General features: G+C 43.6%; 1 protein-coding gene across 1 annotated transcript; it reads right to left on the minus strand.

The window, feature by feature from the left end:
• Positions 1-1,306: 1,306 nt before the first annotated feature.
• On the minus strand, positions 1,307-54,257 carry LOC310845674 (gamma-aminobutyric acid receptor subunit pi-like). The gene is made up of 10 exons (XM_083741099.1): positions 54,097-54,257; positions 41,338-41,422; positions 37,843-37,946; positions 31,938-32,005; positions 31,336-31,553; positions 29,505-29,587; positions 11,585-11,722; positions 7,947-8,099; positions 5,956-6,149; positions 1,307-2,375 (listed from the first exon to the last, which is right to left on the minus strand). Exons 2-10 carry the CDS (start codon positions 41,391-41,393, stop codon positions 2,067-2,069), a joined length of 1,323 nt encoding a protein of 440 aa, XP_083597225.1. The 5' UTR covers positions 41,394-41,422; positions 54,097-54,257; the 3' UTR covers positions 1,307-2,066.
• Between the last annotated feature and the right edge of the window lie 17,832 nt (positions 54,258-72,089).

Below are 72,089 nucleotides of genomic sequence, written 5' to 3' on the forward strand. Positions count from 1 at the left end.
AATTCATGGAACAACCCGTTTAATTAGCCAAGCAGATTTTCTGCTGTTCACAGCAAGACATTCTTCATGGGAAACCCCACAAGATGGCTTGAATTGTCTCCTGGTGTTAAGCTGATCCTACAAATGTGGCCTTTTTAGGGATAGCAATGTGCTAAGTTTATCATAAAATATATTAATAATTAACCCAGTTACTTCAATAACACAGCTAGAATATTCAGTGTATCCACTGTAATATTTTGAATATGAAGTGATTGGAACAGAGTGGACTGAAAAGTAACTCCCAAGTATTTAAAATTATTAACTTGTTCTTTTACAGGTCTTTCCAGGAAACCTGCTATAAAACTATATATTCCTTTAACACCCCTGTTTGACAAGATCTCTTGCAAGTTTTTAGAATTCAGGTAATGTATTGCACTAATGTAAGGTGTGTAAGAAAACACTCAGTGCTGGATTTTCTTTAGGCAGGTTATTGGAAATGCTCAAGCAGAATTAAGATGACAATACTATATCTCACAGGGTTTTTGTAAGACTAAAATGGAGGGTTGAGAACCAGTGTCATCTCACCTTGAGCTCCTGGCAGAAAAGGTGGATTTATACATATAATAAGAAGTTTTTAAAATAACAATTTTTAAAGCCTGTTGCAGCAAAGTCTTCTGGAAACTTAAAGGTGAACAAATACATCATAGCATTTTGCGGACCAGAGTCAATCAGATGCTAGGGTTAAATAAGCATTTTACCAGCAGGCTCCATTGGCTTTCTTGGAGGAGGATAGAAAGCCAATATGTGAAATTCTATTAATTACCTGAAACTTTATTACTACTAATTATATAATGGTAGTTAAAATAATAGGTAGTTAAAATTATAGGATGCACCAAAGCACCCATTTTTGACCTCTTCATTTCAGGGCATGAATTTAGTTGGTAGTGCTTACTACTTCCTTCCAAAGACATACTGGTGATCTAAAAAGCAAATATTTATTATTGGGGGGGGGGCCTTGAAAATCAATAAAGGCATTGCACAGTAAAACTGCTACCCTATTCAAACCTACTTGTAAGTAAGTCTCGTTGAATTCCATGGAACTTATTCCCATATAAGTGAATACAGGATTGCAATTTAAATCACTCGATCTGATAATGTATGTCTTTTAAAATAATGTTGAAAAGTATTTCTGGTTCAAGAGATGCCATGGTCTGAATATATACGTGTGTGTGCTAATGTGGAGGGGGAAACAGCCATGGTAAATTGTTAACTATTGTTTACTTTGACGTGTGAGCTGGGCCTGCAAGCATGGGGACTGCGACCATCAGACTTAAAATCCCAGTAAAGAAAAGATGCAGGCTTAAGCCTTGTGGAGACTGCATCTAGGAAAGGCATCCATTTTTAGTGTCTTCTCTGCCAAAAGCCATCACAGAATTCTTCCAAATATTCATTAAAAATAAGTCTCTTGAAACCTGGAGTAATTTTCTACAAGGATTTAGTGTGAAATTCCGTATTCTGCTGGTTGCATTCATAAGTTCAAACTTTAACATAGTGATTTTTACTGTTTTGTGAAAACATTTAATTGGCACTGATAGAGCTTTGTTACATAACATCCTTGAAAGTCTATGCATTATTGACAATGCCAAAGGCAATAAGATATTGAAACTAACCAGGTGGCTTGGGGGCAGGATAACACTTCCTTCTTGTTTTAATTTTCAAACATATTAATCATCACAGCCTCACACTAGTGTTATGCCAATTTCAATTTTACAAAGCTTTACAGGTAGTTAAAAAAAGTTTTGTGCCATTCAGTAAATGTTACGAACAATAGGAAAATGCATGCTAAAAATGAGGTCAATTTTAAAAATACAGTCATTTAACAGATGACCAGCAATAGATTTTTATACTACAGTAGTCTTAACAGGTGGACAGTAATTTAACCAGAAACTCAACAGAAAAACTACTCAATAAAATGACAGTCTTCTTTTGATATTGTAATGCCCTGCAGATTAAAATCTTTTCCCTGACATAACTCTGTGCACCTTTGCTACACTTGCCACACTATTCCATGAGAGGTTTTCAAAAGCTTAGAAATACAAATAATAAACCCAGTAAAAAACATTTATTATGATAAATGATAATGGGAAGGAAAGCCGGGCGTAATTGTCTATGTGGTATGGGTTTTTAACATGAAAGCAGTCAAATATACAGAAGAGTCTCTTCATCACTGCCATTGGTGAGTGACACCGGCTGTGTTTACTTTTCTCCTCTTTTCTGCCTCTAGAGGTTTTGGTGAGCTTGTCTGCATCAGCCTTGTTAATCTTATCAGCCTTGCAACTGTTGGCAATTGCTGACAGGACTCCATTGATCTCCTCTTCAGCCTCATCATCCTCCTCCTGGTAAGAATCACAATTGGACAAAACCACTTGTTCATCAGTTCCATAACACACATCCTTTAAATATCAGCCAACAATCCATTTTATCTAAGGGCTACAGATATACCAGTGCTTGGAACAAAACTAGTTCAGTTTAATAAAGTTCACTGAATTCAAGCTCTGAACTACACCTGAAACTAGTGCCCATATTTGCCAGCTGAATGATTTGTTTTGGGGCAGAATGATTTCTAGGTCATCTTCAGATTCATTCTCTTACATATGTATTTTTCCCTTCTTCACTCTTTAGATTCTTTGGGAGTTGAAGCTTAAAGATTATAATTGTGGGGAAAAGTAAATGAAAACCATTCACATTTGTCAGATGCTGGTGGTGGTTGCTCGTGAGTAACCAGGCAGGACTCCAACCTGTCTTTTACAGGTTTTATTGTACAAACTATTTACAGCGCAGATCTACCAAGTTCATGTCCGTCTCAGTCACTTGCAGAATCTGGGAGTGGCCCCTTCTGGCTTCTCCCCCAACATAAGAACTTCAGCACCCCAGGACGGAAGTGGTGTGCCTCCCTCCTGGCCAGCCTGGTGAGGTGAGATGCTGGGGCTCTCAGCAGCATTCTCGAGCCCTCTCTTCACTTAGCTGGCCCCTTCCCTCTCTTCCTCACTGGAGGTGTGGCTTTTCCCACCGCTGGAAGAGGAACTGCTCCACAGGAGTTTTGGAGGCTCTCTGTATCCCAACAGCCCCCCTGTCTCCCTCCCCTGTTCCGATGGCAGTCCCCTGACAACATTCCACTGTGTGTGTTTAAATGTTTTCTTAGGCTTCTTAAGAGAAAAAATTACACTTCAGCTCAGCAGGTTTTCTGGGCACAGTGATGGAGTGGATAAGGACAAATAAGCTGGGTTTGAACCTTCCCCACAATGACTTTTCCATACACATTGATGAAAAAGGCAAATCTACATGTGCTTTACCAAAAAAGGGGGGGGGGGCTTTTCTTTGTATTTAACATGAAGGAAACAATTCACATCCACAATGACCTTTGATGTTCTGGGAATCTCATCTTAGTCATGGCAACTAGGTTTTGGATCTGGCCAGATCTGCCCTCAGCTATTTAATTCTGCATTTTATTCACTAATCTTCTCAACATTAAAGTGGATCAGCTTCACTTGTGACTTTCCATTACAGCATAAACAATAATGTTTACATTGCTTAGACACTGGCGCCGTTACTTAGAAAATAAAAATACAAAATGCTAAGGGAAGCAACCTCCTTATCACTCATTGTAAATGGAAATGGTACAGATGAACATCTATGAACTTTTATGGATGCATCTACCTGGGCTGTTTTTCTTTTTTAGAGTGCTTTTATTCAGTTGGATATATCTGGGGTTTTTTATGCTGAAATGATTTTTTTTTTAAAAAAAAATTGTATTAAGCAGCAGGTTTATTGAGCAGCGGGAAAGGATGCTAAACACACATTCTATTTTCTTTTCCGGTTTTCTGAAACTTGTTTGCAGGTGGCTGATGCCTTATCAGATTGCTTTTAGCTCCTTTATGTTCCCTAAGAGGAAGCTAAACCATGTGTGAAATCCAGCATCTGGCATGGCAAGTTATCAGCTTAGTGTCTGTATGTTAGAATACGCTCTTCTCTAAGGAACCTTAACAAGACGCGTTTCTAGCACAAGTTTACTTATCCTATTGCCCTAGCGAAGAGAAGAAAGAGAATCTATAATAGAATGACAAATACCTATCTGCTATACAAAATCTAGAGTATCAGGGGACATTTAAAGGACTGCTGAGGGGCTCCAAGAGAGAGAGAGAAAGGGGGAAATTAAACTGTTTCACATTAGGAAAACCAGCCTTGTATATCAAAAGGGAGCTCAACTTTGGAGCGTATTTTTAAATAGTAATGGTATTTACTCTGCTCTCCGTTCCTGCTCCTAAGGAGAGAATAGCAAGCAGATGGCAATATAAAAGGATATAAAAATCAGTTGCAGGATCTATGGAAAGCAACTGCACAACAGCTGAAACCTACTGGAAATGGCATCTGCTGCTGCTTCTTGCTTCTATTAATGGATGTGTTTGTTCAAATCCAACAGTCCACAGGATGGAGAAAAGAGGTCGGTTTGGTGGGAAGTTATCCATTTTCATGGTTTTCTATATTGTACTGCCTACTAGAGAGCGCCACAACATTTATCAGGTATGTGAATGTGACTTGTCAGTAAGGGCTCTACACTTCTTACAAACATTTTCCCATTCTTCTTTTTGTCCGCTGTAAGATTTTGGACGATGCAGGCCAATGGATTGCTAGCAGCTAGAATATATTTCTCAGTTCAGGTCCTGGGAACATTTGAGGATTCGTGTAGGACTGAATACAGGTTTCTCTTTCTTTCCTTTCTACCTTCTTTTGCTCTGGATGACTGAAGCACAACATAAAGGCACTATGGCATTTCACATTGCGCGGTGGCACATAGCAGTGCTAAAGTCCTTACTGGTAGAACAGTGTATATTCAAACCTCTCAGGCCCCATTCAAACTTTACAGGGCAATCAACAATGTTACCTGTCAACTGTAGTTCTCTCAGTAAAGACCTGTAAGACCAGACGTGTGCCTGTAAACACACTTGTCTACCATGTCTGCTAGTTCGCATAGAAAAGTATGCCCCACAAAGCCCCAAAGGATTCACCAGGAGACCTGGAGGTGCCATGTGGCAAACACAGAGGTTGCTGTTGCCAACACCTGATCTACCTGTGCAAAACAATGAACCACAGCAGTTCAGGAGGGGTGATGCTAGTTTTCATTGCACTGAGCTTCCTGCCAGTAAAAAGCAAAACAAAAACTAACAAACTGGGGGGAGATATTCTACCTGAGTCTAAGCCCTGCTGTGCTGGTTTTTCATCTACAAAACCTTTTTTTTACATCAAGAAACATTCAGAAATGTGATGTCCCACCACACTCTGTTCTACCATGTAATTTTGTCTCATGGTGGATCAAGACCATTGTGCTCCTGAACCACACAATAGTCACAATAAGACCATGATGGGGGATATATTTATTTCAGCATTTTTACATCGCTTTGGGGGCACAGAAAGGGCCTCAATGCAATAATGAGCAATAAATCAAAAACACAAATTAATACCAGACATCAGCTATCATTAGCAGCAGCACATAAAAACTTCTCTGATCAGGGGATGAGACAATATTAATAATAAAGACAATCTTTCAAGGTCTTTCTGAGCATTGAAAGGCAAATGGTCCTTTATACCCACCAACTGCTGATGGTTTACAGGGCAGAGCTTTCCATGGTGATCTCACCTAGCATTCTTTTAAAAGTGCTGGGTCCAAGCCATATAGGATTTCAAAGTGATGGTCACCACTTTGAATTGAGACCGGAAAGAAATTGGGAACCAATCTGCAGTGAATAATAGCAGAAGCAAGGCAAAACCTGGTCATGCTACAGCAGGCGGGGAATGTATGTTGTAAAGAGCTGCTAAAAGTTGGAATCATGATATGCTTTCATAGCAGAGGAAGCAATGGACAGGAGCGTTTGAAGAGAGGCTATGGAAATCAGGAAATGGAGGAATTAAAACAAATACCTTTGTGAGTTTCTTCATTCCAGATCGATTAAGGGTGCAGAAGTGAGCTACTGCATACTCCAGTAATGCGCCAAAGATAAAACTAAAGCAAATACCCAGGTAGACATCAATTGCCTTGATGAAGCAATTAGCATTAGGAAGTGATGTCCTGGCTCCCATCATAAGAGTTGTCATGGTGAGCACAGTTGTAACACCTACGGAAACAAAACAAGAAATCAGAGGTGATCTTGCATGATTAGCAGCAACACCATTTCCTGCTGCCTCTGAGCAGAAGCTGCTCAATATTTACTTGACAGTGAGGTCTTCTGTCATCTCATTTTAGCCCACCTCATTTGAAAGAAAATGCAGAAAATGTTTAACGTATGAATATTTTGAGGTGTTAATAATACTTCGGATAAATTTTACGGTAAAGTTCTGCACCATGGTCAAAAAGGAGCAGAGTAAAAAGAAAAAGTAAAAAGTGAGGGTAAGAGATGTCTGAATTACTCTCTAAGTTAGTCTTGGAGAAACGATGTATAACATTGTGAATTAATTTTGGTGGCGAAAGGGAATACAAAGCCACCCAATGAGTTTCATGCCAAGTGGGGATTGAACCCTGCTCTCCGAAGTCCTAGTCTGACACTGACCACTATACCACACTTCTTTTCACATGTTTTTCCATGTAGAAGGCCCCAAGTTCAAGCCCTGAATTCTCTGGTTGAAGAATCTTTGATAGCAGGTGGCTGTAAAATCTCTCCCCACCCCCCTCAGATCCTGGAGAGCCAATGTGAATTAAGAGTCGGTGCTCTTAGACAGACCTATTTCCATATTTTATTGTTGCCACCTTTCCCACCAGTGCATGAGCCACATCTGATCGTTACCAGTTTGAAAGGGGGCTATCTACATAAGGACATGCAGGGCTCCCTCCAAGGGGAAAAGAATCCTCTATCTGCCCATGAGGTGACCTTCATACTGATGCAGATCATGTGTCACCTTGGGGACTTGGCCAGGTTGGTCCGTAGCTAGGGCATTGGTACCCAGTGGACAGGGCTAGCTCACTTGTCCTGAATGCCAGAAGAGGGACACTGAAGTCCTGCATCCCCATGAAGTGAGCATTGCAGAATGCCTAGTAGATACGTGCACCACAACAGCCCCACACAGGCAGTCTCCTTCTGTGTAAAATCAGCCTGCACTGAGGGAGGGAGGCTGTGCATGCAAGCTCTCCCTTCCCCCAACACTGTCCCCACAGCCCCCCATGAGTTGGCGTAATATCCCCCACATGTTATAGGCAGTGATGGCCACCAACTTGGATGGCTTGAAAAGAGGATTAGACAAATTCATGGAAGATAAGGCTGCATAGATGGCTGCTGATCGTGATGGCTATGGTTTACCTACGCTTACACAGTGGCAGTATGAGTTTGAGTACCAGCTGAGGGAAACCACAGGAGGGGTGAGTGCTCTTGACTCCAGGTTGCAGGCTGTCCACAGGATGTTGAACTCAATGGGCCACTGGTAGGTTCTTCTTGCATTCTAATGATGCAGAGCCTTGCTTTTTCAGGTTTCTAAATGGCATGAGGAGCTTACACAAAGACAGCAGGCTCCTCCCTGCAGTGGTTCTTCTTCCAGCTCATGGAGGGTGGTGGGAACAGTGGTGGTGGAGTTAGAGTAGTCACACCTCAGTTCTCTTCCACACATGTTACTTTTACCCAAGAATAAAACGCCTAACAGAACCAATGTTTCAACTGTTTCACTTGCAGAGTGACTCTAGAAGTTCATTCTAGCACTGGCTGGGTAACATGAGGCTCCTTAGGCTCATTGCATCTGCCCTGCCCAATTTCTAGGACTTGTCTGGTGTATGTACAGAGGAGCTGGAACATAGATCCCATGGTGCAAGGCTTAATGCATTACATAGGTGGTGGAGGAACAAAAATGCAGCAGCTTCCTCCATGTTAAAACAACATGACCTGGGCAGGGGGTGGGCAGTGCATCTGTGTTTTATGATTATAGCTCACCTATGCAGATTCTGGCTGGCACTGAAGACTGGCTTATCCAGAATGACACCCAGGAGAGGACAACCAGCAAGCTGGACGGTACATATGTTTCAAGGATAAAATACAGAATGTTCCTCTTGAGCTCAAAATGGAAGACTAACTTTGGATAGTGCCCTGTGTAGTGAATAAAGAGAGACATGCAACAAGTCATTTAGATTTCTTGGCAATTTCTTCTTCATGTACAAGTTTAAATAATATTTTAAAGCTTCAGATCAAATATTTATTATTATGACCAGCATTAAGAAAACAAGGTAAGAAGCACATAGAACACATTATTTTAAAGCTTCACGGTTTTTTTAAAGCACACAATTACCAACTTACTAGTTCACCCATCATACTTATATCTAATTTCTATTTAGTGTTTGTCAGGTGTTGGTGTGGTTGCTCGAGAGCAAACAGGCAAGACTCCGACCTGTCTTTTCCAGCTTTATTATTAGTGCAAAATATTTACAGTGAAGAGCGTCGCAAGTTCATTTCTGGCTCAGTCGCTAGCAGAATCTGGGAGTGGCCGGTCCTTGTACCTCTCCCAGCATAACAGCCATATGACTCCCATCCTTCTCCTCCCCTCTCTGCGCCGAAACCTACTGCGCAGAGTGGGCGCTGGCAAAGGGGTATTTCCCTCCCCTCCACTTTGCTCAGGCTCCGTGTTGAGGCTCTCCCTAACATCTCCTGGTCCCTGCACCTCCTCCCCACTGGAGACGGGGCTTTCTCCTCGCCAGAGGAGGAACTTCTTCACAAGATCTTCGGAGGTTCCCTATAACACAACTGCCCTTCCACCTCTCGCCTCTGAGCTGATGGCAGTTCCTTGACAGTGTTTGCCCATAACTCTAAGCCAAACCATGGTTTAGTGCATATGTGTGAATCTGCTGGCCTCTAAAGAGGAGGCAGAATTCACTTTGCTTTTCCCCATGCTTTTCAGGTGAGTGAAACATGGCAGCTAACCCAAAGTTTGGCTTAGCGTGTCTTCCAAACCTGAGATGGTCACCTCCTTAAGCACAACTTGGCTAAGCTGCCAGGAGCGCCGTGGCGATCCACCCAGGGTGCCAGGGCGGCATGTACCTCTCCTCACAAACAATCCTCTCCAGAGACTTCTGGCGTTTTAATGGTCTTCATTTACAATGGTCATCAAGAGTTCATTATCATTCACCAGAGTCACTCAGTTCAGATACCGGTAGAGGCCTCTTCTTATGCCGCCAACACCTCACAAAATGTGGGAATTTATCGCCCTGCCTTTCAAGTCTCCTCTTGTCCAGCGCCGTCTAAATCTCTCACCAGTCTCTGATCCAGAACCTAACCCTTGCTGTCCCTGTGGAGCTGTTGGCTCTTTCAGCCTCTTCCTGTCTCTCTCCCTCTGAAGACACTGCCCTTCCTTTGCTAGCTCCTCCAGCTCCCTCCCCCTCAGGCACAGCGTCCTCTTCTTCTACCCTGAAGTCCTCTCCCACATCCGGGGAACTCAAATGAACTGACTCAGCCCTGATACAGGGGAATGCCACAGCGAGCTGCCCACGGAGTCCACCTGGCAGACGCAAGCCCCATGCTGCCATTTTGGGCACCGCATAACTCCCAGGAAAAACATGTGGCTTGGGCGCCCTGTAGGCCAGGCCTACAGTAAGTGCCGCTCCCCGCGGTGTGCCATTTTGTCACCCCCTCAAGGATGACACCCGGGGCAGGCTGCACCCCCCTTGCTATGCCCCTGTAAACTGCCCAAAAGCCTAGAGATACAGCAAAGCAGTTCCAAGTTGCTCCTCTGGAGCCTATGTCTGCTCAAGGAAGGACTACCACTCTGCAAATTTCATCTGATTGTAAAAAACAAATGTGAAATGTGAAATAAGATTTGCCTACTGAAATCAAAGGGAAATGATTTAAATAAATAAATAAAACCTTCCCCTCTCTCTCCCTCAATCAGGCACACAGTGAAGAAAATGGCTGAAAAAAAGCCATGGAAATTAATTAAGCCACCAAAGGAAACAATGAAATGAATTGTTATTATTTGCACATCCAGATAGATAGATAGATAGATAGATAGATAGATAGATATTAAAATCCTGGCTATACTTCATTTATTGTTAGAAAATATAATCCTATATAAATGAGAACAATGGCCTGTACTTTGTTTTTCTTTGCGTTGTTTACATATTCTCTTCCTGAAATATTCAGAAGTGAACATGTATTTTATTTTCTGATGAGCGAACAGGTTCGGGTTTCTCTCTGGGCAGAGCAGCAATAGGGAATCATTAGCCTTCTTTGAGCACGATGGCTAGCCAGCAGCGGAAGCAGTGAGGAAAGCAAGCAGATGCCACTTATGTAAGAAGCAAGATCCTGTCTGAACATGAAGTCTGCTAGTGGAGATCTGTATTTTTATACCTATTTATAGGCATTTGCTGTTTTAATGTGAGTTAGGACTTTGAGTCATGAGGTTTCCTTAGTCAATGATGCTCTCAAATAAAAATCTTTAGTGGAAGGCAAAAGATTTATACGATCTGAGCAGAAACCAGAATAGAAAATAAAAATGGCACAATGCACGTTGATTGAAACTTAAATGCAGAAGCATATTATTGAGTTGTGAATCACAAATGTAATAGCTGGGATGGTATGTAAAAAAAGCTCTATCTTCTGTGTGCAGCAAATGTGTGCAGCATCCAGAAGGAAAATAATAATAATAATTCAGTGCATCGGATTGTTCTTATCACACTGAGGCATGCAATCGGGAGGGGTGGACCTGACAGCCTTCAACTGTGAGAACCAGGATTTGCAGAAGATACAGCTCAGAGAACCTATTAATGGTTCCATCATCTAAGAGTGTAGCGGCCCCTGCAGGGCGAATATTCTTGGTGGTGGCCCCCAGAGGATAGAATCAGCTGCCTGCCGAATCTCATCAATTTCAGCATTTAAATGAGCTTTAAAGACATGTTTATTTAGTCAAGCTTCTATTGTTTAATGTGCTTAATTTATTTCAATTAGTTTTACTGGTTGTTCTAATAGATTTGGTGTTTTTTGGGGGGGTTGGGAGGGTATTCTTCTTGGTTTGAAAGTTTTGTACAGATGTTCTCTGCTAACAGAGACTGTAATCCTGTATACATTTACTTGGGAGTAACACCCCCCCCACCTTGAACTCAGCAAGACATCTGAGTGGGCATGCATAGGAATCAGACGACTTGGTATACAATAAAGGTTTTGGGTCAAGCAGTCAAGGTCCAGCAGCACAGCCATGTTTTTTAAATTCATCATCATCCTAAATTTCTTTAATAAACTCAAGGTGGCATATAAAGGATTCCCATCCAGTCTACCATCCAGACACTGGCCAGATCCAAACCTGCTTACTTTCAGCAGCAACATCTCACTATTTCATGTATTTTACTGTTATATTTTTATTCTGTTTTAATGCTGTGACATCTGTTAATTGTTGTGTTTTATATGCTGTTGGCCATTCTGGGTTCTTCTTTTTTTTTAAGGTATAGAATATGAGAAAGAAAGTAAGCATCATCATCTGCCTTCAGACCATTCCCAGCTAGCTTTATTGAAGTGAACTGGAAAGACAGAAAGGTCAAGACGTAAGTAGGATTTTATGACAGTAAATGAACTCATGAAGAGTTACCTACCTGTTTCATAGACAGCTTCAGAACTAGAGGTATAGTGGTCTTCTACTGTGTACTGCGCCAATCGAAGGGTTTCTAAGCCTTTAACGGAATCATTTCCCCTTGTCCAGTAAAACATGACATCATTTATGTTATAACCCCCTGGGAATAGAAGAAGAGAGGAATTTTACTAAATATAGAAAATGTGTTTGTGTCCATATATGTATGTCTTCTATTTTCTGGCAAAGCTGCTGTTAATTTCACTTCATTTACTGGTTTCCCAGAGAATCCTAGACTTTAGGATTTTAGTAAATGCCTAGGAAATACACAACAGGAAAACAAAAATCAAGAAATAGACCTCAGCCTCCAATATTCCATGCTTCATGCAGCTGCACAACAAATTGTTTCCATTTTTAAATCCAAAATTCATATTCACAGCTTAAACTCCCCATCCCTCACCTTAAATGGAGATATTTCATTTAAAGGCCATCTGAAAGAGCTTGTGTGGCTATCTGTCTAAATTCGCGTATGAATGCAACATTCACTTACTAATATAACCAAACTTAAAATGCACAGACCCAGAGGTCAGTTTACACTCCTTTTTAATAAGTGTAAAATCATACAGGCTGGCACTCTGCATGGTAAGAAAGGGTAGATCTAAAAATCCCCCTCCCATATGAATCGGCCAGAATGCTAGTGTTTCTTCACCAGCAAAACAGCTACACTGGGGGGGGGGAGTGTTCTGCTGGTGTTATCAGTGTATGTTTTATGCTGGAGGCATGTCTTGAGTTCTGGGGGCAAATCATGACTTCTGTCAAATCCTGAATATAGGATTGTTCTGCTAGTAACTTTGTGAAGTGAAGAAAGGTAGGCTCCTGCGCTGGCAATGCAAACACTATGTTGTGAGAGAAGGGCTGGGCAAGTACCGTATTTTTCGCTCTATAACACGCACCTGACCATAACACGCACATCGTTTTTAGAGGAGGAAAACAAGGGAAAAAACATTCTGAATGAAACAGTGGATGTATCATTTTTGGGCTTCATGCTGTGGCCACAGACATGTGATCTGATGGTGAATTTGGGGTGACCCAATGCAAAGATCCTGAGAATCCCTGTGGATCCATGCTTTGTAACCACGTTTTTGCACCATTGCAGTCCCAGGCAACAGTGGGTGCGTGATTTTTTTGGTGCAGGCTGTAGCCATGGACATGCTATGTGATCTGATGGTGAATTTGGGGTGACCCAATGCAAAGATCCTGGGAATCCCTGTGGATCCATGCTTTGTAACCACATTTTTGCACCATTGCAGCCCCAGGCAACAGTGGGTGCGTGATTTTTTTGGTGCAGGCTGTAGCCATGGACATGCTATGTGATCTGATGGTGAATTTGGGGTGACCCAATGCAAAGATCCTGAGAATCCCTGTGGATCCATGCTTTGTAACCACATTTTTGCACCATTGCAGCCCCAGGCAACAGTGGGTGCGTGATTTTGGGGGGGCAGGCTGTAGCCATGGACATGCTATGTGATCTGATGGTGAATTTGGGGTGACCCAATGCAAAGATCCTGAGGATCCATGTGGATCTATGCTTTGTAACCACATTTTAAGTGGGGAGCGAAGGAAAAACAAAGAAGGGACATGAGAGGGGTGTGCAGAGAAGCAGCTGGCTAAGAATGCAGGAGAGGGATTTAACGGGAGGGAGGAAAGAAAGGCAAAAGTTCCCCCCACCCAAGCCAGCCATCTCTCTCTCTCTCTCTCTCTCTTTCTCTCTCTCTCTCTCTCTCTCCCTCCCTCCCTCCCTCCCTCCCTTCCTCCCTCCCCCTCTCTCTCTCCCTCCCCCCTCTCTCTCCCTTCCCCCCTCTCTCTCCCTCTCCCCCAGCAGCACAGAGAGGAATTCCCCTCTGCTTGCCTGGAGGGGAGGGGCTTTCCCTGCTCTTTGTTCCGTTTCAGCAAACACAGCAACGAAACAGAGGAGGGTGGGCAGTAAGACCCTGAGGCAGAATGCAGGAAAGCAGCCACTTCCTCTTTTCAGGTTTCGCTTCTCCGTGCAGCGCCGCGATTTGATTTTTGCCTGATTTTTCGGCTCCAGGGACCACACATTCGCTCTATAACACGCACAGACATTTCCCCTTCCTTTTTAGGAGAAAAAATCTGCGTGTTATAGAGGGAAAAATACGGTATGTCCATTTTGGTTACTCTTAGTTTCTCACTTTCCCAATCTTAAATTTGGTTCTCCACATTTCCACATCAGAGTACAACTTTTTAGAAAATATATATCTATATATCCTGATGAAAATTCATCAGCATTTTAGTGGGAATTCCTCATATACACATTTTTGCAAAGTGTTTCCCCCTCCCCCAAATAGAATGTGGTTTTGTATGTTATTTTCACTAATACATGCATTTATACTCACACATTACCCTAGTATATGTAGATTTGAACACATTACTTGGCTTGAAAACTGCATTGCAAAATTTGGAGAGGCACAACTTTCAAAAGATAGCTCTGTTTCAGTTTTGTATTGTTTCAGAAAATGTGACTCATGTAAGTTCACCTGTAAACATGAACTAAACGGAATTTCTTCCCCCATTGTGATGTGAGAGTTGATCCTGTAAACCTCACAGTGAAATACTTCCCTCTGAAAGCTATGCATTTGGGCAACTGCAAAGGAGGTCATATTGTTATATTGGCCTATGAGAATACTGCCCAGTCTTCACACATTTCCCCGCAGTGTATATACAAACGGTTGCTGCAGCAAATGTTAGTTATGAACATGAATATCAATACTGCTCCTTGGTGTCCTGCGATGTATACTGAGGTCTGCAGCACAATGACATTTACGCTGATGTGCGAAACAGCTTGAAGTGTCACATCAAACAGATTATAAAATGTTTCAGTTTCAGTCCGCCCGCCCGCCCAACTGTGCAAATAGCCAAAGGAGAGCAAAGCATTTCTCAGAAGCCCCGGAAGACTAAAGAGATCGCTACTCATCCATTTGGCTTCAGTAAGCCCCCTCTGCATTCTAAAGAGCAAGGGCGAGCTGAATAATGAGGGGATTTACAGGATATTCTGCTGCGAAAATAAATACTGATTTGTAATTTTATTAATTCCCTTTGTGGCTGCAAAGCGGTTTTAGGCATTCAGGCAATGTGAAGTTCCTTCTTTTCAGAACTCTCCTTGGAAAAGGCAGGAGACTGATGTCAGGCTACTAGAATCCAAAGAATTGGCTAGTTGGTGCAAATCTGGACATGGGATATCCAAACCTCATTTCCCCACCCCGGCACTTCCATCTTTTCAGGGTTCAGCCTCAGTATATTCACCCCATCCAGTCAATCACTTCTGCCAGACTCCAACACCTCCACAGCCTCTCCTGATTCCAATGGAATGGAGAGGTAGAGCTGTGTGCCATTAGCTTACTGATGACCCTGCGCTCCAAATTAAGCCCCTGTTCCATGGCTCCCTCTCTCAATATCTCCTCCTTGCCTCATTATCCTATTTCCTCTGCCCATTTTAAATAAATAAGTTATTAGAGCAGACTTAGGAATAGCATTCCATTCCTTCACAAAGTTTCCAGAATTTCAGTGGCTATCTGGCCAGGCAAACTTCTAAAATATTTTTATATTTATATCACCCCTTCTTTCAGCTTCCCATTTCTCTGCCATTCCCTGTGCCATAGTATTTTTAAGGTTCTTTTTTTAATTGTTGTATCCCACCCAGGGACCTTAGGGTGAAGGGTGGGGAAATCATCACCATCATCTCTTGCCCCTAAGATTGTTGTTGGCATCCGTCTGTGTCAGGAGACAATGGAGGAGTGTCCCTTTGTCAGTGAACTCAAACTGTTGGAAGCTTACAGCACCTGCTGTGGCTGCAGAGACAGATGCAGGAGAGACATGTTTTGTTACAGCCAGGGCAGATGAAGGCATCTGGTTGTCCTGCTGCAGATGCACCACGGCATTTCTCCTCTCTGCACTCCTCCCAGTGGCCATTCCTCCTCTGGTCACTGCTATGGATGCATGACCTGACTGTCTGCAGGCACTGCAGTCGTCTGCAAGGGATTTCCACACGGTGGGGTTGATGTTGCCAACCTTCATGTCATGTTTGCAGACATCTTTGTAATGCAGAGTTGGTCTGCCAACAGGCCTGGTACTTGAAGCCAGCTCCCCATCCTTGAAGAGGATCCTGCCATCTTCCATTCTGTTCAGTTTCTGTTAATTGATTCTCATGAAAACTTATAGATTCTGGCTTCACACAATTAACTCAAGGCAGTGTCAATTTACTCTTGGCAGAAAGCCAAGGTCTGCTTGACCTAGAAACTACTTACTCTGATTGGTTAACGACCAGCACTCAACTCTGTTATCTAGGAATGCTAGCACAGTTTGTGGTGTGGTGTGTTAGGAGTAGGAGTGCTATGTATGGTTAAGAGAGAGAGAGAGAGAAAGAGAGAAAGAGAGAAAGAGAGAGAGAGAGAGAGAGAGAGAGAGAGGATTTATTTTGCTTTGTTTTGTATGCAGAAACTCTGCTGGTTTTATTTTTCCTTTTAATAAATCCTGTAAATAGTTATTCTGAGTCTAGCTGACTAGTCATTTCCACCTCAACTAGCTTCTTCACTGTGCAGGAAAACTCTGCTACGTTTGGGCTAAAGCCATTAGAGCTATGCCTGACACTTCAAAGTTCCATGACATTCTGTAGACATGATCAAGCCAGTGTAGACGATGGTGAACCTCTTCCATGTTGGTCTGTCCCCTGGCTACTTCCTTCCTTTCCACCTGTAAATCCCTGCTAAACCAACCGTTTCCTCGTCCTTCACAGAAGCTACACTGAAGATATTCTGGCAACTCTGATCTCTGAGAAGCCGGCATGTCCATGCACATTCTGTACCTTAAACCCAGTTCAGATAATTAGCTGGACGCTTTCCTTCCAGCTAAGGTTGTGTCTGCATGGGAATCTCCTGCTTTTTAATGTGTATGGCCTTTAAGTTCTAGAATGTCATGAACTGGCAAGATGGCAGTGAGGGGGAAGAGGATCCTGGTGAGGGGGGTAGCCAGGACTGGGACACACCAGGGCAAGCTGGGAATGGGGAAGGCAGTACTCACAGGGTGACAGATGGTGAGGGCATGTAGGACAGTAACCAGAGCGGCAGGACCCATCCTCAGAGCCAGAAGCCCCCCTGTCCCCATGAACACAGTGGCCTCTGAGGCATAGTGAACAGCAGGAGTGGTGCTCTAGGAGGCTGAGGTAGGCAAGGGCCCATAGCCCAGATCCCTAGCTGGCCAGGTGGGGCTTGTTGGCTTTGGAAGGAGGGATGTGTTTTCTCAGCTGGAGTAGACTCTGAGCAGGTGAGGGTCACCTGCCTCATCAAGCCCAGATGCTTCAATCAGCCTGCAAAGTATGAAAAGGAAGCAGAGCTGAGGTGCTGTGTCTGCTGAACTGCCCTTGTTGATGGACTTTGGCTTGGATGCTCCTGGGCCTCTGCAGGACTATGCTTTGAATTTGACTCTGGGTGGTCTCCTGAGTGGGGGACTTCAGGCTTCCCTACTTGGATTGACCCTGGACTGTGTTTCCTGGCCTTTGGATTGCTGACTTTGGGCTTTGCTTGTATGGTTGACCCCTGGGCTTTGGACTTTGGACTGGACATACTGACCTGTGGACAGGTAGGCCCAGGGCTTCAGGACATAGAAGGATGGAATATTTTGGAGCAGAACATACTCAGTGATTTTTTTTGTTGCTGCTGTTAGGAGGGCTTCCTAGTTTCTTTCTCTTCACACTGGTGGAATTTCAGACCCATCTTACTTTTATACCTTAAAAGCCTGCTTCAGGTTAACTAAATATTTAGAAATGAAAAGGGGTGTGAGAATATTTTTCTGCACCTGTTTGTGTGGGCACACTGTCAAGTGTGTATTTTATTTATGCACACACACACTGGTGGCTTTCCCTTCCATGTTCTATTCTATCACCACCGCCTTACCTGCTGCTTAAGGAAGAAAGAGAACTCTCTCTCTCTACAAAACCAGTGTGTGAAAGGTATGGAGAGAATGATGCCATCTGGACACTGATTGCAATGATACCTATTCCATTACTGCTACTATCAAAGAAGATGAATGGTATACTATTGAGGCTTTTGCAGGGATAATTATAATTTGTGTTTGTTACAAATCTGTTACACCTGCAACAGATCTTGTAAGCAAGAGTGTTATAGTTATTGATAGAAATGTGCATATTTAAAAAAAAATTGTCCCTGAGGATGCCTCAGTAATTGTCTCTATAGCTTAGATCCTGGAAGGAAGGAAGAGAAGGTTACACCTGCAATACAGGTGCGATCAACATGGCAAGGGAAGAATGAAGAGGATGCATTTAATCCTTCCCAGAATAGCCCACGCAACTGTTCCTTTCAGCTAGGCTCATATGCACTTATTAAGGCAATATGAAATTGTGTGAAATTTCTGTAGAGGTTATTCTACTTTATTGCTGCCATTCTAGGAACCGGCTGTCATAATCCTGAGGCTGCTTGCTAAATCCTGCACTCAGCGGCTACAAATGTTGCCATTACTCTTTTCCAAGAGCCTGTTATAATCTGCTTCTAATTGAGAGTCCTTTGGCGATATTACTTGTTTTCCTCCAGATGTACACATTATTTCCAGTTAACAAGGGTTTGTTTGCTTTTTTTGGTGCTAGAAACCTTTGCGTATTCATATTGACTGTTTTGACAAGGGCACAGTGATATCTGCAGCTTATTTTGAGAAGACAGCACTATTTATCCAACAACTGTTCAAACTGAACCAGGAAGGGTGGAAGTGGCACACAGATATGGACTGGATCATTATAGATTGCTCAGTCATTTCTGATCTTGACTCTCCTACCCTAGAAAGGGAACAACAAATGTCATGTGATCCATTTTTATTGCATTGCTATGTTTTTCCTTCATTCATTCCAGAGACACTTGTGTGCTTGTTGAATGGCAGATGGTATCATTCAGAAACCTTTTGTTTTCAGGTGCATATGGATTTATTTATCTATTTTGCTTCCTGGGGGAAGTGCATAAATATAGGGCTTTGTTGATTTGTATCTCTTTAAAGTCATAATTGTAACTCTTTCCACAATTGCTTTTTTTTTTTACTGTTTATTACTACAGTTCTCACCTGGGGGTGATTTTTATTTATGCTACTATTTTCAGTTTATTGTTCTCTATGTTTTAAATTCTTTTATGGAGTTCACCACCACCTCCCTGTAAACCACCTTGAGGGGGGCTGTCGTTTCGCCTTGTAAAGTTGTATAAAAATACTTTTTAAATTGGGGGTGGGAATGGTATATGTAAATACATAGTACATCACTTAATAGTAAAAAAAAAAAAGATGGCAAACATTGCAGACTGAATATGGTGCAATCCATCAAACACTGTTTCTATGCAAGCCTCACTGAATAACAAAATCAATCCAAATTTTAGGAAGCCAGCATAATTTACATTGGGATAAATTATGCTAGTGTAATTTACCCCTATTCCAAACTCCACTCAGGAGCAGGGTTAATACTGGCTGAGCCAGCCCAAGTGCGGGGAGGATTGGAGAACAAAACATTTGTTTTGACTTGTTTTTAATAATGTGTTTTAATGCTGTAACCTGTCCTGGGGCCTTAGGATGAAGGGCAGCAAATAAATAGTGTTTGGCTTGCAGCACTCTTTCGGCTATTATAAATTCTGCTGAGTTACTAGGCCACATGACCGAGCTAAGCAAAGTTTGGAATAGGTTTCCCTCTGACCCACCCCTGCAATGCCCTTGCCGCTCCCCTGGCACACACGTTTTTTGAGACTTGCTCCCACCATGACTCAACTAGCTTTAGAAGAGCCCTGGCTGCCCCAGGATGGAGAACATATGCAGGTGTATCTCCTGCAGAGCCAAGATGAGGTGCTTCAGCTGAGACAGTACCAGCTCAACCAAAGGTCTGCTCATTCCAGATTCCACCCATCCTGGTAGAAGTTGGGTTTAGATCGCGCCCTAAGGCTCCAATCCTACCTTGACTTCCTTGAGGGTAAGTCCCACTGAATTCATTAGGAGTTGCTTCTGAGTAGACGTAGTTAAGATTGCACTGTTAATCTTTAAAGCGTGGTAAATTACAATCCACATATTTCCTCTGCAGCCCTATACCCATCCACATTATGGTATTATGGCCTTCTCTGTGGTGGTGCCCGCCCTGTGGAACACCCTCCCATCAGATGTCAAATAAATAAACAACTATCTGATGTTTAGAAGACATCTGAAGGCAGCCCTGTTTAGGCAAGTTTTTAATGACTGATGTTTTAATGTATTTTTAATCTTTTGTTGGAAGCCTCCCAGAGTGGCTGGGGAAACCCAGCCAGATGGGTGGGGTATAAATTGTTGTTGTTGTTATCTTGTACTCTCATATCTGGAGACAGTTACTGCATGCAAGGACTGTAGAACAGATTAACCTGTAAGGCAGATTAAAAATTTAAACAATCTGCTGCTTCAAAATAATACATATACTAGGGATAGATCTGTCCATTTCAGTTCTGTTTCTCATTTTCCCATCTTAGATTCAGTTTTCCAAATTTCTTTAGCAATTTGCAATCAAAAATAAACGCTGTGGAAAATTTTGGTGCAAATTTCTCCCACTAAATGTATTTTTTGACTAAAGCACACATTTTTGCAAGCACCTAACATAATCGCCTAATATCCTAACATGCATTTCATTTCCACAAATGTATTCACTTTTATATACACTTTCCCCAAATATATACATTTTTTTAAAAAGCACAAATTGGTTGGACCACTGCATTGCAAAGTTCGTGTGAGGGTGACTGTGTTTCAGTTCTCATGTAGTTTCAGAAAGCGCGAATTTGATAGATTTGCCTTCAAATGCATACTGAACTGACTCCCCACCCATCCCTAACATACACACAGACCATTTTAATTAATAGAAAAGTCCCAGACAGCAGGAATGAGCTTTGAATGCATCAGAGCATGTTTAAAATAAGTACATGGGAGGTATAAATAAGAAATAATCTTGTGGTATCAGAAAGATTAACACATTTATTGTGGGACCTGCTTTTGTGGACTGGAGTTTATGCCAAAATAAATGAACTCTTCTTTAAAGTGAAACAAGACTTTTCCCCACCTTTTTCGCTGCAACAGAGTAATGCAACTATCCCTCTGGAAATCCCTGTAATGAAAAAGTATATTTCTGTGTTTGGTGATATATTATTCAATTGGGGTTGGGATTGCAAATCACTGGTAAAAAGAATCCCACACTTAATCTGAGCAATTAATGGTGTGAGATTTCTACCTAAAGTAGGACTGTATAGTGTTGAACAATAGTCAAGCAAGAAATATAAGTCAATTAATAGTGTAGCTGTATGTGTTTGTTTCAGTTATACTCCGCTTTTCCAGGCAAAAAGTCTTCACAAAGTGGTTTACAATACAGCTAAGCTAGTGTATACATACAACTTAGAATTTAAAAAATCCTTTAAAGTTTTTCTCTTTCAATATTGTGACTAAAGATTCCAATTTATCATGAAATAAGTTAGAGAAATTTAGAATATATGGGATCCTCATTCAGAGTGAATTTTTGGCCCAGGTCATCTTTGAGAAGTAGCTTACGATGATGTGGTCTAGTCATAACTGAACATGTAACCTAAACTATAGAAACTGTATTTCATCCACCTTTCTAACATTGGAAGCATTTTTTATTCTGGACATTTAATTTATCCCCCACTAGGCTGTTTATCAAACTAGGCAATACCACAGCTTCTTATTTTAAGGGGGAGCATCAGGATCATTTTATTTCCCCTATAAACTTCATGTTCCCTGGAGGCATCTAATGTTGGTTTGGAGGTTCCAACAGCTATAATAGGGCCAATTCTGTTAGAATAAAGTCAACAAATATTTGCTCAGTTTTAGAAAATGAATGTGTGGCCCACTTTGTGAATAATTGTGCAATTGAGTTTTGCTTGCATGAATGGTGTCAGAAGTTAAGACTAAGCCGGCACATTCAGATGCTTTCAGACAGAAGACGTGGAAAACGTAGATTGCTGGACAAGACTAGGGCACAGCTTTATAGAAGAAGAGAAATGTAGCTTGAAGCACAGATATTTTAAATGGTCAGAAATCTTGAACTGAGACTATTTGGAGAGGTGGAGAGAATTTGCCTTTGTGGCTATAATCCTGCACAGATTTATTAATGGGATTTAGGCAGCAGCCTGGCTGTGCAGAGAGTGGCAGTCAAGAACTGCATTTGTAATAAACTGCATTTGCCTGACTGTAAAGGCTGAAATGTGATCACAGGCCTTGCCAATCACAGACACTCCAAGCGTCTGTTTTCCAGGGACAGTCCTAGATTTACAGAAGCTGGCCCAGTTCCTGATTTCATCCCAGGATGTGTTGCTTTTCCCTAGAATATCCCTATTTTCAACGAAGAAATGTTGGAGGATATAGTTATCTGACCTCCCTGAACCACCCGAGTGGCTGGGGCAACCCAGTCACATGGGTGGGGTATAAATGTTGTTGGTTTGTTGCTATGGAATAGGAGAAATGTTGGGGGGTATGCAGTCAGATACACAAATCTACCTTATGTGTATGGAAATATGCCAAAGAATTCTGTATGAAACCGAGCAAGGAATTGCTCTTCTGATTTAAATATTTATTCAGTCTTATTTGTCTACAACATTTCTTGAGACATTCTAAGGCCTGGTTGAGGTGTTATACCATGGCTCCCAACTGTCTGTGCTTTGTTAGAACAGGAGCAAGCAATGAGCTCAAACACTCCCTCCTACTCTCTTATGCAATGACTTAAAGTTTCCCATAGAATCTAAACCAGAAACTTGTGGTTTAAGTGTGCCTAGAAGCCAAATTAGGAGCCAGTGTGGTGTAGTGGTTAAGAGAAGTAGACTCGTAATCTGGTTAACTGGGTTCGCGTCTCCGCTCCTCCACATGCAGCTGCTGGGTGACCTTGGGCCAGTCACACTTCTTTGAAGTCTCTCAGCCCCACTCACCGCACAGAGTGTTTGTTGTGGGGGAGGAAGGGAAAAGGAGATTGTTAGCTGCTTTGAGACTCCTTAGGGTGGTGATAAAGCGGGATATCAAATCCAAACTCCTCCTACTCCAAACTATGGTTTGAATGTATAGTTTGAAAACCAGGACTGTAGGCAGTGCTTAAACCATAGTGTCCCTGTTTTGGTATCGCAGAAAACTGATCTAACAAACTGGGAAGCCTCTTCTCAAGCTGGCCAGGAGGGCTGAACATCTTTGCTTGCATGCCATACGTTCATGCATGCATTCAGTGGCTTTGCTTGCATGCCATACGAAACCCTAGTTTGTAACAAACTCACATTTAAGGTGACTGAGCAGCGTGCTTCTGCATACTGCCCCAAAGCTCCCATGGTGTCTGTTATGTACTGAGTCAATAGGCTCCAAAAGGCAGCAGTCTGATTGGTCCTAGAACAATAAGCTCCAAAAGGCAGCAGTCTGATTGGTCCTAGAACAATGCAGCAGTATGATTGGTTAGCAGGAACCACCCAATCATGCTCCAGATAGAAGTGAATCCACAACCTGATTGGCTTACAGTAGAATTCCGGAATTAGCCAATCATGTGCAGCCCATTGTGTAAATAATGTATATAAAGCAGATACTCTGAGGGGACATTCATTCATTCCTCCTGAATAAAGAGCATGAAATCACTTTGCGACTCTGAGCATATTTCACTGGCGACGAAGGTGGGATCCCGCTGAGCTAACTGCCACACACAGCACCGCCACCTGCCGCACCGCTGCCTCGCACCGTGTATCCAGGCTTCAGCTCCGGGACCCAAGGAACTCAGAATGACAACCGACAGCAGCTTCTCGCCGTTCAACCCAGCATCTGGAGACTGGGAAGCGTACGCCTCCCGTTTCACCTTCCTCCTAGAAGCCAAAGGGATCACCGATGAAGAAGACGCCAAAAAGAGGGCAATATTCTTCAGCGTCTGCGGAGAGGAGACGTTTGAAATCGCCCGGGCTCTCCTTGCACCTGAAGACGTCACCACTGTTCCATACAAAACAATAATGGAACAGCTGAAGGGGCACTTTTCGCCACAGCCCTCAGTGGTGGCTCGTCGAAATGCCTTCTACGCAAAGCGGCAAGCCCCTGGGGAAACCATAACTGGGTTTGTGACCTCTCTCCGCCAAGCTGCCCGGTTCTGCAACTTCTCAGAGCTGGAGAACATGCTTCTTGACCGCCTTGTCGGTGGCCTGAAGGATGAGAAGCTGCAACGACGCCTCTACGCTAAGAAGAACCTAACGTTCCAGGTCGCTCTGGAGGAGGCCCTGGCAACGGAAGCTGCCGAGAGGTCGACGCAAGAGGCACGGCCGAGCCAGCCGTCCCAACCGAGGGTCCACCATGAAGACCTCACCAACAACTCAGGATCCGACAGGGAGGAGGTGCACCGAGTACAGCAGCGCATTCAAGCAGCCCACATACCACAGCTGCCTCGACGAGAAGGAGGGAACTGCACAAGCTGTGGAGAAAGTCATGAGAGGAGGACCTGCCGTTTCCGCAACGCAGAGTGCAGGCAGTGCAGAAAATTGGGACACATCGCCCGGGTGTGTCGGGCTCAGCCCACCCGACACCAGGCATCAGATGACCAATCCAAGAGCCCCAGGTCCCGGGGCCCAACGCACCAAGGCAACTCAACGGAGCTCACGGACTTCCAGGTATACCAGTTGCCCCACCCCAATGTAGAGAAAATTTATGTAGAGGTACGGATAGAGGGGGCCCCATGCCGCATGGAGCTTGACACGGGTTCAACTCTATCCATAATCTCGGCAAGGACCTTAAGGAAACTGTGCCCTACTGGGGGTCCCAAACTCAGGCCGGCCCCATTCACCCTCCGGGACTTCCAAAAACGTAAGGTCCCCACAATGGGGGTGGGGACCTTCAGGGTGCAATACAGAGGGCGGACGCGGCAACTGGACTTGCTTGTGGTCAAGGGCCCCTACATTAGCTTACTGGGATTGGCATGGTTTGGACCACTGGGGCTAGCCATCACCGGGGTGAACCACATGAGCTTACAAGTGGATGTGGACGCCATATGCAAGGAATTTCCGGGGGTTTTCGATGGGAAATTGGGACAGTATACGGGCCCCCCCATTGCTCTACAGCTTGACCCTGCAGTACGACCGGTCAGGCTCAAGGCCCGCCAGGTCCCGTTCGCCCTGAAACCCCATATAGATGAGGAATTGGACCGACTCGTGGAGCAAGGAGTGCTGGAGCCGGTGCCTAATGCCCCCTGGGAAACCCCAATCATCACACCCGTCAAGCCTAATGGTTTGGTCTGCATCTGCGCAGACTACAAATGTACCATAAACAAGGCCCTCACGGCCCATGCATACCCAGTGCCAGTGGTCAGCCATGTCCTTGCCACCCTGGCTGGGTCGAAAATTTTTGGCAAGCTGGACTTGGCCCAAGCATATCAACAGCTGCCAGTAGATGAGGCTACAGCAGAGGCACAGACGATTGTGACGCACAGAGGAGCGTTCAGGGTAAAGCAGCTGCAATTCGGGGTCAGCGTGGCACCAGGCATATTCCAGAATCTAATGGACTCTCTCCTTAAAGGGATTCCTGGTGTCACCCCCTTCTTCGATGATGTGTTGATTGCCGGGCCCACACCCGAGGAGTTTGAGGACCGCCTCTGCACCGTTTCCAGACGGCGGGTCTCAAGGTGAAGCGGGAAAAATGTCTACTAGGAGTGCCTCAGGTGGACTTTCTGGGATTTATGGTAGATGCAGAAAGGGTCCACCCAACTGGGGACAAGGTACGGGCCATTTGTGATGCCCCAGCGCCCAAGAACAAGACTGAACTTCAGGCCTTCTTGGGACTATTGAACTTTTACCATTCCTTCCTTCCCCACAAGGCGGCGGTAGCGGAGCCCCTACACAGACTCCTGGACAAGCGGGCTCCTTGGGTGTGGGGCCAGTGCCAGGAGGCTGCATTCCAGGCAGTCAAGGACTTGCTTGTCTCAAACTCGGTCTTGGCACACTTCGACGAGAGACTGCCAGTTGTGCTAGCATGCGACGCCTCACCCTATGGCATTGGCGCTGTCCTGGGACACCAACTCCCGGATGGAAGAGAGGTACCGGTAGCATACTTTTCCCAGACACTCAACGAAACCGAGCGGAACTACTCGCAAATCGACAAGGAGGGTCTGGCAATCGTGAAGGGAGTAAAAAAAATCCATGATTTCTTGTACGGGCGGCCCTTCACCGTGGTGACTGACCACAAGCCGTTGCTTGGCTTGTTTGCCCCCGAAAAGCAGACCCCCCCAAGTGCTGTCTCCTCGCGTCCTCAGGTGGTCAATTTTCCTTGCCAGCTACCAGTATGCACTGATTCACCGCCCTGGAAAGGCGATGGGCCATGCAGACGCCCTCAGCAGGCTACCACTACCGGACCCAGCACCTGCACAAGAGGTTATGAGCCTGGAGCTGCTTCCCGACCGCCCCATTCAGGCACAAGAAGTTGCACACCATTCGAAGAAAGATAGGGTCATCTCCCGGGTCCTGGACTGGGTGTGGGGGGGATGGCCCAGCAGCAGCCCCGGGCCAGAATTCGCCGGCTACACAACCCGCAAACATGAACTGTCAGCCCACAAGGGGTGCCTGTTATGGGGAAGCAGGGTCGTTGTTCCCCAGCCCCTCCGCAAAAGGGTCCTCACAGCCCTACACGAGACACACCCAGGGGTAGTAAGAATGAAGGCCCTTGCCAGGAGTTACGTGTGGTGGCCGGGGATCGACGGAGAGATAGAGGCCTGGATCAAACACTGCCAGGCCTGCCAAGAATCCCGCCCAGATCCCCCAAGGGCCCCAGTCCAGTCATGGGAGTCCGCCCGAGCACCATGGTCACGCCTGCATGTGGACTTCGCTGGCCCCTTTCAGGGGAAAACATTCTTCATAGTGGTGGACTCCTACACCAAATGGCTGGAAGTCGCACTGGTACCGTCCACTTCTACGTCCGCAGCCATCCGGGTACTACGCAGGCTGTTTGCAACCCACGGGCTCCCTGACACTCTCGTCTCAGACAACAGGACTGCATTTACGTCAGGAGAATTTCAAACCTTCACAGTGCAAAACGCCATCCGCCACATCCGTTCGGCGCCATTCCACCCAGCCACCAATGGCCAAGCAGAACGCATGGTGCGGACCACCAAGGACACCCTTCGCCGCATGACGCAAGGGGATTGGGAGTACCGCCTTGCCACATTCCTTCGAGCACAGCACAGCACCCCCAGCTCAACGACTGGCCGGAGTCCCGCTGAACTACTAATGGGTCAGCGCCTTGCAATCAGATTGGACCGCCTTCACCCCGATAGAGCTCAGGATGAGGTAGTGGTGGGGGAAGTCAGGAACCCCCGGACCTTCACAGCCCAGGACCCAGTGTACACAAAGAATTTTGGGGCAGGCCCTGCATGGGTACCCGCCACAGTCACCAGGGTCACTGGCCCCGTGTCGTACGAGGTGCTAACAGATGGGGGGCAATGCTGGCGCCGCCACTGCGACCAGATACGGTGACGATTCCCAAGAGAAAACCAGGAGGAGGAGGACAGGTCAGAGGAGTCCCAAGGGAACAGTGGGGCAGTGAGGCCCATAGAGCAGCAGGAGCAAGCAGGAGAGGCAGAATCAGTAAATACAGAGAGGACCTGTGAGGCCGAAAGGACACCGGAACCAGAACCACGACTGAGTGAGCCGGTTGCGCCAGACCAAACAGCCCCATCACAGCCAGCATCCTTGGAACACGAGCCAGAACCTGAACCCCGGACCAGGGAACACCACAGGCCGCAACGCACACGTAGGCCGCCGGCGTACCTTGAGGACTATGAATGCCACCTCCCGGGCAGGACTGGAACTTAGAGAGGAGGGGTGTTATGTACTGAGTCAATAGGCTCCAAAAGGCAGCAGTCTGATTGGTCCTAGAACAATAGGCTCCAAAAGGCAGCAGTCTGATTGGTCCTAGAACAATGCAGCAGTATGATTGGTTAGCAGGAACCACCCAATCATGCTCCAGATAGAAGTGAATCCACAGCCTGATTGGCTTACAGTAGAATTCCGGAATTAGCCAATCATGTGCAGCCCATTGTGTAAATAATGTATATAAAGCAGATACTCTGAGGGGACATTCATTCATTCCTCCTCACCACTATGAGCTGAATAAAGAGCATGAAATCACTTTGCGGCTCTGAGTATATTTCAGTGTCGCTTCTGGATGCTGCTGCAGACAAAGCAAGCCAGGGTCTGGCTTGTCATGTGCTCCAAACCTAAGCTCATGGTTTGGTTTGGTTTGGTTTGGTTTGGTTTGGTTTGGTTTGGTTTGGTTTGGTTTGGTTTGGTTTGGTTTGGTTTGGTTTGGTTTGGTTTGGTTCGGTTCGGTTCGGTTCGGTTCGGTTCACACAAACCCACAAGCGGTAGCTAATATTTGTCCTTACCTTACTGCTCATTTTTTTTTGGGGGGGGGGGAGGAAACAAAGCATGAGCCTGGGTTCAGAAATCACAAGAAGCCAAACTCTGGCTTGTTTTGGCTGTAGGATGGTATCATCAGAAATTTTCACCACATCACTACATTAGATTATAGTTAGTCCTGTCCCAATGCAAAACTGGTATGGGCCAGATACTGATGGGTCTATCCAACCCTATCTCAGCCTCGTCAGAACCCACATGGGTTAAAACCATAAAACATTAGACTAGTGAGGTACAGTAGTTTTCATTTGAAATGTGTGGAATTATCAAGACACTCAGCAATGGGAAAGAAACAAGTACATTTTCTATATACGCACAAATTCTCAGGCCCAATGCATGTTTTATTACTGTGCAGCTGAGCAACCTCTTCTGTGTGGTCAGAGGTCCAGCTGAAGTACTTCTGTATGCTAGAAGCAATCATGCTGGTTGCTTAGATCTCACCGGATACTTTCCACATCTGCTCCTGTGGAGGCTTTGCACTGACATGGAAATATTTCAGTGGGTGGGAGCCCTACATGGCTGCCACTCATTAAGAGAAGAGAAGAGCCCTGCTGGAGCAGAGCAAAGGCCTGTCTAGTCCAGCATTCTGCTCTCACATTGGCCAATGAAAGCCCACCAGCAAGACCTGAGCACAGGAGTTCTCTCCCACTGTTTCTCTCTGGCAACTGGTACTCAGAGGCATATTTTTTGAATGTTGAGCCTCAGCTGCAGAGGTTTTAACTTCTACATCCTGCCTCAACTAATTATTCTAGAGCAGGATGAAATCCTGCTGTCCAGGAGCAAGTCAGCAATAAAACACCCAGTGTCAGCGAAGTTAACCCAAAGAAACCCAAACTCTGCAGGCCTAGTGATCGCAGCAACTCTTCCCTGTAGATCTTGCCCCAATAAGGCATTTCTGAGGACTAAATGTCCCGCCTTCCCACCACTCTCCCAGACTCCTTCCCCCATCCACCTGAGGTTCCTTCATCTTGTCTCTCTTTCCTCCACCCTCTTTAATCCTCTCCATGGCCATGGAGACCAGGGGAGCTGGTCACAGAAAGAGCGGGGGGACTCCATGGCTTCTTCAGCAGCTTGCCCCCACTCCTCTCCAGCCTCCACTTCGGCTTCTGATTTTAAACCACTCTGCCCCACTAAACCCTGTTGCCTCTTCAGCTTCGGACATCACCTCCTCCCAGTCTGCTCCCTCTGTCGTTCCACCACTAATCCCCTGGCTCTGAGACATCTTTCCCCTAGGGGTTCCCCATCTGCTGCTTTCCACCACGCCTCAGCATCCAGCTAGCCCACGACACCGTCCTATTGAATTCAATGGTGCTTTCTCTCAGGTAAGTGGGTTTAGGATTGCAGCCTAGCACTACCTGGGAGCTTCTTTTGTAGTACCCTCTCTCCAGTGTCCCTGCAAATGGGCTCCCTTCCCTGCCCCCTGCCCCTCTCTTTGTTAGAGGTAATAAAATCACTTACAGCTTTCCAGTTGCAAGGTGCACGTCTGTTTGTCCATAGGGTATTTAGTCAAATCCATACTACAGGCAACTGTTGTAGTTATCCTTTAAAAGCAAAGTACAGATGGTTACCATCCATGCATCATACTGAGCACTGAAAATAGAAACAAATTATCCTACTTATTTGAGCTTTTTTAAAAAGGCAAAACATATGGCTGGGGGGAAAGATCGGCTGATGTTTTTTGTCAAAAGACAGCTAGGGAATAAAGATGTGAAATTATTAACTCCTTTACACCCCACTTCATTCTGAATCTTAGCAAAAATGAGACAGTGGAAAACAAAAATGGTTAAAAACAAATGCAGTGCATGAAGGTAAGAAAACTGCAGTATTGTAAGTTAAAAGGCGTAAGCAGCAGCCAAAAATATATGGAAGAATTATTTAACATCAAAGGTCTGTAGTAATAATAATAATAATAATAATAATAATAATAATAATAATAATAATTAATAAATAAATAAATAAATAAATAAAGCAAGCATGCTGCCTGGGTTACCCCAGGGACTATGGGAAGCTTCACCCAGAATAAAAATGCATTCAGCTCACTTCTGGAGGAAGCCTGATAGATCCTGGGAGGGCATTTCATAATGATGGCTCTACTGCTGAAGACCCTGTCTCTTGGGCCCACCTCACAATGGTTTGAGTGCTGGACTCTGACCTGGGAGACCAGGGTTCAAATCATTGGGTGACCTTGGGCCCGACACTCCTTCTCAGTCTAACCTGCCTCACAGGGTTGCTGTGGGGATTGAATGGGGAGGGGGAGAACCATTTCCACCACCTTGAGCTCCTTGGAAGTGAAAGGTGGTATATAAATGGAATAAATAAAATAAAAACCATGCCAAATTACAGTACAATCACCATCATCTCCCTTTGTCTCAGCACCCTACTGCAGCTTCTCCCAACTTGGTGCTCACCAAAGGTTTTGGATTACAGCCTCAGGAGACCCAGCAAGTGTGGAGAATGCCCGGGAATGATGAGAACTGTAGTTTAAAACATCAGGCGGGCACCAGGTTGGGAAAGGCTGATAAACTATAACTGCTTGTGTTTGCGCACTTGAAACAACAGCATATTTTCCTGTTTATCCCTGGCTTCATTTCCCTTTCTATGTTGCTTTGCTTTTTGTCTATAGTAAATGTATTTTTTAATTAGTTGGATTTACTAGATAGATAGATATTGATTAAGCCCTACACTTGGAATTGCTACTCTTCCCTTTTTAGATCCTGAAAAAGGTTACCCCAATTGTACAGAAACAAATTTTGAAAATGGTTTATAATATTTCAATTCATCTGCTCTGGCCATCAAAGTGAGAAGGATGGCAAGGCAACACAGTCCTCACTATGAACTGCCTTCATGACATTATCAGCTAGTCAGATCTTACTGGCCATGTGACATTGTCAATCATCATCACATTGGCTATGTAATCCCATATTGTTGGCTTCACATATGCAGCATGAAGCAATCCCTGTTTTCTTCCTTTTAAAAAGATGGTGCCAGAGGATTTACTGATGAGGCAGTGAACATCTGAACTTGAAAAGAGGTGAGCAAGGGTTAGGGTTAGGGTGAAAGCCTCTAGGTGAATATTTGGCACAGAACTGATACGCATACAGCTTTCCCATTAATTGTGATGGAGGGGAGAGCAGCTCTGAAAGTATGGAACAAATAAGTTGGATCAGGAATCTATCTGGTCTAGTATAATGTAGCTGGTGAAAGAGGATCCACTTAAAACTGTCACAATTCATTCTAATCAATCTCAGAAGGGCTCTTTGAAAAAGCACTCTTTGGGCAATGAGCATACCTTATGGCATAAAGGACTGTTCCATTGGGATATATTCTTATTAGACGGTTTTCAACTGTGATATCATGAAGAAATGACTTTTTTGAGTCCACTATAAAGGTGTCTGGTACCCAAAGCATCTCCACAAGACGGCCATCTAAGCTTAAGCTCTTGTTACCCTCAAAACAAAGGCGTTCATCAGTCCATCGTTGTCTTAGGAATATGGTAGCTGTGTAATCCTGGGAAGAGAGCACAGTTTAAAACAGCTAACTAAATACATTATAACACACATACCCCTTTTGTTTGATCTGCTATATGTATGGAAACAACTATTCTTAACTCATAGCAGTTTCAAAAGGGATAGGTTCTCAAAGGCAACTCGCTACATGCCTTTTGTGAGTGAAATGCTGTTCTCGCACAGCACTGGATTCAAGCTTAGCTGTATGAATTAAAATGGCCATGTTGCCCCAAAGTGTTTTGGTGAGGTGTTTTGTTTTTTTAAATGATGATATTGGTTCCTTATTCTGAAAGTCTAGCAAAGATGCTGGAAGCAAAAGGAGAACGAAAGAGTTTCCTGTTATACTTAGTGCAATATGAAGTAAGAAAAAAAAATACTACTATACCATATTTATTTCCGATATTGTGTCAATGCTTGCTATATCCATACTCATTCCTACAGAGACAGGGCCATCTGAAATAGATGCACAAACATAGCATAAAATTAATATTCACTCTATAGTAAGAAGTTGTGGTCTTTGTTTTAGTACTGAGAGTTCATCACTATGCTGTGGCAGATTACATGAGACTGGAGCTAAAAGCAGGACTTCCAAGGTCAGTTTTCCTGAGGGAGAAATATCAGTCTCACAGGAATTTCTGCAGACCAGAGGTGGTCTCAGAGCAAACATGTGAAGACAATTGAGCACATTTTGGAGTTGTTTAGCCAGCTTTAGCAGTTTTACTGGGTAGGGCTTCCTGGATAGGAAACAGTGCAGAAATCCCTGTATCACAGAAATACAGTGCAATGTATCCATTTGGAAATAAGAATGCACATCAAAAATTGGGCATTAAGGCCAAATGTATTTTTTAAAAAAAATACTGATGTTAATTTAGCAAAGATGTTTAATACTAAAATCATATAATGACTTGGGGGGAAGGGGGTCTGTTTGATTCAATCCAGCAAGAATTAATTTAATCCTATTCATTAATTTCAGTGTGGGTCTACTCTGTGTGAAACACTCGGCATATGCATCCTTCCATGCTTGTGAAATCTTCAGCAACCCTGCTGTTATTTAAGTAATTCAAAGAAATGCTGCACACTTTTCTGCAGTTTTGGGAATGATATAAAATTGACGAAACTGCAATGAGGGTTCCCTTCCCTCGGTGACTTGCATCCTTCTGCTTCATCCAGATGTCCATTGATGGTGCAATTGCTTCTGGGTTTGGCACGTGAACAACATGCAAATGTGTCTGAGGAGTTATTCTTCAGAGTTTAGTCTTATTACAGAAAAGGTCTTTTCAAAGTTAGTCCCAGCAATTCACCTTAAGATACTGTTTGAAAATTTCCAATATTTAAAGGAAAAGAAAACAGTTGCTGCATTTAGTGAAGCTAAATGGACTTTGCATCTCAATAGATAAGATTTCCAGGTAACTAGTCATGCAAGTCAATTGCAGCAAAAACAAGAGAGGCCTCATTTGAATGTAATGATAAACTGCAGTTTATCACTATGGCAATGAGCTCAGGCAAACTTTGGGTTCCCCTTCCTTCTTCCTTCAGCATGGCCACTAGGAGGACACCGAAAACTTCCTTTCTTTTTTACAAATAATAATTTGCCCTTTTGTCCAGATATGGACAAACTTTGGTTAGCTTTAAGTTGTTTTAATGAAACAATCCAACTTCAAACCTTGGTTTATTCCAGTAAACCATAGCTAAGATCAGTGGCATATGGTGAATGTTTTCGTAGGGGAACAATTAGGGCCAGAGATGCCAGCTTGCAAGGGGGTGTGAACATCACACCTCCTCCTCTAAGCTGGCCAGAAGCTTCCTGGGCTTTGGGAAGGAAGCACCAGGGGGACTAGCCTAGTCCCACTAGTCCACTGATCTCACACCACTGACTAAGATCAACCACAGTTTAGGGTGAAAAGTTCCAATCTCTTTCTTGGAGAGAAGGAAGGGGGAGGCATGAATAGCAGAGACTTACCTGGGCTCATTCTCATACCAATAAACCACATTTAGCATTATGTCCAGTCGTAACCAGAGAGTCTTGTTGCACCTTAAATACATAATCATCTTCTTCACCAAACCTTTATTAGGCATTACAAATATAGGCTATCATAAAACATCCATATATAAAAATTTAAAATATATACAGATAAACAGCCATGTAAAAATATGTAACGACGAGGATTTTCATTGGAATTTCTTCCTGCTAAATAGTGCCATTCACCACTCTAAGAGATACTATTGATAAAAACTCAGCCCCCCTTGCAGTTACTTCCGGGTTAATGTCATACAGATAGAATCTGATATTTTCATTGTGCCGTGATGTTAGACTACCCAAAAAAGGAGATAGCTTGCGTAGCTGGTTGTACAATGGACAGTAGAAAAGAATACCGGTATGTTCTACTGTGTCTGGCACATTCACAGAACATCCACAATGTCTATCGTTTCTGGGAATGCTTAAATATCTGTCCTTGACAGAAGCTGAGGGGGAAACGTTCAGTTGGGCTAACAGAAAGGCCCTGTGTTGGACTGCAATTATTAATTTTGAAATATAAGTGACCCTGTTATCTGGTGTATTTAAACCATAGAACCTGGGGGAGCAAATTTTATTTACAGCTGGCTTGATGTTTTGTTTTTCAGTGTCCCTTAATCGGATTTGAATATTGCAATAAATTTATTGCTCACTTGAATTATGCAAGAGTTCTAAGTCAATACTGATAGATCTGATTTTGCTATGTAAGAGCTGAAACCATTTGGAATTATAAGAATCCTTAAGTAAGTCAGAGAGCAAACTCAAAGGTTGGCAATGGAAATGGCAACGCAACCACAGTATTTTATAGTGCTAGCCTACACCCAATATTCCAACGTGTATAATAATAATAATAATAATAATAATAATAATAATAATTTATTATTTGTACCCCGCCCATCTGGCTGGGTTTCCCCAGCCACTCTGGGCGGCTTCCAACAGAGATGAAAAATACACCAAAATGTCACATATTAAAAACTTCCCTGAACAGGGCTGCCTTCAGATGTCTTCTGAATGTCAGGTAGTTGTTTATCGCTTTGACATCTGATGGGAGGGCATTCCACAGGGCGGGCGCCACTACCAAGAAGGCCCTCTGCCTGGTTCCCTGTAACTTGGCCTCTCGCAGTGAGGGAACTGCCAGAAGGCCCTCGGAGCTGGACCTCAGTGTCCGGGCAGAACGATGGGGGAGGAGGCGCTCCTTCAGATATACTGGACCGAGGCCATTTAGGGCTTTAAAGGTCAGCACCAACACTTTGAATTGTGCTCGGAAACGTACTGGGAGCCAATGTAGGTCTTTCAAGACCGGTGTTATATGGTCTCGGCGGCCGCTCCCAGTCACCAGTCTAGCTGCCGCATTCTGGATTAGTAGTCCAAGCGGGAGATAACCAGAGCATGTACCACTCTGGCGAGACAGTCTGCAGGCAGATAGGGTCTCAGCCTACGTACCAGATGGAGCTGGTAAACAGCTGCCCTGGATACAGATTTGACCTGTGCCTCCATGGATAGCTGTGAGTCCAAAATGACTCCCAGGCTGCGCACCTGGTCCTTCAGGGGCACAGTTACCCCATTCAGGACCAGGGAATCCTCCACACCTGCCCGCCTCCTGTCCCCCAAAAACAGTACTTCTGTCTTGTCAGGATTCAACCTCAATCTGTTAGCCGCCATCCATCCTCCAACCGCCTCCAGACACTCACACAGGACCTTCACCGCCTTCACTGGTTCTGATTTAAAAGAGAGGTAGAGCTGGGTATCATCTGCATACTGATGAACACCGAGCCCAAACCTCCTGATGATCTCTCCCAGTGGCTGCATGTAAATGTTGAAAAGCATGGGGGAGAGGACAGAACCCTGGGGCACCCCACAAGTGAGAGCCCAGGGTCTGAACACTCATCCCCCCCCACCACTTTCTGAACACGGCCCAGGAGGAAGGAGCGGAACCACTGTATGACAGTGCCCCCAGCTCCCAGCCCCTCAAGACGGTCCAGAAGGATGTCATGGTCGATGGTATCAAACGCCGCTGAGAGATCCAGCAGAACTAGGAAACAGCTCTCACCTTTGTCCCTAGCCCGCCGGAGATCATCAACCAGTGCGACCAAGGCAGTTTCAGTCCCATGATGAGGCCTGAATCCCGACTGGAAGGGATCCTAGTTCTGCACACATTGCCCCTTACTTGATTGGACTTGGGAGCCTCAGAATACATCTCAAGAAACTTGACTGTATCTTATCTAAATCACTATTATATGCTTGTATCCATATTGGGATCCCAAAAAGTATCTGGGATGACAATTTAGATTGAAAAATTTGAATAGCAGCTGGTATAAATTGGTTACCTATCTGAAAATAAAAGCTAGCTACCAACCTGAGTGCCACAACCAGAAAGTCTTGTGGCACCTTAAATGCATAACGGTTGTAAGTCTTCAAGACTCTTTGTTGTTTCTGATTGATAAAATGATTTAATGTGTTGTAATAAAATAACCAGATAACATACATGAGATTTATTCCTCTAATGGTAAACTGGTAAGATTTGACCAAATTGTAAAAAAGATTGATCCCAAGATCCTTGAGCTTACCTACTGCATCATTAAGTGAAGGTTTTGAAATTATTCTTGCCTCTCTCCAGTAGATGGCAATAGAAAACTATTCCCTTTTTCCAGCTTTGGAAGGCCAGAGGGCTAAACCAATAAAGGTTAAATATCTTACGATAGATGTGAATGCTTTATTTTGTAATGAATACTGGATTAATATGTATAAACTGGAAATTATTACTTTTATTCAATCTAATGAATAAAACAGTTTTGCAATGAAATATCATTTGATGAGAGACAAGGATGCATAGAATGCATTGAAGCTCAACTAGAAATTTAACATATTTTACTAGGCAAGAACCAGAAGTAACCACACTAAGGTTACTTCCAATGCAAAGTGAAGATTATGTTTAAATGCCCCAGAATTCTGTTTTATGCCATTACACATCATCAACTTCTTCAAATAGCTCAATAAAATATTAGGCAATTGTGGTAGGATGTTTAGAACTGAGCATTCAAATAGAGTCACCTGCTTCTGCAACCCACACTTTTAATTTCTTGTTTTAAAAACTGAAGGTGAAGAGCCAACAGTTTCACATCCAAAGTTCCCACGAAACCAGAGATTCTGCTGTAGATTCTGCTTTGGCAGCAAAGCCAGCCATATCTTGAAATTCAGTATACCCTGAGATGCAACCTGTTCAGACTGTGGTGCGTTTTGTTGTTCCATATTTCATTCTCTGTGTTCAAAGCATCTGTCTCCCAGGGCAACAGGGGGGAGGAAAATCAGCACTGAAACATCTGGCTCTACTTTAGTCTAACTCATTTCACAATTATTTAAAAGGAGGGGTTTAATGTGGAGCCCAGTGCATCCCTCAGATCTGCAGTAGTTGTAAATGATGTTCAGCAACCCACTTTAAACATACCATTCTAAATTATTAACTGGGTAAATAGTATAAAACTGTATTACTCCCCAGCATCTAATATACCTATATGAAATTTGATCATTATTTACAATTATGCATAATGCATAATTTGGAGCATATAGCAAGGATTTTGTTGTTGTTTGAAGCTGCTGCTGCACAGCTGAAGAAGCAAACTGGATACTTTCTCCTCAGTCTTTTTATAGTTTAAATACACACAGAGAAGTGGGTTCTTTTTCAGCAAACAGGGGAAAAAACAACCTCTGGTTCTTCAGCATTTCCAACTATTATTTTTACTAGGCACTCTGGTACCACTTGAAAGTGCACAAGGAGCCAGAGGTGTCCCCTAGAGATCTAAATTATGAAACATGTCACTGTTATGACAGGGCTGTAGAGGTCATAAGTTAACACCAAAACAGTCTATATAGTACGGACGATAGCAGACAACACATTTCCCTTCTAGCACATGACTGGATTCCTTCTGATATCTGGATCTTCTTAGTTAGCGAATGTGTTCTTTGCACCACAGGCTCCTCAGTTCCTTCTGCACTTTGCTTTTGGGCCATTATAAATAAGAATCTTGACTATACAGGCCGGTCTGTCACTTCTGTTAGATATGGCAGATCATAGTTCGGTATCACAGGGACAGAGCTAACCCTTCAGGTTCCTTCTAAACCCTGCAGCTCGGGAGATAGAACAACCTTTTAAAATGACATGATGCTGCCAAAGATACATGACTGAAAAGGCTTTAATTGTGGTTTCATTTCTCATTTTTCAGTTGTTCTCTAACTCTCAGGAGAGCCTATTCCCATCAAAACTTTTTTTCCTACTTACTGTCAAAAAATGGTCGCAGATACTTGTTATATCCTTTCATTATTTTCTGTATGGTTGGAGGAAGAATTTCACCCTTTTCTTCAGCCGGAGAAACTTGTGTTAATCTAACCAGGAAAAAGAACAGGGAGTTTATTCTCAGGCTATTGTCACAGACGAAACGCTGTGCCAAATTTCTAACACAGAAGTTGTGTTGCTTTTCCATCTCATAATGTCTACATGTAGCAAGAGCATTTCCCAAAATGCCAGACTTGATAAAGCTTTAGTCCCCCAAGGAGCAGAATCTGCCGGTTTTATATCTGGCCCAAATTTGGTACAACTGCCCTGATAGCTGAATGAATTTCTAAAGTGTTCAGTGTTTGCTTACCGTTTCTGCAACATACATAATAGTAGGTAGGCTTTTTCCCATCCGATAAAATGAAGTTTATTTTTATATACCATGAAATCTGCTTAGTCAAATTTACCCAAGGGATAAAATACATCGGAAAATATTTTTGCATGCCACAGCTGTTCTCTGCACCCCAACCTGGTGTCCTCCAGATGTTTTGCTCTACAGTTCTCATTAGCCCCAGCCAGCATGGTCACTGGCCAGCAATGATTAGAGAGTTGTATGCCAAAATGTCAGAAGAGCACCAAGCTGATCTACAGTTTCCATTTCCAGAACAACAATGAATTTTGTTCTGGTACAGACAAGTTACTATAGTGATCAGGTATGAGCTGTGGCAAAACTAGGCCTCATACACTCCTGAGTTCAGAGTTGCCCAAACTTGGGTCTCCAGCTATTTTTGGAGTACAGTTCCCATCATCCCTGACCACTGATCTTGCTAGCTAGGGGTGATGGCAGACCCAAGCCTGGGAAACCCTGCCTTAGTGTATAATAGGAAGAGAATGAAAGATTCTACTTGCACTTAGAACCAGTAGCTATATTACGTTCAAATCCAGATCTCTACTGTTTGTTCTGACTATATTTAGTTAAAGCAAATTATATCCAAAAGTTATCTCTAAGAGCCCTGATGTTTATTTCAATTACATAGTATCCATGCGTATATTTGGGGAAAATACCCATATGCATGTGAACCTGTATGTATACTGATGATTATCACATATATATCGAAATCTAAATTATGATACAGGAAGTGCAAATATACCTCTGTATCCTCTTTGCACTGAACTTAGGCAGGTCAGTGGATCCAATTGGTTCTCATGCAATAAAGATATCACCTTTGCAACCTGGTGCACAAATAATATGAAACTTCATCCCATAATCCCATAATCCACTTGATCTGCTGGTCTATCTATTGAGTGCGCCCCCTGAAAAACCCACCCTCACAGTTGCCTGTGCAGGGATGATGTTCCCTATCACAACATACAAATCAGATGCAATTATTGTTGACAGGTATCTGAGGATAAAAATTCAAATGTGATAAAATCCTGCAGAGTTTATGAAAGCAGATGGCTGGGGAGCAATACCTTGAAACACAATCCTGCTCTGGAACCATTTCATTCACTCGCAAAGAAACTAAACATGCGTGCACCATGCCCTGCCATGGAATGCATGACTGAACAGATTTGATTGTTTCCAAATTAGGTAGTAAAATTCTTTAGGCAGGAACCACTTTTCTTTGCATGTTTCTATAGTGACTAGCATAGTATATTCAAGCAAAGGCACACTTAGCTGAAGTCAAAGAGAACAGGAAATCTGCAATCATTAACATTAGATGCGTAGAGTTTAGTTATAAAGGACAGGAACAGAATGATACCAAAGGCAACCAGTGTGGATCAGTTGCCAAGACTGAAAGTCCTCATCTCCCCATAGCCATCTATATCCTCTTCTCTTCAGGGCTTCCCCCAAGCAATCAGAGACTGTGCCAGCATGAAGCCTGCCACTGCTCTGCCCATTTCAGTCATCTTCTGGAGATGGGGGGAGGGCAGCTTGTTGCAGCAGGAAGAGGAGACACCTGTGACTCTTCACCAGCCTAACTCATCTCTGTCTCTTGGCCTCTCTCCTCTCCAGCCTCTGATTCTGGACTCCCCTCTGCCACAGACTCTCCCAGTTCACTAAGCCCTGTTACTTCTTCAGCTTCTGACACCTCCTCTTCTACGTCTTCTCCCTCTGACCACACATCATTGTCCCACCACCACTCCCTGGGCTCTGAGTCTTTCCCCCTGGGGTTTCCCTAGCTGGTTCTCCCCACCACTCTTCTGTGTCCAACCAGTCCATGACAGCAGCAGTGATGCAATGCAACCCCACCTTCACTGCTCCACCAAACACTACTGGGTATAATAAGAGCCCCACTGAACCAGACCAAAGCTTCACCTAGTCTGTTTCCCACAGTGGACAACCAGATGTCTATGGGAATCCCACAAATGGGACGTGACAATTAACAGCTTTCTCCGTAGTCCCTCCCTAACAACTGGTTGTTGTTGTTGTTTAGTCGTGTCTGACTCTTCGTGACCCCATGGACCAGAGCACGCCAGGCACTCCTGTCTTCCACTGCCTCCCGCAGTTTGGTCAAACTCATTTTAGTAGCATCGAGAACACTGTCCAACCATCTCATCCTGCCGTCCCCTTCTCCTTGTGCCCTCCATCTTTCCCAACAACTAGTAAAGGTAAAGGGACCCCTGACCATTAGGTCCAGTCGTGGCCGACTCTGGGGTTGCGGTGCTCATCTCGCTTTATTGGCCGAGGGACAGCTTCCAGGTCATGTGGCCAGCTTGACTAAGCTGCTTCTGGCGAACCAAAGCAGCGTATAGCCACCATGACTAATAACTAGCATTGGCATAGTCCATGATGGGTAGACACAAAAACTACTGTCCCTCTGTTAATGGAGACATCAGCTGTGCAAGAAAAGGAACCACTTATTAGTTTGACTAGTGAAAATACAGTAGACGCTTGGGTTGTGAATGTGATCCATGCAGGATGCATGTTCGCAACCCACAGTGGCATGTCTGCGCATGCGCAGGTTGAGATTTAGCGCTTCTGCGCATGCAAGGCCGCCGAAACGCAGAAGTAACCTGTTCTGGTACTTCCAGGTTTCGGCGGGTCCATAACCCGAAAAAACGCAACCTGAAGCATCTGTAACCTGAGGTCTGATTGTAATGGGATTTCCTGACCACCTTTCCCTCCCTATTCTATTAGTGAATAATACAGTTGTAAGGTGAAAACCTTGGGAAGCACCTCCCCTCTCTCTCTTGGAAAGCCCCAAGGGAGGATCCTGACATGACTTCTCTTCCTCTGCTTCCCATCCTCCGCATCTGCCTGTAGTGGGTGAAAATGAGGATCTTGATGGGAGGGACAGGTGGGTGATGGGGGTCAAAGGAGGACCAAGAGAATCTGAGGTGGCAGGCCTGATCAAAGAAGCTGTAGAGGTGGGCAGCTCCTTGCAAGCTCTCCGCCTCCCAAGTTTCGTTGTCTTGAAATGCCCCAATAACCTTTTGCTCCCACCCCAAATGATTCTGCATGCACAGAGGAAGAATGCAACAAGCGCCGTCTCTTACCTGCATAATATCATTAGGGAAAGGGCTTTGAAACCCCAGCTCAAGGTGTACATCATTGGAGCTGGCTCCAAAAAAAGATATTTTTCTTTCCTAAAAGCAAATGAAGCAAAAGCCTTACTCGCAGAGCACTGTGAAGAACACAGAGAGTCTTAACAGGTTACATGAGGTTACCAAGAGTGACTTTAAAAAAGGAAAGGAAAAAAGGATCACTGGGGAAATTGCAGATAGTAACATTACTTAATCCTGACAGAGTTCATGGGGATTAGCTTAATCCAATTTTGCAGGTTTGTGTTTTACACTTCGGGTCCTAAACGGAAGCAATTCCCTTTTATTTAAGTTGAACTTTAAAGCAGGGGTGGGAAACAGCTGGAATGTGGGCCACATGTGGCCCTCACCACCTGAAATGCATTATCTCCTCCTTGCTCTCTCCCCTCACTGCAATTAGGCTTGAAAATTTTTTTCTACTGGAGTCACAGCTTTCCCTCTCTAGTAGGTTTCTCTTTCTTTGTTTCTTTCTCTCTCTCTCTCTCTCTCTCTCTCTCTCTCTCTCTCTTTCTCCACCAATAGTAGTGAGAATGGCTGCTGTTTTGACAAAGGCCCAGGGGCTGGATCCGGCCCAATCACCTTCTAAATCCGGCCCGTGGACAGTCCGGGAATCAGCGTATTTTTACATGAGTAGAATGTGTGCATTTATTTAAACTGCATCTCTGGGTTATTTGTGGGGCAAATGAATTTGTTCTTTTTTTTTCAAAATATAGTCTGGTCCCCCACAGGGTCTGAGGGACAGTGGACCAGCCCCCTGCTGAAAAAGTTTGCTGACCCCTGGACTCTAACCGCCCTGACACTCCTGCAGTTGGGAGACTCAAGGCTGATTCTGTGTTGTCCCTTAATGAAATCTCCTCAGGGCAACTTAAAAAAAACACACCCAAAAACCTGAAACACCATCTTTTCAGATGATAAGCAAGAAAATATAACACAGAATAGTTCAATAGCACCTGGAGTGTCACAGATTCCCTTCCCTGATCTAGTCCAACATCCCTCACTTGGTTAGTTAGGCAACAGACCTCTCATTTGTCCACAATGTCTGTTTTGCAGGTATATGTTGTCTCTGTACGTGAAGCTTTAATTTCCCTATCCTAGATAATGCCTTCCAATAGATCTATGCTTCATAAATTTGTCTAATTCCCTTTTGGAGCCACAGAAGCTGCTTGACCAACAGCTAAAGCTCTACCTCAATAGCTTCTTTCTTTAAATAAAAAAATAATAAAAATACTAGTGTGACCTTGATTAACTTGCAGTCCTCCAGATAAGGACTTGATTTTACTGACAATTGCCTTTTTCATTGGAAGACCAACAATTTCACCCTCAGGTGTAAGAAGTCCCTGTTCTAGTAACTTTTACATTTTTTCCTTATTAGCTAGCTGAAGAACATTGTCTATTTGACAAGGAGCTAATCCTATGCATTTTTAGTCAGAAGTAAGCTGTGTTCAGTTTAATGGGGCTTATTCTGAAGAAAACATGCATGGAATAGCAAATTTAGTTCTTCACAAACTCTTCCCAAGGGAGGGGGCAGATATGGGGACCAGTGGAAACACAATACGAAGCAATTATTTACCTTCTCTCCCTAATCCTTCATCAATACTCCTTGAACACCTTTGTTGCCTAACAGTCACCACTTCCCTTAATAAACTAGAGTTCCCAGGATTCTCTGGGGGAAGTTCACTTTAAATGTATGATGTGTGTGCATCCCTAGTCCAACTGATCAGCTGCCATAATTTTCTGTGTGCTTGCTGGCAACCTAGGCCCTGTCCCCACTCTGAGCTATGAAATAATTACCCTGAGGGAGGAGTTGTCCTGGTGTTCTCCAGCTCCTGTCAGCTTTCTACAAGTTTATTTTATTCAGAACAATTTATAAATGCTTCATCATTGGGTGGGGGGGCATTCACACACACACACACACACACACACACAATTCCCCAGAAAAGCACAGCATGTTATGATGTGTGGTCACTTCCTGAGACCATTTAATTTTTTTTAAAAAAAAAATTAAATTACCTCATGGACATGGTGAAGTTCATATCCGCTCCAAGCAACCCAAAGTGTTAAAAGGGAAAGGGAAAGCACCAGAATATCAGAGCAAGATTTTTCAAGGAAGTAACAGCTTTTGTGAATAGTGTTGTTGAATAGAGATGAACAAAACAGCCTACTTCCATCCCATTTCAGCTTCTCTTTCATGCAAAAACAGGTCCATGCCGTCTTATTTTCACGTAGGTTTAATTTTTGATTCTGATTCTAAAAATCCACAGTTCTCCAAAAAACAAGAAAAAAGCAAGTGATTATGAGGCATTTGGAGCGCTGCCTCCATTTCCTCTACACAGAGGCAGTTTTAGGGTACCATGACCGGTTTGGCTGCCCTAGGCCCCGGATCCACAGAGGGCACCACAACAATGTTGTAGAGTGGAGTGCAAGAGGTGGAGGGCACCAAATTTAAGCATCACACAAGGTGCTGCTGAAATTTGAGAGCCCAAAGTCTGCCACAGCTCTACACCAGGCTTGGGAAATCTGTAGCCCTGATGGACTGGGGGCCCATCAGCCCCGAGTAGCATAGCTAATGTTAGGATGTTGGGAGCAACATCTTGATCGGGGTGAGGCATCTCCAGCCTGTGTGCCAGTCTTGGTCTGCTAGGGGGTGCAGTTTGGCCCATGAGGCCAATTACCAGCAAACCACACCCTCCTGCCTATCACCCAGCATCACTCAGTGGCATCAGCTTATGGGCAGGGGGAGGAGTTCCATTCAGTCAGTTTAGCAGAATTACAGACCCCTATCTGAATTATCTAGAGGGACGCGGGTGGCGCTATGAGTTAAACCACAGAGCCTAGGACTTGCCGATCAGAAGGTCGGCAGTTCAAATCCCCGTGACGGGGTGAGCTCCCGTTGCTCGGTCCCTGCTTCTGCCCAACCGAGCAGTTCGAAAGCACGTTAAAGTGCAAGTAGATAAATAGGTACTGCTCTGGCAGGAAGGTAAACGGCATTTCCGTGCGCTGTTGTGGTTCGCCAGAAGCAGCTTAGTCATGCTGGCCACATGACCCGGAAGTTGTACGCCGGTTCCCTCGGCCAATAAAGGGAGATGAGCGCCACAACCCCAGAGTCGATTACGACTGGACCTAATGGTCAGGGGTCCCTTTACCTTTACCTGAATTATCTACTTACCAGTCAATTAAGATCATAGATAGGGCTTGGAGTGTCTAGCACGGGGTAGCCAACATGGAGCAGTCTAGATGCAGTGGACTACAACTCCTATCAGCCCCAGCCAGCATAGCTAATAGCCAGGGGAGATGGGAGTTGTAGTCCAATAACCTCTGGAGGGCGGCGGCATGTGGGTTATTTCTGCTGTAGCAAAACTAAGAGCATTTATTTGAAGAGATAAACCCAGGAGGCTAATGCTACGGGACTTCCAGGTCCAGCTGCCGGATTCACTCTTTGAAGATAACCAATTGATGAGAGCAAGCCAGGGGTCATGTCCGCTTTCAGTTATTAGCTGTAGTTTTCCTGCCTTCATTTGGCTGACAAGTTTGCTCCTGGCATGCCACTCAGCCAACTTCTAATTTCCAACAGCATTTGAGATCTTGCCTATCAAAAGCACAGCACAGGAAGACAGCTGAGACATAAATGGGGGGGGGGGAGAAGACGGAGCAGTTCTGTTTAGATGGAGGCCCAGCTTGTATAATTGTTATGTCCAGAGAGCGCTTGCCATCCTTAAGCATCTCCTCTGGGATAGAATGGTATCCCTTGTGACCTGCGCGCTTGACCACAAGGATCTAGGCTAGAGCTTGCTGAATGTCTGATGAATTCAAAATACTGGATGGTCCTTTAGAAAGGAATGTCTGTCCTCGGCAACAGTTACTGTGCTATTTCCAGAGAACAAAAATATTCATGCTTCCCTCTGAAGAAATATGAAGTTATTGGACTTAAATTGATGCTTCTGCCTGCAGTTCAGCATAGCATAGAATGGAAGTGTGTGTGTGTGTGTGTGTGTGTGTGTGTGTGTGTGTAAGTAACATGGATGGCACAAGGCTTTTTGAATTCTGAGTTAAGGATGGAACCCACATAGAGAAGGAACCATCAAACCTTTGTTACAGGTGTAAATAACAGCAATCTAAACTACAGGAAGCAACAGCAATTTATGCTGGGCTAAATTATGTAATTTATCCCTATTCCAAACTCTGTTCAGGAGTGGGGCTAGCCTGGCAGAGGGAAAACAAGGCTTTGCAATAGAATCTGACTTACACTGCCATTTTGGTCATTGTAACTTCCCTTGGGTTGCTAGGTCACAAGCTATCGCTGAATGGAGTTTGGAATAGAGGTAGGTTCCCCCTGTCCCATCCTGGTGTCACCACTCCTCTGGAACACCAACTTTTGGGGACTTATGCTGGCCTTGGCTCAGCCACCTTTGCCTCAGCTGCCTGAGCCCTGGCTTAGCTGGGATGGAGGACTTGCGCCAACAGAGCCCCATCTCCACTGGAGATCCACTTATTCAAAACTCTGGTCAGTGTGAGGGTTCGTGGGATTTGATTATTTGCTAAGCCTTCAAAAGCTAGCATATATTACTAGAGCACCAGGCACTATGTTTTACTACTACTTGTAATATTACTATTACAAGACAGACCTGGACCCTGCAATCATCACCTGAGGCCCTCCTTCATGTGCCTCCTCCAGGAGAGATCCAGAGGGTGGCAACAGAAGAATGGGCATTTTCTGTGGTGACTCCTCATTTGCAGAATGCTCTCCCCCAGTAAGGCTCACCTGGCACCTTCATTACATATCGTCGGCACCTGGGAAAAAACATTCCTCTTCTCCCAGTCCTCTAGCTAATTAAATAATCTATGGCTTTTTAAACTGGGGTGAGGGGTATTGTTTTTGTTTGTTACTATGTTACATATTTTTGTGCTTTTATACTGTAAACCACCCTGTGATCCTTGGATGAAGGGTGGTATAGCAATAAATAAATGAATAAAATAAAGGGTTTTTGTATTTTTTTCCCATCAGGTTTTAAGCACACTCCAGCGCTCTCTTGTATGCAACATTACATAGAAGCTGGGTCCTAGAGAGATAATAATCCTATGACATTTCAGAAAACCATCCAAACAATACAAAGCAAATCATGCATTTTTTGGTCCAGCCAGGGAAAGCAGAGACTGGTGGAATCCATTGTGGTCTATTTATTAGGGATGCATCTCTATCACTGTCCATCAGTTGCAATTCTTAACATGGTTTTCCTCCTATTTCCTTGATAATGCATGCCTTCTCAGAAGCAAGTCCAATAGAGGTCAATGGAGCTTACTCCTAGGTACTGTATTTTTCACTCCATAAGACGCACCTGACCATAGGACACACCTAGTTTTTAGAGGAGGAAAGCAAGGAAAAAAATATTCTGAACGAAACAGTGTATGTATGATTTTTGTGGTTCATGCTGTGGCCACAGACATGTGATTTGATGGTGAGTTTGGGGTAGCCCAATGCAAAAATCCCGAGAATCCATGTGGATCTGTGCTTTGTAACCACGTTTTTGTGCCATTGCGGCCCCACGCAACAGTGGGTGTGTGATGTTTTTGGTGCAGGCTGTAGCCATGGACATGCTATGTGATCTGATGGTGAATTTGGGGTGACCCAATGTAAAAATTCTGAGGATCCATGGGCTTTTACCTCCCCTCTCCCAGGCAGCCTCCTTTATCACTAGTGTCCCTTATCTCCCTCCCCGATTGCTTACCGATCAGCTGCTTCCTTTCAGCACTCCCTTCTCTCGTTTGCATTAGTGTCTTTTCCTTAGCTGTAGCAGTTTTTTGCTCCTCCTTTTCTTCTAATTTATCTCCTTATTGTTTTAGTCTTCCTGTCTCCTCTCCTTGCAAGTTCGTTCTTTACCTCCCCCCCTCCCAGGCAGCCTTCTTTATTGCTAGAGTCCCTTATCTTGTTCCCGAACACTTGCTGATCAGTGGCTTTGTTTCAACACCCACTTCCCTCTTTCAAAAAAAAAGAGCATGATCTGCTTTTCGCCCCTGGGCAATTCAGCTCCAGGGACCACGCATTTGCTCCATAAGACGCACAGAAATTTCCCCTTACTTTTTAGGGAGAAAAAAGTGTGTCTTATGGAGTGAAAAATACAGTATTTGGGTGTGGGGTGCCTTAATTTTGCAGTCAGTGGGCCATCTTTTTTTTTCATTTTTTGCAATGAAGACTATTTCCCATAAGCATCCAGTCTGCCACTGTGAAAACAGGATGCTGGCTTAACCCAGCAAGAAGGAGCGAAGTGGGTGTGAATTGCTTGTCTACTGTAAACCATGGTTTGTGGTTTACTGTGTCATGCAAATGCAGCCACTGTGTTGGCATTTTCCACTTAGGAAGATTATATTGCTTTCAAACGCCTACACTGTTTATGTTAACATCTGACTGTAGCTGATGGAAAAGAAAATGGAGAGGTATTTGTAAGGTGGATTAGCATTTTGGGCAATAGGTTTTAGCTTCTCACTGCAAACCCTAATGAAGCAATTAAAAAAAAAAAGCAGCCTCACATTCAGCTTGCATCTATTAATAAAATCTTATGTTCTCAATCAAAGAGTAATTTTAAGGAAACCTTGTGTATGTTTGTATATTGTATATTGTAATATTGACTCATACTGATATATGCTAGAAGCCAGATGAAGGCTTGGCTAAACTGTGTCATAAATGTGTCTCCAAAACAGATGTTTGACAGCCTAAAGGAGAAGATGAGGAGCTGTTGTTGAGAGACATAACTTGCCCAAGGCCTGCCAGTGTGTTTTCATGGGTGAGGTACAATTTGAGCGGAAACCTCCCCGGTGAAAGTCTCAAAAGCCATTCTGTCTATCCGCTAGCACAAACCAGCTGATCGGGCAACACGGCAATGATGCATTTTCGTTTACAACCTTGTTGACTGGAATATTTTAAGCCCTCATGGTTTGTGTTACAACAGCTTCACATTTTTACATCGATATCAACAGCAACCTCATTCTCCAAACGCCAGTAGGCAAAATGGCATCATCCCCACACAAGAGGGTTTGGGGAGAAATCCCAAGGTTTGCAGAAAAAAAATGTTTAAGGGGTGGGGCTTAAGAAAGGAGCTTAAAGAAAAGAGTTTGAAAAAGGAGGCAACAATGATGCATTTAATGAGAAATTGAGCTTTCTTCCTCAATATCAGAATGACGCATCATATCCATACTATGATAGAATACATGGTATAGTGCACTCCTATTCTGTCCTGAGATGGATCTGGTGGATTGACTGCGTATTATTTGGAGATAGCTTGAAGTAGAGACATATAGAATTAGTTGCTTTACTGGTGGTAGTAATCTAACCATTATTTAGTTCTATGGTCCCCAGTGTGGCACATCTGGGCACTACAGTGCCCATTAATACCTGATTTGGGGCCCAGCCAAGGTCCCCCTGTCCTTCCCAAATATTTGAATTTATTTTTAAATTGATATTTTGGTGGTTTGGGGCAGGGAGGAGTTGGTTGGAAAGATTTGTCTGTTAGTCGAAGGAGTGTTACCTGATTTTTTTTTCCTGTGCTTTTTCTGGTGGAGAGAGTTGCAGGTGTTTTTTCTGATTTGTGGGGAGTTCGGAGTTCTGAGCATCACCAGTTTTTCTGCTATAAAATGGGCATTCTGTGTTGCCTACAACAGTCTCTTCATTATACCAATGTGTCCCTGGGCACAAAACGACTCGGGACATCTGCTTTAGATCACATTCTTTATATAGCCAGCATGCTACTGCATGTTGTTTGCAGTTATTTTACTTTAGGGAAGTTTTTAATAACTGATGTTTTAATGTATTTTTAGTCTTTTGTTGGAAGCCGCCCAGAGTGGCTGGGGAAACCCAGCCAGATGGGCAGGGTATAAATTATTATTATTATTAATTTAGTCTATTGCAAAATCACAAATGGCTCTTTTTTCCATATATTTATGTACATGGTTCTTCCTGGTATTTTATTTATATGGATCATATATCAATGTGTAAATTGTTACTTTGTATCCCTACTTGTCTTGATTTTTTTTTAAAAAAAATTCTAAGCAGGTTGAAGGTGCAGGACCTTGATGACCCTGTCACTCTATAAGGGGCTTGTACGTGTATTCACCTCCTCCCTATAGTCAGGAACCGTGCATGATCAACACAGCACAAACTAAGCCTCCTGGTGTATATTTTGCTCAAGGCGGCTTAGTTTAGTCAGAATCAAGTATATATTTCCAGAGTTAACTCTAAATATATTACGTCTGGTAAATAGCTGCTAGAGGGCCGTGAAAATTTGTGTCCAGGCTTTCTAGATTCATCTAGAAAGTCCTTCATGGCCTAGGACCCTCGTACCTACGGGAGCGCCTCTCCCGGTACGCCCCATGGAGAGCCTCAAGGTCCATAAATAGCAACACCCTAGTGGTCCCCGGGCCCTAAGGAAGTTAGATTAGCTTCAACCAGAGCCAGGGCCTTTTCAACACTGGCTCCGGCCTGGGGGAATGCTCTGCCTCATGAGACCAGGGCACTGCAGGATCTGATTTCTTTCCGCAGGCCTGTAAGACAGAGTTATTCCACCTGGCCTTTGGCTTGGAGCCAATTTGATTCCCTCCCCCTCTTTCTTTTTTCTTTTTCCTTTCTCATCCTGTGATGAGGCTGCATTTTAATGTTTTAATGTTTTAATATTTTTATTGTATTTTAATCTTGTTTTTAAGTTGTATTAATTCAACTTGTTTTTATTATTGCTTGTTAGCTGCCCTGATCCCAGCCTTGGCTGAGGAGGGCGGGGTATAAATAAAAATTATTATTATTATTATTATTATTATTATTATTATTATTATTATTATTAACTGATATACTATCTGAAACCAAAGGAGCACATCGGTTGCCAGATGTGTGTTGGGTTGTTTTTTTCCATTTCTCCTACCCTACTACATAAACTTTCCATCCCCCACACTGCTCATTCATAAAGATCCATTCACACACACCCATACATCCACAGTGGGTGGAAAGCAGGGCAAGTCCAATCCAGCCAATCACAGCCCACAGTGCATGGATATGGAACCACACTTCCTTGCAATCTCTCTCTCTCTCCCTCCCTCCCTCCCTCCCTCTCTCTCTCTCTCTCTCTCTCACACACACACACACTGTTCAGCTGATCTATGAGAATCAGCAGAGAAGCAAGGACTATGGGGTGAGGCAGGGGGGTCTAGGGTGTTAGAAGAGGCTGGTAACAGAATGGGAAGGTCTTGGTAGGCTGCATCTGGTTTGCAAGCTGGTGGTTGTGCCTGTCACCTAAGGAAGCTGGCACTCAGATCTGTCACTGTCTCTGAGGCTAGACTACCTCACAGCACCGTCTAGAGCAGCCTTTATCAACCTGTGGGTCCCCACATGTTGTTGAACTACAGCTCCCACCACCTCTCGCTAGCAAGGCCAGAGCTCAGGGATGATGGGAGTTGTAGTCCAACAACACCTGGGGACCCACAGGTTGAGAACTACTGGTCTGGAGTATAGCAGGGGACAACCTTGTGTATGATACCCTGAGTTTTTTGAAAGAAGAGTGAGACACAAGTTTATGAAAAGAATACCACCACCACCAATGCAAATAATTTTTGGAAGGGACACTATCTGGTCTCAACGCTGCTGTGGCAACTCATCACTAAGGTAGATAACAAACAAGCAGGGTTGGGGAAAGCATTTCAAAGTTGTGTGTTGTCAGCACAGAAAAGTCCCTGACTCTAATCACCATTCACTTAATCTGGGTGGAGGGTTGTGTTGAATTAGAGACCACCCTCTGCTGCTGATCTCAGCTGATAAGCATATTACAGTGATACCTCAGTTTACATATGCTTCAGGTTACAGATTCCACTAAACCAGAAATAGTGCTTCAGGTTAAGAAATTTGCTTCAGGATGAGAACAGAAATTGTGCTCCGGTGGTGCGATGGCAGCAGGAGGCCCCATTAACTAAACTGGTGCTTCAAGTTAAGAACAGTTTCAGGTTAAGAACAGACCTCCGGAACGAATTAAGTACTTAACCCAAGGTACCACTGTATCTGGGTGCATAATTACCCAGTTCCTGAGCTATATGGGCTCTTAATGGTTAAAATCAGCACTTTCAATTGTGCCAAGGAACAGACAGGAGGTGCTGATGGCAAGACTGGCAAGATGTGTCCTGAGCAGCCAGCCTTTGCGAGTGGTCCAGTTGCTCTGTTCTCAACCAATGAGGGTTACAGTCATAGAACTGTAGAGTTGGAAGGGACCACGAGGGTCATCTAGTCCTTCGATGCAGGAAACTTTTTGCCCATCGTTGGACTCAAACCCAGGACCCTGAGATTAAGAGCCTCACACTCTACCAAAGGCAGTTCAGTGCTTTGAATAACTCTTTGACCCAAACCATGATGAGCAGAAGCAGAATGAGTTATAGAAAATAAACAAATTGAAGCCCTATCTGGGCATTCAAAAACAAACCCAATGATCATGTGTGGGAGGAGAGTAGGCTCAGGTTTCCAGCCAATGGGGAAAGCCTATTTGAGCCCCAATGTAAACAAGCTCTCAATTTGTTGGCAGTCTTAGGGAGGGGCCAGCATGGAGCACAACAAGAGTGGGGGAGCCAGTGAGGGTCCTCCCCCTGCCTTACACAATTATCATTGATTGTTTTTGAACACCTAAAAAACGTGCACTTTATTATTTAGATAACGCATTTAGACCGAAGAGTTTAGTGGCTACTTTGGCATAGATTTGTTTTATTATATTATTTGCATGCAGAGTATCCTCCGCCTTGTCTCTGTACTGCTTTTCTGTACCATCTTATATGCTGCTTTGAGGCCTGGTTGGAGACGCAGCATTACTGCATGTGGATCATTTCTTTGGGGCAAGAGACTAATGCAGTCAATGTGACAGAGGACAGTGGCTCCAATCCACTTTTTAAGCTGTGTGATTCTACTTTCTCTATGCAGCACAAGCGACTGCCATTTACAGTGGTACCTCGGGTTACATACGCTTCAGGTTACAGACTCTGCTAACCCAGAAATAGTACCTTGGGTTAAGCACTTTGCTTCAGGATGAGAACAGAAAACGTGCTCCGGGGGCGCGGCAGCAGCGGGAGGCCCCATTAGCTAAAGTGGTGCTTCAGGTTAAGAACAGTTTCAGGTTAAAAACGGACCTCCGGAACGAATTAAGTACGTAACCAGAGGTACCACTGTATTATCAACAAGGACACTTTATGTACATTGGAATAAAAAGGAAGAACTGGAAGACACATGCTGCAGCATCCAAAAATAAACAAAAGCTTGAAGGCTTCTCAAGGTGGCAATCAAGGTGTGCACATTGAAGTGAGCCCCCTGAAGTCAGTGGGGCTTACTTCTCAGTAAGCATGCATACACTTTTGTTGTAAGAGATAACTGTTAAATATTATCTTCCAGTAGCACCTTAAAGACCAACTAAGTTAGTTCTTGGTATGAGCTTTCGTGTGCATGGACACTTCTTCAGATACACCCTCTGAAGAAGTGTGCATGCACACGAAAGCTCATACCAAGAACTAACTTAGTTGGTCTTTAAGGTGCTACTGGAAGATTATATATATATATATATATATTTACTATGGCAGACCAACACTGCTACCTATCTGTAACTGTTAAATATTAGAAAGGGTTCTACATGCCTGGCCAGCATGAGCAACTGTTTCCATCAAAGCCACAATAACTACTCTAGCAGAAAAAAACATAAAATACAAAAATAAATGTTTCACCAGCTTCAGAACTCCATTTAAACTATGTTGTATTTGTGTAACAAAACTCCTACATTGTATCTTCTTTCTTTAAAAAAAAAGTAAATATATCTATTCATTTAGGTTAGGTTTCTCTCCCCTGGAGTATTTGAAAGTAATATAAGGATGCTGTGAATGTTAGCTTTTGGGTGCTGGGTAAGTCACAGTTCATCCAACATCAGTGACAAAACTCCTGCTGCAGATTTCAAACTTTGCCGAAATTGTTATGATAAAGCTACAACAAAACTGCAATAATTCTAATTGTAGTATAGTGCTCATAATGTCTACATACATTAACAGTATTTTTATTTATTTAAAGATCTCTAGAAACATTGACACCACTTCCCCCCTCTTTCAAGGTACCTAAAATCTTTTTTTAAAGGCAATTAATGTACCTTCATAGTCAGATTTTATAATTTTATATCTTTGGCATATTCTTTAGATCTACTGTCATGCTGCTAATTTCTACCTGCATTTATGTTTTAAAAAGCAATTGGGCATTTCTGGAAGAAGAATTCATTCTTACACCATTTTCAAAAGAAACGTCACGACTGCTTCATGTTGTTTTTTATATTTTTTAAAAAGCACATTTCCTAAATTGGCTGTTTTATTCTTCTGAAAATATAACCCCCATCACAAAACTGCAACGTGGTAATTACAAACTTACTACGGATGGAGCTCTGCCTGCACTTAATTGAAAGTAAGGCTACAATTCCTACCCACTGAAATCAGTGGGGCTCAATAACCGGATCAGGTTGCGATCCTATTTCATAACCCGCTTCTTACCCTTCCCCACCAAAGAGAGGGAGCCCACAGCAAACATGCAAACAATTCCAAACTCTGGAAGCGTTCAGAAAGTATTTTTAGGTTGCATTTAGGCTGCACTTACTGGGGACAAAATGGCATAGTGGGGCAGGTAACCCAGTCAAACATCAGCAAGATAAGATAAGATGAGAAGAGGTGAGGGGGAGACACACTCACCTACAGAAGGGACGCCCTGGGCATCTTGGCGCTGTTGCCGCAAGGACAGCCAGGACAATTCCAGCCCGCGAGAATCCGGCTCCAGGTGCTTCGCTTTCGACTTTCCGACGGAGCGGCGCCAGCTCCGCGCGCGGGGATCTGCCTCTGGCCAGCGCCTCGTGTCGCTGTGCGCGCAGCGAGCGAGCGGAGATGGCGGAAGGGGCGGGCAAGGGGCGGCACCGCGCCGTCCAGGCAGGAGGACGGACAAAGCGCCGTCCATCTGCTCTGTCCGTCCCACCTCACCGCTGGGAAGCAGCAGCAGCAGCGCCACAAGCTCTTGGGAACTGACGGAAGACGGAGGCGCAGAGACTTGGGGGGTCGGGGTGCTCCGACGGCCAAGCGGCGAACGCGCACAGGCGCACGACGTGGAGTTCGCTAGTGGTTCTCCGTGCTACAGTCCCCCTCTCTTTTCTTAGAGGATCAGGCCGGGGCCGGTTCCCTCAGTGTGGAGGCGTCTCCCCCTTGCAGTCCTTGTCCTTTGGTCTCCCCCCATGGAGCCCTGCGAGAAAAAGAAGGGGCAAAGCGTTGGTATCGTAGTAGCGCACCCTACAGAATCAAATAAAAGGGTGGACGTTTCCCGCAATTGCTCCTGTACCGTGGAGTACCCTTCTCTCTGCCAGACCTGAAGCAGCGACCATCAGACCTCTTGTAAAGACATATTTGTACGCACTGTCCCACAATACCGTACCATTTTTTTAAAACCCCTATGAATTCCCTGAATCCTTGTTTTTTTATACACTGCTAGTTTTATTCTGTGTTTAGTTTTAAATGCATTGTTCCTTTTACGTTGCACACCGCTTAGATATCTGAAACATTTTAGGTGGTTTATAAATGTTTTAAAATAAATAAACCGCAGTGGGGACCTATGAGAGCAATCAAACAATGATTTGGGGGGTGTCTGGAGGGACCCCCCCCCCCAAGAAGATCAAACCTCTCCATTATTAAGGAAATCAGCCCTGAGTGTTCACTGGAAGGACAGATCGTGAAGCTGAGGCTCCAATACTTTGGCCACCTCAGGAGAAGAGAAGACTCCCTAGAAAAGTCCCTGATGTTGGGGAAAATGGAGGGCACAAGGAGAAGGGGACGACAGAGGACGAGATGGTTGGACAGTGTTCTCGAAGCTACAAACATGAGTCTGACCAAACTGCGGGAGACAGTGGAAGACAGGAGTGCCTGGCGTGCTCTGGTCCATGGGGTCACGAAGAGTTGGACACGACTAAACAACAACAACATTCCAAGGGTAGGGAAGAGGGTTTAGGTCGGATGTAGATCCCTCTTCTGGAAGAAAATACTTGTAAGGAGAGCCCAGGGCAGGTATTAATAATGAACCCTGCTGAGACCCTGGGAGCTGTCCATGGATGCTAGGTGCTGATTGCTACCCTATTCAGCATGCCAGTTACTTCCATATGCAGATCTCTAGAGGTAGCAACTCCCATTGGTTCCTCCTTCCCTTTAATAGTTCTCTAGAACAGATTTCATTCACTGCTTTTTTACATTTACATTATTCTTTTTGTTCCAATTGTGGTACCTTCAAGATGTTTTTGCTGGTCTCCCAAATCCTGTCTTCCCTCACCATTAGCCTTTCTGGTTAAGACTAAGGCTCAATTCACATTGCAGTTTATTTCATTTCCCCAGTGTTTCACTGTTAACTTCTGTATTATATTTGAGCTCTCACATAGTGCAAAAGCCACTTTTGAAAATCTAGTGCAAGTTTAGGGCTCGTTTCCATGTTAATTGGTTCTAGAAATAATACATTTGCAACCCTACCAACTCAGAAAATCACAAAAGTGAAAAAAAAATAGGGAGCTATGTTGGCATACAGTTCTTTCCTGCCATTTTTGTGGATGGTTTGTGAGGAAACAGAAGCTCACACATACAGAAAGCATGGGGGATTAGTGACGTTGTCCAGTGATCTCCATTGTGGTGCCATGCCACTGGTTTGAACGGCATCAGTGAAAGAGCCACTGCAACAGGTACTGTGAAAGTAGTGTTAGAAAATGTGGCAGACATGCTAGCATTATAATCCAGGAAAGTAATGCAATATTCAGCATGTACCCTAATAAAAGTCCAAGAACACCTGGAGTGACAGGTCTGTACCCTTGTTGTACGTGGTGTTAGGTTTCACTTCCTAAAACTACTTTCCCAACCTGGTGCCCTCCAGATGTTTTAGACTACAACTCCCACCATCCTGACCATTGATTGTGTCTGCTGAGGCTCATGGGAACTGTAGTCCTAAACATCTGGAAGGCACCAGGTTGGGGAAGGCTGGCCTAAAGCCTTGTTGTTGTTGTTGCTGCTGCTGCTGCTGCATCTGTGAACAGAAGAAATTTAAGAACTGTAAAATCCCACACGTGCTGCAGCTGATCCGATTATAAACAGAATGAAACATTGTATGCTCTATCTGTGCAGGGAAGAGCTTGTTCTTGCAGCACAGTCTCTTTTCCTCTCTCTAAGTTCATGTCATTCATCAAGGAAAAAGACAGCTGTGACACCCCCTGGTTGGGAGGGGGGGAGAAAGCCCTCCAGTGATATTGAGCTTGTCCCAGCTACCAGCAAAATAAAGCAAAGCTGTGTGCCATGTAATTTTACAAAAGTAGCATTAAAAAAAAATGCATTACCAACTAGCATCCCCTCCCTGACCCACTTGCAGTCCTGGGTGGATTAACTTGTTTATCGATGGATTATCTATGATTCTGTGTTTGCCTCTTTTTTCTCTTGGAACCTCACAAAGGTTGGTTGCAGGAGAGGAGAAAGGCTCAACAGCATTGAAATATGGCTTCCTTTAGCCCTCTGGGGTGGTCTATGGGGGTGGGGGGGTGCTTCACCTGTTCTTTTGACTCCCTAATCCATCTATGTATCACAAATACATAAGGCAGGAGAGAGAGAATTCGAAAGAGTGTATTGGTGGAGCCATTCTGATACTGGTGTTTACTGATTCATTCCTAGACAACTCCTAGCAGTGATGCAGGCATGAGGGTGGGGTGGGGATCAAACAATATACTTTCTCCGGTGGGTCAGATTGCTGCTCACAACAATGCATAGCCTGCCTCATATAACCAACATGCTCAAGTCTAATTAATACATGAAGGGGTTAAGACCATGGAGTAAGCTGTACTGCCAGGCTCACCTCACCTTGAGAGGAACTAAGTAAATCAAGCCTTTGTTCACCTTCAAGTCTACCAGAGGACTGCAATGCATGAGGAGGTCTGAACTGGTTGCTGAAGCTCAGACCACATGGCTCTTATAAGCCACTCTTGAGTTCTTATACCAATCATTTGCTAACTTTCACCACCATAACTAACCCAGCACTGAAGGGATATGCTGTTTTTAGACTTCTGAAAAAGAAGAAAAGTGCTGGTATAGCCTCATTTTAAGTTATGGCAGATTGTAAGGGAAATGAAAGTCTGGTTCCTGAAGGCTCTAGTACTTAACAAGATTTATATTCCAATATGATTGTTCATCCTTGAACTACGCTCTTTTTCTTATATGTAGCACAGTCTATATTATTAGTTGCTTTTGGAGAATGATTACAATATTCAGTAGCCTGAAAGCTACATCCTTCAGTTACAATCTGTAGGATACTTAACCAGAAATATTATTAAAATAGACAATAAAAATGTCTGAAATAGTCACCTTCTTAAATAGTTTCCTGAGGAATGAGAACATACGAGATGTTGGGAGGTTGCTACCTGAATTCCACTTCCCTTGGAATTGAACCATACAGAATCTTATGATGTATATTTTGCCCTAGAAGGTTTGGTCAGAATCGAGTATACACTTCCAGAGTTAATGTTAAATACATTGTTTCTGGTAAATGAGCCACAATAGCTGCCAGAGGGCCATAGAAATTTGTGTCCCGGGCTTTTTAGACTCGTCAACATGAGTTTGACCAAACTGCAGGAGCCAATGCAAGACAGGACTACCTGGCGTGCTCTGGTCCATGGGGTCATGAAGAGTCAGACATGACTAAATGATTAAACAACAACAACCCATATACTATCTGAAACCAAAGGGGTGCTTTGGTTGCCAGGTGCGGAATATATTGGCATTATCTTCAGCTCTCCTATCCAACTATTAATAGTCTGACTATAAGGCAACTTTCTTTGTTCCTACTGATTAGCAAATTTCAGACAGTCACAAAGGGCACCTAGAATGTGTGCAGATATAATTTGGCCATCAGATAAAATAAAATGTCTGAAATAGTCACCTTCTTAAATAGTTTCATATACCTTATTCTGATGATGATATGTTATTTATACCCCACCCATCTGGCTGGGTTTCCCCAGCCACTCTGAGTGGCTCCTAACAGATTAAAAACAGAATAAAACATCAAACATTAAAAGCTTCCCTAAACAGGGCTGTCTTCAGATGTCTTCTAAAAGTCAGATAGTTATTTTCTTGACATATACTTGGACAGTCAAGTATAAATCCACTCCTGGTGCACAATGATTTAGTCAATTACATGTTGCAGAAATTATCTGCAAAAAAATAAAATAAATCACCAGTCTGGAAAGGCCTCTAACTGAACTTCTTAAAAACAATTCCAGAACAGATGCAAACTGGGAAAGATCTTGACATCAAAGACTTGTTGAAAGAGGAAGGTCTTCAATAAAGACCCAATTCCTACATTGTGTGGGACCTTAATTCTTGGTCATAAATTAAAAACAAAGCAGACTTTTTCTCCCCAGCATTCATTAAAAATAAAGGCACTGCGCTCATCTCTCTTCCTCACACTGTTAGAACATTTTATTTGCACTTGTAGCTATATACTGTAGAATAAAGACCTTGCTATGCATATACTATAAGGTTTTCTATAGGATTTTCTATACATGCCCCCTCAGATATATAAACCCTATTGTCATGGGATTTACTCTCAGGTAAGTGTGTATGGGATTGCATCCCTGCTGACTTGTTTTCATAAACCTCCCACTTCTTTCGCTTTGGGTAGAAATATAGTCCTGAGTTATGTTTCACTTTAGGAACGGACCATTTATTATTGAGACCAGGAGTGTTGCAAAAGCAAAGAGCTCTCTTGCTGAAGGCTACAAATTTCAAAGGGAGAACTCTGAAGAGAGATGAATGCCGCCAGCCTGAGCAGAAAATATTTATCTTGCTGATTTTGAAGTATGTGTACAAACGGTAATATGACTACTGAGGAGAAAGAAAGTAATTGCAACTTTGTTCTAGTGCCTTGAGCTTCTGAAAATAAATCAAGCAAACACATACTGCCTGAAAAGAGCCTTAAAAACATAAGAAGAGTCCTGCTGCAACAGACGAAAGGCCCATCTAGTCCAAACTTCTGTTCTCATAGTGGCCAAATCGATGCCTATAGGGAGCCCAAAGGCCAGGCCTGAGGCCTATAACACGCTGTGTTTCCCCAGCAACCAGTATTCAGAGGAACACTAGCACTGATATTGGAGGTAATATAGCTGTCATGACAGCAGCCCTTGATAGCTTTATTCTCTATTAATTTGTCACTGGTTAACTAATTGATTAATGTTAGGAATACCCTGAAAAGATAAAAAAAACCTAATAATTGGCGACAACAAAGATCAATAGTTACGGATGCAGTGGGGAAAGGCTGCTAAGTTAAAATGGACATACACAGACCATGCGGCAAGAGATGACTCAGGCTGATGAAATAAATGACCACCCACGTGATGCATGGATGATCGAAACCTAACAAGAGGGCTTATAACAACAGAGAATGCTGGAGAGAACCTGAGGCAGTGGTGGACTTTGGGCTCTCAAATTTCAGTGGCACCCTGTGCAATGCTAAAATATGACCCCACCCCACCTGTTGTGCTCCGTTCTATAGCATTGTTGTGGTGGCCCCTGCAACATGATGGCCAGTACCGTTGAACTGGTCTTGCAACCCTAAACCCGCCTCTGCTTGAAGACGCATATGTCCAAAGATGGATGTCAGATGCTGAAGAAGAGGTTGTTGAAGTTGAAGTTGACAAACAAGCAACTGGCACTTTTAAAGCCATCCAAGCTGGTGGTAATCGCTGCATCTTGTGGTATGTGCTGTTTGCCTTATATAGTGCATGGGAAGAGCAGCTTGAAACACATTGCTAGTACAGTGTCTCTACTAGCCACATATATAGGATTCTGGATGCAATCTAAAGGCCCCAGAGTACTGCAAATGCTTCAAAGTGCCCAGAAAATTACAAGTGTTTTATTTATTTTTAACCAGAAAAGTTAACATTTTATGTCTATAATGCCTGTCAATTAAAAGCACAGTAGCTGCCAAGATGCAATTGCTAAAATCTTGCCCTGCCAACATTCCTGTGGTGGCCAAGAGCTATAAATATATAATTAGGGTGCTTTCATAGATGTTTGCTTGAACAATTTCTGTTACGCAAGCAAAGATTAGGTCCAAACTGACAGTCCTAAATTTTTAAAAATACGCCTGTAGAGCTGGATGTATTGGCAATGTTCTGTGTACCTTACACTACGTAGAATGAAAATCCTTATGAAAATCAACCAGTATTTTCGGGCAAATTTATTCCAACAAACACACTTTTTATTGTGCAGTCTTAACTAATGTACAGATTTTGCAAGCAATGCCTTTTTCTATGGCATTTTCACTAATATATTCATTTTCATGCACATTTCCCCTAATGTATGCATGTTTGTAAACACTGGTTGGTAGAAGCAGGGGGCGACCTTGGTAACATGTGGTCCTGTGTGAGGCGATTTGATGCCCTCCCAGCACTGGCTCAAGCCTGGTAAACAAAGCGCTGGGCTTTGGGAAGGAGGCGGGAGGCTCTGGCAGAGTTCTAGAGCCATCCCACCTCCTTCCCAAAGCTGGGCAAGCACTTACTGGGCTTTGGGAAGGAGACAGAGGGACTCCAAGAGCCTGTCAGAGCCCTCGTGCCTCCCTTGTTTTTCTTTCTCATGGCTCCTTCCTGAAGTTAGGCAAATGTTTATTGGGCTTTGAGAAGGCACCCTCCTTAGCTATGTGCCCTGTGTGACTGCACTGCTTGCCCTGCCCTAAATCTGCCTCTGGTAGAAGAAGTCCTCCAGTTTTGTGTCAGTGGACAGAGGCCGAATGGGTTTAGTATTTCAGTTTGGATGAGGTAGGCTGGACGGGAATAGTTTCATTGGCTTTAGCGTAGACAAGGAAGCGGAAGGAGGGCAAAATATCATGTGGGCTGTCTGTAACAGGCTGTAACAAAGAGGCAGAGCATGGCTGATTTCTCTGTTCTTAGACTCAAACTTGTTATGCCTCTGCGAGAAGCAAGTGACTCTCTTGGAATATACTGTGTTGTATATATGTGCAAATAAAACATTTATCATACAGACACTACAGTCTCTGCTGTGCCTCATTGTCCGAAGGAAACACAGGTATAGTGCGCCTACAACCCCTGAAATCTCATACCACTTGTGAATAATGAGGTGGTGTGTTCCTGGGTGAAGTCAAACTATTGGAGAGTTACAGTATCAGATATGGCTGTATAAACCAATACAGGACAGACATGTTTTGTTGCAGCTGGGGCAGAGGAAGCTGTCCAGTTGTGCTGCTGCAGATGCACCATGATATTTCTTCTTTCTGCACTCCTTCCAGCGGTTATTTCTCCTCTGGTCCCTGTTGGGGATACACAACCTGACTTTCTGTCTCCAGGCACTGCCTTCATCTGCAAGGGATTCCCACATGACATGGTTAATGTTGCCACCTTCTTGTCATGTTTGCAGACATCTTTGTAATGCAGAGTTGGTCTGCCGACAGGCCTGGTATATCAAGCCAGTTCCCCATAGAGCACATCCTTTTTATACAAAAACAAATCTAGAGGTGTCAGCTAGGGAGGCATTTACTAGCAAGAGCCTGCTCAATGGTCTGTATCGATGCTGCAACTAAATAAGACTCTTATTTGGTTATATATAACTGTGTGTTAGCGGGGAGGGAAACTTAAGCTGAAATGAAGTCATTACATTTAATTACGTTTACTATAAAATAGTCCCCGCTCAGCCCGGAAACCTCTATCTTTGCAGATAACAGGCATCAGGTTTAGAAGGCCTGTAAAACAGGACAGAATAGTTTGCAGGTGGATTTTCATTAATGGCATGTTGTGCTGAAATATTCGTTTTGTTTTGCCAGTACAAAAGGTTCTGCAGTTTTTTAAATAACAGAAGAATTAACCTGCGTATTTTATCATTTTATTGTTGTAATTTGCTTTGCGTTACCTTCAGTAAAATAAACACACAAATACACACACACACACACACATATATATATATATATATTATATATATATATATATATATATATATATATATATATAGCCTAAGGATAGCAAAGTGACACAGAGACAGTAATATAATATAAATAAGAATGCCAGATGGCAATTGCACTTTGGTGCACTTAATCCAGTATCCTGTTCTCACAGTGGCCAACCAGATACCCATGGAAAGCCTGTAAGCAGGACATGAGTGCCACAGTACCCTGCCCACCTGCGATTCCCAGCATTCAGAGACTTACAACGGAGGTAAAACATAGCCATTGTGGCTAGTAGCAAGTGATGGAGGTGAAGGGATATAGCTTAAGCACTTCCACAATGAGGAAATCACTGCACCACACCAGCACCTCACGGAGGCCTCATGGGCACCCTTCTCCCAACAAAATACTTTCCAAAGCTTCCTGGCTCCTCGCTATCTCAATCTGACTTAAACTGCACTTTTTCCTCATTTCTTTGCATGTATGTGCACACACCATAGATTACATAATCTGTAATGGGAATGGGTGGAGAATATACCTTTGCCAAAATGTCTCTCCTGTGCATAGAGGTGTGTTCAGGTGCTTATTGTCATTCTTATCTAGATATCTGTCTTTTTCCTAACAAAATTTGTCCCTGGCATGCTTTGCATCTGACGACGAAGGAATGTGAAGCATAATACTGTTGTTCAAACCTAAAACCATTTCACCATAACATAAAGGTGAACCCACAACAGTGTTCTTCTGAGATCTGTATCCAGGTTTTACTGGACTACATGCTTGACTACTGTGCTGGTCCCGGGGGGAAGGTTACCGTTGGCGTAGTCAAAGTCCGGTCCTGGGTCACTGGTCTGGAAACAGTTCACAAGGAGCGAGGCAAGGTCTGAAGCAGAAAGCTGGGTGGGGACAGGAACACTGGAAGGTCAGGTCTGGGTCCGGGCAAGAGCAGGTACTCAGCGACGTTCCTCCCACAACCTGGGACCGGGCTGACTGGCCTTTATCTTCTCTGAGGCCAGGGGCGGTCCCTGCCCCCAGGAGACCTGCCTCTTCTGGCCTTAAGGCAAGCACTCCTCTTGGGAGAAACCAGTTCCCTCCGCCTCTCTGCCCTAAGCCTTTGCAGTTCAGGAGAGGCTGGGGAGTTACTGGACCCAGGGGGAGACTCACCTTCCTCTGGCAGGGCCGGGAGAGGCGCATCTGTAGGCACTGTGTCCTTAATCACCTCCGGAGCTAGAGTGGAATCACCTGGTGCCTGCTCCTGAGGATCCGGCACAGGTGCAGGCGTTTCAGATCCAAGGCCCCGCCCCAGCTCAGCCGGCCCTGGAGGCAGGGACTCTTGTGCAGGCTGGGGTTCCTCCGGTTCAGCCTCTGAATCGGATTCCCAGGCCATCACAACTACACACTGGAGCAAAATGTCTGTGGGAAATTTCAGTCAAACATAACTATGCTAGTTAGTACATGAAGGGGTTGAGATCATAGAGCTGTGTTCCTAGACGCAACTAGGTCATGTCTCTTCTTCTTTGATTAGGGAGGAAGTGAAGCCTTCTTTTTGTGTTCCCTCTCTTTGCACCACACCATGTAACCCAACAAGGAAGTCACGTCTAAGCTTTGCTCCAAGCTTAGAGCACATGTTTGAAGCTTTCTTTCTGTATTGTCTACCCAAGAGTATTGTGCCTGCATGGGTAAATGCATGAATCTGACCTTTGGAACACTTTGTAAGTAAAGTATTTTAAATGATTAAAAAATAATAATCCTCCACTTAAAGGGGGACAGGTCTGGTACAACAAAGGGATAGGAAGGAAATCATGTAGCAGCCCCTACATTAATGGAAGGCAGGCAAGTGTGAATCCACATTTTGCTGCAGTGTGGACAAGCCCTCAGTAAGAGGATGAACAGGGCATTTCAAGACTGCCGCTGTTTGGGGGTAGGATTCAATCACTTATCAGAAAATTCAGGTTGCAAAATCAAAGTTGATTTGGAGCTCTTGCACAACAAATCTGCTCCCCACCCCCCACCCTCTGCCAAAGAAATTTTCCCTTTTGCAATAAGGAAAGTGATTGGGAAATGCACTGCAAAGTGTGGGATATCATTTGTGTGACGTGGCATCATCTGACTGCCTTGCAAGCAAATCAGAACTGATGCTCAACCTATAGCTGATGTTGTCTAATCCCCCCGCAAACAAATCAGGATGAATACTCAACAGACAGGTCATCTGGAAGCAATCATACTTATAAATTTGCTTTCTCCATAAGCTGTACTCTGCACCTGCTGTACTTGCCAATTTTGCATGTAGCATCAAACAGACTGCATTAACTGCATTAATGTAATATGCTTCAGGATTTATGAAACAGCCAAACTGCAATCTCTATTTCCATATCTAATGCTCAAGCAGCCTCAGGCAATGGAATAAGAGAAAAGAGGCAAATCATTTAGGGTTTCAGGTGATACTAAGGGAAGATATAACACAATTTATACAAAATGCATTTTACTCTTGATAGCTAAAACTTTTAAAGAAAATGTGTGGGGAAAGAAGATGAAAGATGTAAAAGAAATAAAGAAATTGCAGGACAAGCCTTTATAATACCTTAAATAGGTAAATATATATATGAATGCAGGCTAAAACAATTAAAGTTCCTCAAAAGAAATGTACACTAAAATACTTTGAAAACATAGTGGACAATTTTTGGAGGCATCAAACTGTCTGACTCAACAAGTGTTAGTAATGTGCTTTGGAGCAAATTCAGGTCAGTCCTGTGCATGATGGTTCAATGGCAAAGTCTGACATCTAAGCCTGCTCAGAAGTGGGTCCTACTGAGTTCAGAAAGACTTCCAGATAAGTGTGTTATTTTACATATCTATTTAGGATTGAACATATAAAGGGCTTAACAAAATGCAGTGATTTCACATACCTACAATAACCTGCAGTATACTTGTCCCACAGACTTACCTGGAAAAGTATGGGTAAAAAAGAAAAGCATGTGATCATGGGTCCAGGAGAAAGGTTTTCAGGAGCCACTGTGCTCAAGACTCTGCATTTGTATCCACAATATGAACTGCTAGGGCGTATGGCGCCATTAGGAGGGTCCCATTGTTTATGGCCTTATACACTAACAATAAAACCTTGATCTTGGCTCAACACCATATTGGAAGCTAGTGCAATTGACTCTAACAAAAGTGTTGCACATTTGTTGCATATTTGTGAAAGGGCTAGGGTTAGGGTGCTGCCACTAGCTGTAGCCTCCAGACCAATCTTAAAGGCAGCCCCACACAAAGCACCTGATCTGCTGCTGCCCGCGAGCAGATCCACTTTTTTTCTCCCTCTGTGATTTTGGCCATGATGGCAAAAAGAAAACAAGAGACAAAGGGCAGGTGGAGAGGTCCGTGCATATGTCTTGTATGTATACATATCACAGTGTGTATACATATCCTGTGTGCACACAACAGTCTGGGTTGGCCACAACCACCACTGGTCCCCAGAGGATTTTGGCCCTCAGGCCCAGAAAAGTTTAACACCCCTGCCATAATGCGAGAATCTGACCTGATCTGTGCTATACATCTAAAACAGTGTTGTACCACTTCAAACAGTAATGGCTTTCCCCAAAGAATCCTAGGAGTTGTAGTTTGTTAAGAGTGCAGAGAGTTGTTTAGGAGATCCCGTAGTCCCCTCACAGAACGATGATTCCCAGAGTTCTCTGGGAAGAGGGATTGATAGTTAAACCACTCTGAAGTTTGTAGCTTTGTAAGGGCAGTGTTTAAAGTGGCATGATACTGCTTCAAATGTATAGTGCAGATGGGATCTAGGTAGGAAGATTTTAGGGTGAAGGCTTGCTTGTTCCTATGGGCCCCCCACAAAAGAGTCTAAGAATAAATGTCTGCTCTAATTTGACTGTACAGGATATGGTTTTTGCTCCAGCTTCGTATAGTGCTGAAGATGCTCCAGTCATGCTTTTCTTCTCCACTGTGAGGTAACAGATTCTCCATTATGAAAGGATCTTTCCTAAGGGGCTAGTAGATGTGTGATCATAAATAGATGCCGAAATGACTATTCTGTTAAAGCTGGGAGAGATTAATCCAGGAGTATATCATATAATGTTTCTCAAGGATAGAGATGCACAGCATCTTTATTTGTCCTGTGGTGCTGCATGACAGATCACATAAAAACCAGGATAAATTGTCCCAGTGGCACTTGTACACTTGTATAATATTTGCTTAACATTTCACTACCATCTTCATTTCGCCTGTTCCCCCCTGCCCCAAATATCCAGGCTTTGGAAATTTGACAATGCAGCAGTGTTCAGAATCAACATGAGTTATGCCTGATGTTTCTTTTCAAGTTTATACTTAACCCCCAAAAAAGGATCAATTGATTTCTCTCCACGGTAAATTGAAGCAATGTGAAAGATCAGCCAAATGGTGCATAAGCCACTTGCTTGCTTGATTGTTTCTGACTGGCAGTGTTACCCCTTAGGCATATCTTGTGTTTGAATAGAGGAGCCCATCTAAACAATATAGAAAAGTAACATAAATGGAACATTGGAAAATTCTTTATTCCGCATCATACCATTGGTCCATTTAGCTCAGTGGTGTAGGGGATGGGCTCCTCTACACTGGGAGGAAACAGTTGCTGTTCAGGATTCAGAGAAGGGTCTTCTCAACCCTGTTTGGAGATGCTGAGGACTAAACCTAGGATTTTTTTGCACGCAAGTGCTCTGTTGTGTCCTTTATCAATGAGCTAAAGCTATGGAACTTCTCTGCTCCCTCATATTAGTTAAAGTTATTGCTGTCTATTTTCACTGGGCTAGGGTCTAATCCATACAACAGGGGCTCCCAAACTGTGGCCCATGAACTACCACTGGTCCTGGAGCATCATTCAGCTGGCCTCCAGAAGGTTTCTGTAAGAGAATGTGGGCCTTAGACCCAGTATACGTGAAGGACTGTCTCCACCTCCATTGTTCAGCCTGGACACTGAGGTCCAGCTCCGAGGGCCTTCTGGCTGTTCCTTCACTGCAAGAAGTGAGGTGACAGGAAACCAGGCAGAGGGCCTTCTCGGTACTGGCGTCCGCCCTGTGGAACACCTTTCCATCAGATGTCAAGGAAATAGACTTCCGGTCGGCGCCAGCGTTTAATGGCGGTCTTAGCCTCAAGCTCCAAGGCAAGACTGCTCCGCGAGTTCGGGTCTGACCCGCTACGGCGAGCGGGGGACCCCTAAAATCACAGGCGCTGAAGCCTGTGAGCAAGGAGATTCGGTGGGCACCTTTGCGCCCCCCGGTACTGCGAAAGAGCCTTTTTAAAGGCTCCGGAGCGGCATCGGGAGTGAGCGCGGTGCTGAGAATCGCTACCCAGCCCGCGGAGCGAAGCCGCGTCGCCATTAACGGAGAGTGCCGATTCCTTCCTGAAATTACAGATCGACAGCAACACCCGTGAGTAAGAACAAGAAAATAAAGTTTAACGGGACACTAAATTTGGATCTGGCTGAAAGCGGGCAAGGCATAAATTAAGGAAGTCTGCCTCCCGGAACTGCATGATTAACTAAGCAACGAAAAAGAAAGCTACATTTAAATGAAAATCCCCTTTTACATTGATAAACCTGACATCGAAAGTGGACCCCCCCCCCCCCCCGGGCAGGAGAAGGGGGGAAGAAAAAATGGGACTTTGTGAACCTGCCTTAATTTAGTTTGGATGCAAAACCTCGTACTGTCGACCCCTCTGGCCAGGACTGCCTGATTAGCGCGTGCCTGAAAGTGATCTGTCAAACAGATTGTGGATACAAAGTAGGACTTTATTTGACAGAAAGTAACGGCTTTAGTGGACTTAAGAACTGTAAAAATTGCAACACCTCTGATTGAGACAAAGTAAGGGTCCAGGCTGACTTCTGGAGTTTTTTCATTGTTGCATGCTAGATGTTCCTTTGTGGTTTATTTCCATTTGGATACAATTTACTCCCTCTAGAGGACAAAAGGGACACAGTTGCATTAAGGAAGAAATAGTGGGATTTTCCACTTGTAAACTTTTCCTGTGAGAACGACCTTGGCTATGAGCAATCCAGTGGAGGAAATATCAACAAGATCCAAAACAAAACAAGCACAAAAGAAAAGAGGCTCCACGTCAGGACTACCAGCTGCACAGGAAAAAATAGCAACAGCATCAATGGAATCTATGACACAGGCACTACTTAAAATAAATCAATCTTTGGAGGCACTGACAAAGCAATCTACGGACAACTCTAAGAAACTGACGGAATTGACAACAAGGCTGGATTTGAACACAACGACAATTTCATCTAATACTGACTCTATAAATAGGTTAATCCAGGAAAGCACGGAAACAAGGAAAATTGCGGAGTGCGCCAAAAGTACTGCTGAGGAAACAAAGGAAAAATTTGTGCCAATTGAAAAAAAAGTGAGTGAACATGATGCAACTTTAGCCTTAATGGAACTGGAGAGGAAAGGAAAAAATCTGAAGTTAAGATTGGTTCCTGAGGAAGAAGAGGACAACCTTAGGGAATTCCTTACAGAGAACTTTCGTGAATTTTGGCTTGATGATTTGGAAGGTGAGGAAGATTTTGTGATAACTACAGCCTTCCGGCTAGGCAGGAGACAAGGTAAGAAGCCAAGGGATTGTCTAATTACATTACGATCCAAGGAAGAGAGAGACAAAATATTGAACTTACATTTTCAGAAGGCATTAGTAATAAAGAATTCTCAAATACAGATTTTTAAAGACATCCCTCGATATATCCTGCAAGTGAGAACTTATTTTAAAAATCTTGTCGACCTGCTGAAAGGAAATAACATCCCATTTAGGTGGGAGTTCCCACAAGGATTGTCCTTTAACTTTAAAGGGAAGAAGATTAAGATCAAAACAGTACAGGACAAGGAACACTTTTTGGAGAGATACTTTGAGGATTTACAAAAAGGGACTGTGTGTGAGAGAGAACCAACTGATATTGCAAATCTATCATTTGGACTTAGCCCAGCACCAACTGACGAGGAACAACAACTTGGTGCAGTCGGTGGAAAAGATACCCATCAATAAAGATGTCTCTGCAACTTCTGAGCTGGAATTGTAATGGTTTGAACCTTCCCCGAAAAAGAAAACAAGTTTTTCATATTCTAAAGAAAGAACAATTGGACTTAATATGTTTGCAAGAAACCCATATTGCCAGGATACACAGGAAGCTTTTGACAAATAGGAGATTGGGTCTGGAATTTATCTCATCAGACAAGGTCAAAAAAAGAGGTGTAGTGATCTATGCAAAAGAAAAACTGGCCCCAAAAATGATATTTAAAGATGATCAAGGAAGATATTTAGCAGTTGAAATCCAAATACAAGGAGAAAAATTTTTAATAGTAGGAGTCTACGCGCCTAATGAAGGGAAGGCGGAATTCTTTAAGAAGTTGCATGAGACTTTAGTGGACTTTTTGGACTACAAAATCGTGATGATGGGGGACATGAATGGAGTCGTCTCAACAAATATGGATAAAGCACAAAGACTTGTAATATCTAAGGATGGGAGACTACCAAAGACCTTTTTTGAAATGACTGACACCATGGACCTTATAGACATTTGGAGAACAAGGAACCCTCTAGAAAGAGAGGGAACCTTCTTCTCCGAAGCAAAAATGACATGGACTAGAATTGACCAAATTTGGATTTCTAGCAACTTGGCACCAAGAGTTAAAAAAACAGAAATCTGCCCAAAAACCTGCTCCGACCATAATGCTGTAAAGATGGAGATGAAACTAACAACAGCTGGAACATTCAGATGGAGAATGAATGACACCCTTTTAAGAGATGAAGAAATTTATAAGAAGGCCCAAAAAGCTTTAAAAGATTATTTCGAGATAAACATGAGAACAGAAGTGGAGAAGAGAATAATATGGGACGCAAGTAAGGCCGTGATGCGTGGTTTCCTAATTCAACAGAATTCATTAAAGAGGAAAAAACAAAAGGAGAGGGAAGAAAAAATTCTGGAAAAAATGAAAGAAGGAGAGAAGAAATTGAGATCCAAACCAAAGTCTCAAGAGATACTGAGAGAAATAAAGTATTATCAGACGCAATACATGGAACTGATGAATCAAGAAATAGAATGGAAAATAAAGCAAATGAGACAAAAGACATTTGATTCGGCAGATAAATGTGGGAAACTTCTATCATGGCAATTGAAAAAAAGACAAAAATTGAATACTGTGACATCTCTTGAAGAGGATGGGAAAATTATCACCAGACTGAATGAGATAAGTAACTGTTTTCAAAGTTTTTTCAAGAAATTGTATGCACAAGGGCCAGTAAATGAACAAGAAATAGAAGAATTTGTTGGAAGATATGGATTACCAAGGATTTCAGAACAGAATAAAATGATGCTTAATGAGAAAATTACGGAACAAGAAATAGAGGGTGCCATTCAGAATATGCAATTGGGGAAATCACCAGGACCTGACAGTTTGACTGCGAGATACTACAAAGTGCTGAAGGAATGGTTAATACAACCATTGAAGGAAGTTTGTAACCAAATCTTGGAGGGGAAAAAAGCTCCCGAATCGTGGAAAGAGGCATTTATCTCACTTATACCGAAAACAGAGATTGGGAAAAATCAGGTTAAGAACTACCGCCCTATATCACTATTAAATGTGGATTACAAAATTTTTGCAGACATTTTAGCAAAAAGATTCAAGAAAGTATTGTTAGGGGAGATTCATAAGGACCAAACAGGCTTTCTCCCAGGAAGACATATGTCAAATAATGTGAGGAATATTATAGACATTTTGGAGTTATTAGAGGTGGACATCAATAAGAAAGCAGTTTTGATTTTTGTGGATGCGGAGAAAGCCTTTGACAACATTTGTTGGAGTTTTATGAAGAAGAATCTCCAAGGGATGGGGGTAGGCCAGGGTTTTGAAAATGGTATAGGTGCAATATATTCTGAACAAAAAGCTAAACTAATTGTGAACAGTGTTGTGATGGATGAAATTCCAATAGAAAAAGGTACACGACAGGGATGCCCAATATCCCCTCTGCTTTTTATATCAGTCCTGGAGGTTTTGTTGAATATGATTAGAAGGGACCAGCTGGTTAAAGGAATACAGGTCGGAGCAAAACATTATAAATTAAGGGCATTTGCAGATGATTTAGTACTAACATTGCAACAGCCAGACGCTAGTACTAAAAGAGTGTTAGAGTTAATTGAGAGATTTGGTCAAGTGGCAGGATTTAAATTGAATAAGCAAAAAACAAAAGTGCTGGAAAAAAATTTAACAATGGAAGAAAAAGATAGATTTCAGAGTGAAACCGGTTTGGAATAACGAAAAAAGTGAAATATCTGGGGGTGAACTTAACATCTAAGAATGTGAATTTATTTAAAGATAACTATGAAAAATGCTGGACAGAAGTGAAGAAAGATCTAGACACATGGTCTAGGCTGAGACTTTCCTTGTTAGGCCGGATTGCTGTTATCAAGATGAACGTATTGCCGAGAATGCTGTTTTTATTTCAGACATTACAGATTGTGGACAAAGTGGATTGCTTCAAGAGGTGGCAGAAAGATATATCTAAATTTGTCTGGCAGGGCAAAAAGCCCAGAATAAAGTTTAAGATTTTAACAGATGCAAAAGATAGAGGGGGATTTGCCCTGCCAGACCTAAAACTCTATTATGAATCAGCAGCATTTTGCTGGCTGAAGCAATGGCTACTTCTTGAGGACACAGACATTTTGGACTTAGAAGGGTATGACAATAAC

The sequence above is a fragment of the Podarcis gaigeae genome (assembly GCF_964106915.1).
Source record: "Podarcis gaigeae genome assembly, chromosome: 5".
Classification (NCBI taxonomy): Eukaryota; Metazoa; Chordata; class Lepidosauria; order Squamata; family Lacertidae; genus Podarcis; species Podarcis gaigeae.

Coding starts and splice junctions, on each gene's coding strand:
- LOC310845674 (XM_083741099.1), bottom strand. CDS start 41,393: ATGATGTACACCTTGAGCTGGGGTTTCAAAGCCCTTTCCCTAATGATA. Junction 37,947..41,337: donor TCCCTAATGATATTATGCAG/GTAAGAGACGGC, acceptor TTTCCTGGTTAG/ATTAACACAAGTTTCTCCGG. Junction 2,376..5,955: donor GAATGAAGAAACTCACAAAG/GTATTTGTTTTA, acceptor GATTCTTACCAG/GAGGAGGATGATGAGGCTGA.